The sequence below is a fragment of the Pomacea canaliculata genome, linkage group LG7, assembly GCF_003073045.1.
Source record: "Pomacea canaliculata isolate SZHN2017 linkage group LG7, ASM307304v1, whole genome shotgun sequence".
In the NCBI taxonomy this organism is placed as follows: Eukaryota; Metazoa; Mollusca; class Gastropoda; order Architaenioglossa; family Ampullariidae; genus Pomacea; species Pomacea canaliculata.
In genome coordinates, this window is record NC_037596.1 from 29288878 (window position 1) to 29359391 (window position 70514).

At 36.6% G+C, this 70514-nt stretch overlaps 8 protein-coding genes across 13 annotated transcripts in view; 6 read left to right on the plus strand and 2 right to left on the minus strand.

Moving 5' to 3' along the window:
* The first annotated feature begins 5973 nt into the window (after positions 1 to 5973).
* Positions 5974 to 20728, plus strand: LOC112569373. Its single transcript, XM_025247171.1, has 7 exons — positions 5974 to 5990; positions 18311 to 18389; positions 18904 to 18980; positions 19250 to 19359; positions 19609 to 19776; positions 20389 to 20435; positions 20631 to 20728. The coding sequence occupies exons 3-7, from the start codon at positions 18937 to 18939 to the stop codon at positions 20655 to 20657; spliced, it is 396 nt and encodes a 131-aa protein (XP_025102956.1). The 5' UTR covers positions 5974 to 5990; positions 18311 to 18389; positions 18904 to 18936; the 3' UTR covers positions 20658 to 20728.
* LOC112569355 lies at positions 7016 to 9344 on the plus strand. The gene is made up of 6 exons (XM_025247147.1): positions 7016 to 7071; positions 7295 to 7357; positions 7618 to 7727; positions 7940 to 8107; positions 8378 to 8424; positions 9184 to 9344. The coding sequence occupies exons 2-6, from the start codon at positions 7314 to 7316 to the stop codon at positions 9229 to 9231; spliced, it is 417 nt and encodes a 138-aa protein (XP_025102932.1). The 5' UTR covers positions 7016 to 7071; positions 7295 to 7313; the 3' UTR covers positions 9232 to 9344.
* A 4597-nt stretch (positions 20729 to 25325) lies between the features above and the next one.
* On the plus strand, positions 25326 to 28759 carry LOC112569353. The gene is made up of 7 exons (XM_025247146.1): positions 25326 to 25367; positions 26228 to 26323; positions 26548 to 26610; positions 26875 to 26984; positions 27262 to 27429; positions 27700 to 27746; positions 28646 to 28759. The coding sequence occupies exons 3-7, from the start codon at positions 26567 to 26569 to the stop codon at positions 28691 to 28693; spliced, it is 417 nt and encodes a 138-aa protein (XP_025102931.1). The 5' UTR covers positions 25326 to 25367; positions 26228 to 26323; positions 26548 to 26566; the 3' UTR covers positions 28694 to 28759.
* A 2096-nt stretch (positions 28760 to 30855) lies between these two features.
* Positions 30856 to 40083, plus strand: LOC112569356. Of its 4 annotated transcripts, none has more exons than XM_025247150.1 (6): positions 30856 to 30913; positions 32393 to 32460; positions 32763 to 32872; positions 33175 to 33342; positions 33605 to 33651; positions 39923 to 40082. In XM_025247150.1, exons 2-6 carry the CDS (start codon positions 32417 to 32419, stop codon positions 39968 to 39970), a joined length of 417 nt encoding a protein of 138 aa, XP_025102935.1. In that variant the 5' UTR covers positions 30856 to 30913; positions 32393 to 32416; the 3' UTR covers positions 39971 to 40082. The 4 variants fall into 4 exon arrangements, with proteins under 4 accessions (XP_025102935.1, XP_025102933.1, XP_025102934.1 ...); XM_025247148.1 differs by lacking the exon at positions 39923 to 40082 and adding an exon at positions 34674 to 34826; XM_025247149.1 differs by lacking the exon at positions 39923 to 40082 and adding an exon at positions 34674 to 34826 and having other exon boundaries at positions 30882 to 30910; positions 32389 to 32460.
* A 1847-nt stretch (positions 40084 to 41930) lies between these two features.
* LOC112569320 lies at positions 41931 to 43771 on the minus strand. Its single transcript, XM_025247091.1, has one exon. The coding sequence runs from the start codon at positions 42976 to 42978 to the stop codon at positions 41959 to 41961; it is 1020 nt and encodes a 339-aa protein (XP_025102876.1). The 5' UTR covers positions 42979 to 43771; the 3' UTR covers positions 41931 to 41958.
* Positions 43772 to 44724: 953 nt separating this feature from the next.
* Positions 44725 to 47012, plus strand: LOC112569363. The gene is made up of 6 exons (XM_025247158.1): positions 44725 to 44843; positions 45225 to 45293; positions 45690 to 45799; positions 46092 to 46256; positions 46482 to 46528; positions 46845 to 47012. Exons 2-6 carry the CDS (start codon positions 45250 to 45252, stop codon positions 46890 to 46892), a joined length of 414 nt encoding a protein of 137 aa, XP_025102943.1. The 5' UTR covers positions 44725 to 44843; positions 45225 to 45249; the 3' UTR covers positions 46893 to 47012.
* A 10563-nt stretch (positions 47013 to 57575) lies between these two features.
* LOC112569335 overlaps positions 57576 to 70514 on the plus strand; it is a 94198-nt gene continuing 81259 nt past the window's right edge. The window contains exons 1-6 of one of the 3 annotated variants that reach the window (XM_025247112.1): positions 57654 to 57716; positions 58257 to 58325; positions 58584 to 58693; positions 59606 to 59770; positions 59994 to 60040; positions 60339 to 60594. In XM_025247112.1, the coding sequence (XP_025102897.1) occupies positions 57691 to 57716; positions 58257 to 58325; positions 58584 to 58693; positions 59606 to 59770; positions 59994 to 60040; positions 60339 to 60386 (465 nt within the window). In that variant the 5' untranslated portion in view covers positions 57654 to 57690 and the 3' untranslated portion in view covers positions 60387 to 60594. Of the gene's footprint in view, positions 57717 to 58256; positions 58326 to 58583; positions 58694 to 59605; positions 59771 to 59993; positions 60041 to 60338; positions 60595 to 70514 lie in introns of those variants that run through there. The other 2 variants (XM_025247113.1, XM_025247111.1) reach the window with 2 other exon arrangements.
* LOC112569358 lies at positions 63484 to 66840 on the minus strand. The gene is made up of 6 exons (XM_025247152.1): positions 66773 to 66840; positions 65475 to 65544; positions 65068 to 65177; positions 64597 to 64764; positions 64290 to 64336; positions 63484 to 63642 (listed from the first exon to the last, which is right to left on the minus strand). Exons 2-6 carry the CDS (start codon positions 65516 to 65518, stop codon positions 63595 to 63597), a joined length of 417 nt encoding a protein of 138 aa, XP_025102937.1. The 5' UTR covers positions 65519 to 65544; positions 66773 to 66840; the 3' UTR covers positions 63484 to 63594.

Genomic DNA, 70514 nt, shown 5'->3' on the forward strand with positions numbered 1-70514 from the left:
TGTCATCATCACTATCTTCATACTCTTTATCTTCCTCCTCCTTCACGAATTCGTTCTTTTTTTTCTTTCTCTTCCTCCTCCTTCTCCTCCTCGTCCTCCTCCTCGTCGTCGTCGTCGCCCTCCTCCTCCTCATCATCATCATCATCCTAACTGGTATCGATCGGAACAAGCAGGTCGACTTGTAAACTGAACGCAAGGTATGGGGAGAAGCTGGAGTAAAGTCCTGACCTTTGAACTATTCTTGAACACTGAGTAATTCTCCCATCGTGCATACTTACCCCTCTTTGATGCTTGTTAACCAGGTTTTCTGCTGCGTTTAAGGGATTTAATTGAAACAGTTCAGTTATCACTTTATGTAAGATATGAATTTAAATAAAACTTTTAAAGTACAATAAAATACAGATTTACAACTAAAAATATAAATATTGTCAGCTGATTTCACTATTTCTCACGCCATGCAAACTTTGATGGCCTCATCTTGAATAAGAGCTTGAAAACATTACATAGAATGTAAGTTAATTAAAAAGATTCTTCTTAACTTTGTCAATACAGTACAGAATGAAGATAATTGTATTGATGTAACTGGTCACATGTAATCATAATCATATTTTGGTTTTTTTCGGCAGTAATAGATGGCATCGAAAAACGAGATTGCGGCCTTATATGCAGCTTAACAGGCTGATACATCCGACACCTGACAGATGAAGGAGCTGATGTTTTGACAACAAAGCTATATAACAGCAAGACACCTGACAAAGAATTCTAATAAAATTCAAAATGTTTGAAATGAACGACAGTGGCTTTTCGTTATGTGTTCTGTAAGCAGATAATGAGGATAAAAACCCATAAAAGGAGAGGAAACAACAACAACATAACTGAGTTATTAATAATATCTCAGTTTTGACTTGACATGAAGAACTATTTTTACTCTTTTCCGTCGTGCCATGTAAAACTAAATTATTGATAAAATGTCTGGAAACAAAATTAAAATCAATTCAATTCAATTCAATTCAATTCAATTTAACTTTATTATCTCACTAGGAGAAATTAAAAGACGTGGTAAAAACAACTGCTATAATAAAACTTATAATAAAAAACTTAATAACAACTAATTCCACTCAAACTAATCATCTCACACAAACACCTACAGTCCATGTAAATACCCGACTAAATAAGAAACAACACTAAAACTATATTCCCAAAACCACACACCCACACCCTCACACTCACAAATCCTTCCAACACTTATTCAGTAATACAACAGACTGTTATAAAACATTCACGAGAACGGGCAGTGGAAGCTCTGGGTACAATAAAACGTCTCTTGGACGAAGAAGGTTATAATACTGAGCTAAAACATGTGTTCTATCTTTCACTATCGCTCTCGCTTTCCGTACTACTCGCCTCGCATACAACTCACTCAGACACCCGTGCTTCTCCCCAATCACCTCCCACTCACACGCACAACTCTATCTAACACCATTCCTATTACTAGCTCTCAATCCTCCCCATACCAACATAAAAATCCAAATGTCAACACCTAGACTCAAGACATCTATAAAAAGCACTTAAACCTTTTTGTTGACATCCAGGGAACGGAGTTTTTGTAAACAGTACAATCGAGATTGACATTTCTTATGAATAACCTCAGTATTGGTGTAAAAGTGAGTTTGTCGTCAATCACAGTTCCTAGATACTGTACTGATCAACACGTTCAACCTTGGCACCATCAATATAGAGGTCAGGGATAACAGTGCTCTTGCTCTGAAATCAATCACCAGCTCTTTTGTTTTCTTTACATTTAGATCAAGATAGTTTTCTTTGCACCAGTTATGAAATTTACTCTACTGCATCAACATAGGCAGAGTGGTGAGTTGGAGAGGTCTAGGAGAGCAGTATCATCAGAGTATTTAATCAAGAGAGATGATCAGTGCCACGACCAGTCATTGTTATAGAGGGTGAAGATTACAGGCGAGAGACATGTACCCTGAGGGCTCCCAACAGATGTATTTTCTGGAAGAGGAGAGTGCATGCTGGAAACAGACTATCTGGAACGATTACCAGAAAGTTAACAATCCATAGGATGAGTTTGCGGGCTGACATCAAGTTTAAGAAGTTTCAGAGCTAACAGATGAGGCTGTATAGTATTAAATGCAGAAGAAAAATCAATAAAAAAAATATGTACATAGAGACCAGAACCTGTCTAAGTGAGAGTATGCATTGTGCAGAAGAGTGAGTGTGCATCGTCAAGATGGATCTGTACTGTTTGTATGCAATTGAAAGGGATCGAGGTTGTTGTGTCTGTGAGAGAAGTGTGCGAAGGATGATGCGTTCGAAGCATTTCATAACAATAGAGGTCAATGCCACGGGCCTGTAATCATTTAGTGCAATCGGGTTTCTGGCAATTTGATTAGAATTTATGGTAGATTAAATGTATTAAATTGTTTAACACTTTACATTTTTTTCCTACATTCTACCTCGGGATTGATTTTAAAACAATTTCTTGTTCATCTAGTTTGCGTCTCGCTTTAATACAAGAAAACAAATGAAATATATTTCACAATTTCTCATTTGGCTGTTTATTAAGTGTCACCTGGTAAGACAGTTTAGGTTGCCTTTTATTTTAAGGTTTATAAATGTCTTTGTAAGCTGAAAAATTTCTGACCTATAGATTGAATTATCTTCATATTTATTGGCTTGTTTAGATAGTACTTATAGTTCTGAACCGACCGCGAGACTGTGGAGTCAAGACAACATGAATTGTGGTGTGTGCGGTCAGTACACAGGAGGACGAAGTAGATATATTGATTAGTAATTAACAAATAAATAAAGCATGAATCGACTTGTCAGAAAGGAAATCTCTGCGCCATAACAATTGTGAAAAAATACTGTGGACCCCAAATTGTATTAGTCTTCTGAATATTGTTTCTTATTACATAGTCCTTTTTTGATATTCTGTGTGGTTCAGGTTTTATTCTCTTGTCTCATTAAAACTTTTGTTTTATGCAATAATGACTAAGGAGACTCAACTCGTCTTTCAAAGCTGCTTGAGCGTTCGATACATTTCATTGACCACAGTAAATGTTGGCAGCAAGTTTTTGAGATAAACAGTCTTGCCATATCTCTTTAGCCGACCTTGTTGTAAAATAGTGGGGTTTGATTTTTTGTTTTGATACCTAGTTGTTTGTAGAAGGTTGATTTCTGACTAAGGAGTCAACGACTTTAATCTAAAAACTTTCAAACGGTCATTTGTAAAAAAAATTTAAAAAATAAAACTTTTATCTGATTGGTATACAGCATAATGAGAGACACGTACAAGACACAAACAAGAAGTAAAGTACATTTAAGCAAATAAAACCAAAATTTTCGTCAACATAATTACTATACTTTCTTAGAGCAAAAAGTTAATTCCAGCGTCAAAGAACAAAAGAAAGAAAGACTACTGATGAACTTCTGTAAAATATTGAATAACCGTCAGTTTCATTCTACATTCTTTAGCAGGTGTGTCTCTCAGTGTTTGTGTTTGTTTGAGAGATAGAGATAGGGAGAGAAAGACATTGTGTGTTGTTATTTATTCTTTCCTTCATTTTCTATTTGTATTTTTTTTTTCTTCTTCCAATGAGTATTTAAAACATAGCATTTTTATCGTTTCTTTCTACGCTACGTGAGAACGGGGAAGGACATCGTCATCATCATCATCATGATGGTCGTCATCGTTGTCATTAAACTACTGTAAGAGGCACATTATATTGGCTTCAAAACCCTCACATGCACCAAAGATAGTGACATACAATAATAAGCGCCATGTGTGCGTCTAAAGACAAAGTCCGGCAACCAGCCACCTGCCACGACACGGCTTATTGTCTCCCCTGCCTGCGCACACAAATACACTAAAATTCTACATCTGCTGCAGATCAATGCAAGTGAAAGATTCGTAAATCCATGGAACTGTGAAAATCAATAATAGCACACAATTCTGCAAAATCCTTTGCCAACACGCGCAGATTATTTCTCATACATCATGGGATAGTCTTGTGTTTATTGTTAGGCAAACACTCACCTGTCAAACTTATAGATTACAAGGCAGCAGATGTTTTCTTTATCACAAGCTTAGTCTTAGTTTTTTGGTTTCTTCCTCAGGAATCAAAGTGTAAATTCGCTCCCTCTATCTACTGACCGTACACACATCACAACCCAAGTTTTCTTGGTTCTATTGAATTGCTTCTTCTTTAAACGATGAATACATTGTAAGCTAAAAAAAATTCATCCTTATAGTCTAAGAGGAGGTATTGTGTCCATATATCTTAGTTTAACCAGGCTGTCTTTCATTCGTCACAGATTATTTTCTAGGTTAGACATCAATCTCTCCTACAGGAGAATGTATTCGTCATCTTGGTTACTACCATGTTATTTTATATTGTAATCATTGACATCTTCGATTTAGTTAAAAGTTTAAAGCTCATTTCTGTACGATTTTTATTTCGTGCGCAAAAAATTAATTTTTGTTTTGTAAATCATATTCTCTCTCTCTCTCTCTCTCTCTCTCTCTCTCTCTCTCTCTCTCTCTCTCTCTCTCTCTCTCTCTCTCTCTCTCTCTCTCACTGGCAGATTTCCTAATGAACATTGTCATTTTGTTTCATCTTCTAGGAACACATTACACGTGTCGAATGCAAAGAGGATCAAATCAAGTGACAAAAGGCTTCCCGTGAAATTTGTATTTTGGTTTGTGACAGCTATGTTGTTATATGATAGATGGTTGATTTGTCAGCAAAAAACCGTGTTTTCATGAGTTCTATCAGGTGTGTAAGCTTAGCGCCATTCCAGATAGAAACGCGTACCTATGCAGAGTGCAGGCATTGAATCATAAATTGCTTCTAAAAAATAATGAGAAAGGTTTTGATAGATATAAAAATTTTAAAATAATACAGAAATGTTCAAACTGTGTTTGAAGTAAGACTTGTTTTGTTTTAGAAGCAAGTATCGACAAATGGTGTTTCGAAAATAATTGTGTGGGTGGGTGCGTGTGTGTGGGCCATAATATGCTAAAAACAAAGTGATAGTCCTTCAGGAAAGTCATATCTGCTCTGTAGCTCTTTGCTGGTGACTTCATAATTCATTAACTTGTCCACGAATCCACGTGTACTTTGCTGTCCTTTGTTTGTCTTGTGCTTTTCCTTGCACTCCATAGGATCTCCTTTCTCTTCCCCTGTCCCTCATCTGACAGCCTGTCTGTTCTTTGAAGGTTGCCATTCAATTTTTTCTGTCTTCTTTAAACATTATTCTGTGTAATCGTTTTGTCTGTCACCATAAAAAATCTGTTTTTATAATATTGAGATTTCCTATTAATACAAAATACTTAGTCCTTTGCGTTTTGTGATGTAGTGTGGATATTTTAAACAGAAATAGCTCTGATGGCTGGATTTCGCCATTTTAAGTGTATAAAAAAATTAAATGTCGAAAAACGCACGTGTGAACATTGTCACGCCACCCAGTCCTATTGCCAGCCTCACGAGATGTAAAGAGAATTTATTATTATTATTATACCTGTGAGTGTTTCGTCAGCTACAAGGGTTCAGCAAGCCCGTATATCGCCTGCTAACTGCATTTAACTTTTAAGCATGTAAGGCTTAGCTATCTATCGTCACTTACATAATTATTTGCTTTTAAAACCAACGTTTTGAGCCTGTCTTTGATGGAGGGGAAAGTGTATTATTATTATTAGTCTCCGTCACATGTGCTTTCACAGTACGTGATTGTGCCACTGAGAGAAAAAGCGAAAAAAAAATTCATGAACACGTGTGATTTATGGTTCATGAAGCGGTCAAGTGTTGATGATAAACAATGCTTTAAAGCAGTTGTATTTGTTATGTCAACATCTAAACATTGGCTTATTCGTCTTTTTGTCAAGAGGTAGAGTATATATTTTGCCCTGCTTTTGCCTGGTAAACACTCGATTTCTTGGTTTTCCTTGCCTACCTTTGCATTCACAGGTAAGATTGTATTCTTATATTAACATTAACTGTAAACGATTTATTTATTTTGTGCATAAAAGAACTTTTGAACATTTAAATCTCTGTCATGGTGCTAATTTTCTCTTCACTACCTTTCTTACTGCTTATGATGACTTATTTGTCAAAAATGTCAAAAATGTCACCAACAAAGTAAAAACGGGGTTTCTGTTCTGTGCAAGAGCTGATTGGTGATGCTGTAGGTTGACTGTAGCAAGAATACACTTTACTAAATAATGACACCCACAAGTTCTAGAAAGTAGGTAGATTGTCATTCGAATGTGCAACATTACGACGAATTTTTTCTGTCTTTAAAATATCATGAGTAGCTGTTGGCGTACAACAGGGGAAACAATGAACAGTAGAATATGGCTTCTTGTAGGACTTGATCCTTAAATGAACACACGACAGGAATCGCATGGCATTATTAACTTGTTTCTTCCATGTATGAAAAAAATTAGCCATCGTTATCGTCGTCGTCGTCGTTATTAAATTGGTGTGAGAAGTACATGATATTCACCTCTACAACCTCAGCATATACACATGCACAAAAGAAAATAACATACAATGCTGAGTTCCACGTGTGTACGTCTATGGATCAAGTCCGACAACTAGACACTTGACACGACACGGCTTATTGTCTCCCCTGCCTGACTCCAACACATACAAGCAAAGACACAGTGTGACTAGACCTGCTGCAGATCAATGCAAGTAAAAGATTCGTAAATTCACTGAACTCTAAAAATAAATAACAAGACACATTGATTGAAAATTGATTGCCAGCAGGAGCAGATTATTTTGCAGAGAAAATTTAACCACATTCACCACGTTTTATCATACATCATGGGATAGTCTTGTCTTTATTGTTAGGCAAACACTCACCTGTCAACCGTACTTACAGATTACAAGTCAGCAGAGGATGTCCTTATCACAAGCTTCATCTTGATTTTTTTGGTTTGTTCCTCAGGAATCAAAGTGTAAATTCGGTTCCGCCATCTACAGACCGTGCACATATCACAACCCACGTTCTCTTAACTCAGTTGGATTGCTTCTTCTTCAAACGGTAATAGAATGACAGATGAAAAAATTCTTTGAAAACCTTATTATATGCCTTATACAATAATCCTTATATATGGTGCACGCTTCTTGAGATTTCCTCAGATCATCTGAGGTACACCCCGTTATGGTTGTCCAAGAAAAGTAATAAAAGCAAGACTTATAAAAAAACAAGTTAACAATCCAAAAATATCAAGAGATAATGTGTAACTTTTGTTTTGACAGGGCGGACTAATCGGCAATTTCATCATGAAGGTTGTCATTCTCTCCTGTCTTATAGCTGCAGTTCTTGGGTAAGAGCTCATTTGTTAACGGCTTTTAGAGAATTCTAAACTAGTTATGAGTGAAGCTTTTTAAAGAAAGTAAATATTCTTAGACTCTTCCCTTTTTCGCATTAAAGCAGAAAAAATGTAATGAATAAAAGTAATTAAATCTCGGACAATACCTAGTAGCCCCCTACACACACACAGGCACCAAAAGCACATCCTGTTAACATCCTTAACAAATGGACTAACATAAGACGACGACTAAATCATTTTATTTACTCTTTCAGGGTGGACTACGACGAAGCTAAAGCAGGTTTTGATGCTCTCGACCTAGACGGTGATGGGATTGTACTGCAAGAGGAAATACTGACTTTCATCGAACAAAACGACCTAAACAGTAATCGTCATTATCATCATCATCATCCTCGTCGTTGTTAGCGACGACAGCATACCGTTAATCCTTTTCTAAGGATATCACTCTATATCACAAAATCTGTGTATGTAATTTACATTTTAAGGAACTTATATTTGGAATAAGAATAATAAAAAGGTTCATGCTTATTAAGCACACGCTTCATTGTTGGAATTGTTTTCAAATTTTATTTGCAGACGACGGAAACATAACCATTGAAGAGAAAACAGCTACTGAGCTACCCGGGACACCCGAGATTGTATTTCATGGTTATTTCAACTACCACGACAAACTAGATGGCGCTGCTGACGGCGTGATCTCTCTGTCCGTTGCTCCTGTGCTGTTTCACATCTTCGACGCTGACGGTGAGTGTGACTCCTTTGACACAAAGAAATTAAAGGCCAGGAACAAAATGTATTTCCACCTCATACCTACAGAATATCGTACCTAGGACACTTGAAGAAAAGATCTTTTGATAGTTGAACAATAACATTTGTGGTTTTGAATTTTATTTAGGGTTTTAAAATATGCACTTAGGTAAACCGTTTTAAAATATATCGAGTGCTTAATTTTAAAATCGTTTTATTTTGTGAGTTGTGAGCTTCACTTCTAAAACAACTGAATTGAAATTTCAGGTGACGGTGAAATCACACTTGATGAATGGTTTATTACTCTTCCACAGGTAATATCAGACAGACAGAGCGACCGGCATTCAGACACACTAACAGATACACACATACACGCGTGCCGTATTTTAAGATGAATAACTGCAGCTGCTGAGTATAGTCATATCCGACTATATGAATCGGGAAAGGAAGAAATTGCTTTTAAAGCCCTCACCTTCAATAACCCTTATTGTCATCATCACTATCTTCATACTCTACCTTCTTCATCCTAGACGAATTCCTTCTTTTTCTTTTCTTTCTCTTCCTCCTCCTCCTCCTCCTCATCCTCATCATCATCATCATCATCATCATCATCATCATCATCAAACAAGCAGGTCGACCCGTAAACTGAACGTAAGGTATGGGGATTAAGGAGGAGTAAAGTCGCGAACTTTGTACTATTCTTGAGCACCTCTGAGTAATTCTCCCATCGTGCATACCTACCCCTCTTTGATGCTTGTTAACGAGGTTTTCTGCTGTGTTTAAGGGATTTAATTGAAACTATTCAGTTATCACTTCATGTATGATATGAATTTTAAATAAAAATATTACAATAAATAAATACAGATTTACAAGTAAAAGGAATATATATATATATTGTCGGCTTATTTCTATATATCTTACGCCAAGCAAACTTTGATGGCCTCATCGTGAGTAAGAGCTTGAAAACTTTACATATAAAGTTTGTAATTAAAAAGATTCTTAACTTTGTCAAGTACAGTACAGAATGAAAATAATGCGACTGGTAACATGTCATCATATTTTGGTTTTGGCAGGTAAACGATGGCATCCAAAACGAGATTATGGCCTTATATACAGCTTAACAGGCTGATACATGCAACACCTGACAGAGGAAGGAAGATGATGCTTCAGTAACTATGGCTATACCATAGAAAGACACCTGACAGAGACTTCTAATAAAATTCAAACAAATGAATGATGACGGCTTTTCGTTATGTGTTCTGTAAGAAGATAATTAAGAAAAGAACCCATAATAAGAGAGTCAACAACAACATAATTGAATTATTCAAAATATCCCTATTTGGACTTACCGTGAATTGATAGTTTGACAAACGGTGCTTAAGAAAATTGAAATATTTCATTATCACAACATTTTCTACCGAAACATTTACACAAATTCACAAATTGTAGTGGGTCAAAAAATAGCATACTCGTTATACTGTTATTTATATTGAAATATAACTATTTTAACTCATTTAATGAGGAATAACTTATGTGACATGAGTCCGGTTAATTCCCATATAAAATGTTTGCATCTTCAATTCGTGTAGCAGAATCAGCTATCCTCATACCTTCTTTATTCTTTACATTGATGAAAATCTTTTCATGTTTCCAGAAGATTTTTTTAGTTTACAAAGTACTTACAGTTATGAAGCAATCGCGAGTCTGTGGAGTTATGACAACATGAGTTGTTGTTGTGTCTGTATGTGCGTGCGGTCAGTAGACAGGAAGGCGAAGTAGATATATTGATTAGTAATCAACAGATAAATAAATAAACAATCCACTTGTCAAAAAGAAAATCTCTGCTGCCATAACAATTGTGAAAGTAATGCGGACCACAAAATGCATTAATCTTCTGAGTATTGTTTCGTATCCCATAATCCTTTTTTATATTCTGTGTCCTTCAGGTTTTATTCTCTTGTCTCATGGAAACTTTTGTTTCGTGCAATAATGACTAAGGAGGCTCAACTCCTTCAGAGCAGCTTGTGTGTTAGACACAGCTCACTGACCACAGTAAATGTTGGCAGCATGTTTTTTTACTTCTTTTAATGAGTACTTAAAACATAACACTTTTATCGTTTTTTCTACGCTACGTACGAACTGGGGTGGACATGGCCATCATCATCGTCGTCGTCGTCGTCGTCGTCGGAATCATCGTCATCGTCGTCGTCGTCGTCGTCATTAAACTGCTTTAAGAGGCACATGATATTGGCTTCCACAAACTTAGTATATACACATGCATCAAAGAAAATAACATACAATATTGAGTTCCACGTCTAAGGATCAAGTTCGGCAACTAGACACTTACCACGACGTAGCTTATTGCCTCCCCTGCCTGACGCCTACACCTACAATAAAACACATATCAATGACAGTGAGAAAAAATCGTAAATTCACTGAAATGTAAAACTGTATACGTGGAATTATTGCTGGAAGGTTTATTGCTAGAAAAGGATTATTTTTCACATAATGTGATTACTAATTCTCGCCACTTCTTTCCATCCATCATGAGATTGTCTTGTATTTATCGTTGAGCACCCTATCACCTGTCAGATTTACTTACAGTTTAAAGGGACTGTTGGTTTCCTTATGACAAGCTTAGTCTTAAGTTACAATTCTCGTATTCGCGAATCACAGTATATATTTGGTCCTGCCATCTCTTTACCGCACACAAACCACAACACAAGTTCTCTTGGTCCCACTGACTTGCTTCTGCTTCAAACAGTAAGTACATTCTAAGATGTAAAAAATTTTATGTTATGCAATACAGCTTACATTGCTTCAGCTGCTATTTTTTACAATTAAAAATTTTGAATATAAACTAACCCATGCAGACCAGTTGATGAGTAGATCATCCACGATTTAAATTAAAAAGAAACACAGTTTGTCACAATAAGTTAGACGATCTTCCAACGGTCTCGACTAAACAGCGATGAGTTGTACGGTCTACTGAAATCCTGACTCGTCTTAAACCAAATAACAAAACCAGTATTCATTATCATAATCAGTGTGACTAACCCTTTGTCACCTGACCTGGTATCTATTCAACACGTGCAATATGTTCTCACACGCCCATATTGATGTCAAGCAGTTGTGGATAAACCCCGACTTTTTTTTTCTGAATTGGTGCAGCACAAAACCAAATTACAATCTGTAATTGCTTCATGGTGAATTAATATGTTTAATCATTCAGCTTTATTCTTCTGATTAAATAAGTATACATATGAAACGTTTCTTGAGATCATCTGAGGCACACATCTGAAGTTACAGTCCAAGAGGAGGTGTTGTGGCCGTTTACCTTAGTCAAGGCAGGTTGTCTTTACCTCGGACCAGTTCTCTCTCTAGGTTGTACTTATACTATCCTACAGGAGAATGTATTCGTCATCCTGGTTATTACTATGTTCTTTTACTTTGAAATCATTAACATCTTCGATTTATTCTAAATAGTCCAACTCATCTCCATATGATGTTTTTGTCGTGCAAAAAAAACAAGTTTTTATAAATCATATTCTTTCTTTCCTTTCTTTCCCCTGGTTCCTGTGCCACTTCAGTTTGTATACTAATGTTAATGTGTTAATATTTAATTTGTAATGAAAAGATATTATAGTATATCTATAGTCTCCCTTCTCAATACCTGTCACCAATACAATAAAGGTAGGCTGTCATGGGTTCAGCACACACACACACACGTGCCGTATTTTAAGATGAATAACTGCCGCTGTTGAGTATAGTCATATCCGACGATATGAATCGGGAAAGGAAGAAATTGCTTTTACTGCCTTCACCTTCATAAGCCGTTATTGCCATCATCACTATCTTCATACTCTTTATCTTCCTCCTCCTCCACGAATTCGTTCTTTTTTTTTTCTTTCTCTTCCTCCTCCTTCTCCTCCTCGTCCTCCTCCTCGTCCTCCTCCTCGTCGTCGTCGTCGCCCTCCTCCTCTTCCTCCTCCTCATCATCATCATCCTAACTGGTATCGATCAGCAGGTCGACTTGTAAACTGAACGCAAGGTATGGGGAGAAGCTGGAGTAAAGTTGTGACCTTTGAACTATTCTTGAACACTGAGTAATTCTCCCATCGTGCATACTTACCCCTCTTTGATGCTTGTTAACCAGGTTTTCTGCTGCGTTTAAGGGATTTAATTGAAACAGTTCAGTTATCACTTTATGTAAGATATGAATTTTAAATAAAACTTTTAAAGTAGTACAATAAATACAGATTTACAACTAAAAATATAAATATTGTCAGCTGATTTCCCTATTTCTCACGCCATGCAAACTTTGATGGCCTCATCTTGAATAAGAGCTTGAAAACATTACATAGAATGTAAGTAATTAAAAAGATTCTTCTTTACTTTGTCAAGTACAGTACAGAATGAAGATAATGTGATTGATGTAACTGGTCACATGTAATCATAATCATATTTTGGTTTTGGCAGGTAATAGATGGCATCGAAAACGAGATTGCGGCCTTATATGCAGCTTAACAGGCTGATACATCCGACACCTGACAGATGAAGGGAGCTGATGTTTTGACAACAAAGGCTATATAACAGCAAGACACCTGACAAAGAATTCTAATAAAATTCAAAATGTTTGAAATGAACGACAGTGGCTTTTCGTTATGTGTTCTGTAAGCAGATAATGAGGATAAAAACCCATAAAAGGAGAGGAAACAACAACAACATAACTGAGTTATTAATAATATCTCAGTTTTGACTTGACATGAAGAACTATTTTCACTCTTTTCCGTCGTGCCATGTAAAACTAAATTATTGATAAAATGTCTGGAAACAAAATTAAAATGGCAATTTGATTAGAATTTATGGTACATTAAATGTATTAAATTGTTTAACACTTTACATTTTTTTCCTACATTCTACCTCGGGATTGATTTTAAAACAATTTCTTGTTCATCTAGTTTGCATCTCGCTTTAATATAAGAAAACAAATGAAATATATTTCACAATTTCTTATTTGGCTGTTTATTAAGTGTCACCTGGTAAGACAGTTTAGGTTGCCTTTTATTTTAAGGTTTGTAAATGTCTTTGTAAGCTGAAAAATTTCTGACCAATAGATTTAATTATCTTCATATTTATTGGCTTGTTTAGATAGTACTTAGAGTTATGAAGCGATCGCGAGACTGAGTCAAGACAACATGAATTGTGGTGTGTGCGGTCAGTAAACAGGAGGACGAAGTAGATACATTAATTAGTAATTTACAAATAAATAAAGAATGAATCGACTTGTCAGAAAGGAAATCTCTGCGCCATAAAAATTGTGAAAAAATACTGTGGACCCCAAATTGTATAAGTCTTCTGAATATTGTTTCTTATCACATAATCCCTTTTTTATATTCTGTGTGGTTCTTGTTTTATTCTCTTGTCTCATTAAAACTTTTGTTTTATGCAATAATGACTAAGGAGGCTCAACTCGTCTTTCAAAGCTGCTTGAGCGTTCGATACACTTCATTGACCACAGTAAATGTTAGGAGCAAGTTTTTGAGATAAACAGTCTTGGCATATCTCTTTAGCCGACCTTGTTGTAAAATAGTGGGGTTTGATTTTTAGTTTTGATACTTAGTTGTTTGTAGAAGGTTGATTTCTGACTAAGGAGTAAACGACTTTAGTCTAAAGACTTTCAAACGGTCATTTGGAAAAAAATTTTAAAAAATAAAACTTTTATCTGATTGGTATACAGCATAATGAGAGACACGTACAAGACACAAACAGGAAGTAAAGTACATTTAAGCAAATAAAACCAAGATTTTCGTAAACATAATTACTATAATTTCTTAGAGCAAAAAGTTAATTCCAGCGTCAAAGAACAAAAGAAAAAAAGACTACTGATGAACTTTTGTAAAATATTGAATAGCCGTCAGTTTTTTCTACATTCTTTAGCAGGTGTGTCTCTCACTGTTTGTGTTTGTTTGAGAGATAGAGATAGTGAGAGAAAGACATTGTGTGTTGTTATTTATTCTTTCCTTCATTTTCTATTTGTATTTTTCTTCTTCCAATGAGTATTTAAAACATAACATTTTTATCGTTTCTTTCTACGCTACTTGAGAACGGGGATGGAAGTCGTCATCATCATCATCATGATGGTCGTCGTCGTCATTAAACTACTGTAAGAGGCACATTATATTGGCTTCAAAACCCTCACATGCACCAAAGATAATGACATACAATAATAAGCGCCATGTGTGCGTCTAAAGACAAAGTCCGGCAACCAGCCACCTGCCACGACACGGCTTATTGTCTCCCCTGCCTGACGCCTGCGCACACAAATACACTCAAATACTACATCTGCTGCAGATCAATGCAAGTGAAAGATTCGTAAATTCATGGAACTGTGGAAATAAATAATAACACACAATTCTGCAAAATCCTTTGCCAACACGCGCAGATTATTTCCCAGTAAAACATTCACCAAGTTTTCTCATACATCATAGGTTAGTCTTGTGTTTATTGTTAGGCAAACACTCACCTGTCAAACTTCTAGATTACAAGGCAGCAGATGTTTTCTTTATCACAAGCTTAGTCTTAGTTTTTTGGTTTGTTCCTCAGGAATCAAAGTGTAAATTCGGCCCCTCTATCTACTGACCGTACACACATCACAACCCAAGTTTTCTTGGTTCTATTCAATTGCTTCTTCTTTAAACGATGAATACATTGTAAGCTTAAAAAAAAATTCTTCCTTATAGTCTAAGAGGAGGTATTGTGTCCATATACCTTAGTTTAACCAGGCTGTCTTTCATTCGTCACAGATTATTTTCTAGGTTAGACATCAATCTCTCCTACATGAGAATGTATTCGCCATCTTGGTTACTACCATGTTATTTTATATTGTAATCATTGACATCTTCGATTTAGTTAAAAGTTTAAAGCTCATTTCTGTACGATTTTTATTTCGTGCACAAAAAATTAATTTTTGGTTTTGTAAATCATATTATATCTCTCTCTCTCTCTCTCTCTCTCTCTCTCTCTCTCTCTCTCTCTCTCTCTCTCTCTCTCTCTTTCACTGGCAGATTTCCTAATGAACATTGTCACTTTGTTTCATCTTCTAGGAACACATTACACGTGTCGAATGCAAAGAGGATCAAATCAAGTGACAAAAGGCTTCCCGTGAAATTTGTATTTTGTTTTGTGACAGCTATGTTGTTATATGAAAGATGGTTGATTTGTCAGCAAAAAACGGTGTTTTCATGAGTTCTATCAGGTGTGTAAGCTTAGCGCCATTCCAGATAGACACGCGTACCTACGCAGAGTGCAGGCATTGAATCATAAATTGCTTCTAAAAAAAAATGAGAAAGGATTTGATAGATATAAAAATTTTAAAATAATACAGAAATGTTCAAACTGTGTTTGAAGTAAGACTTGTTTTGTTTTAGAAGCAAGTATCGACAAATGGTGTTTCGAAAATAATTGTGTGTATGTGGGCCATAATATGCTAAAAACAAAGTGATAGTCCTTGAGGAAAGTCATATCTGCTCTGTAGCTCTTTGCTGGTGACTTCATAATTCATTAAGTTGTCCACGAATCCACGTGTACTTTGCTGTCCTTTTTTTTTTTCTTGTGCTTTTTCCTTGCACTCCATAGGATCTTCCTTTCTCTTCCCCCTATCCCTCATCTGACAGCCTGTCTGTTCTTTTGAAGGTTGCCATTCAATTTTTTTCTGTCTTCTTTAAACATTATTTCTGTGTACTCGTTTTGTCTGTCACAATAAAAAAATCTGTTTTTATAATATTGAGATTTTATTTAATACAAAATACTAGTCCATTTGCGTCTTTGTGATGTTGTGTGGGATTATTTTAAAACAGAAATAGCTCTGACGGCTGGATTTCGCTTTTTTAAGTGTATAAAAAAATTAAATGTCGAAAAACGCACGTGTGAACATTGTCACGCCACCCAGTCCTATTGCCAGCCTCACGAGATGTCAAGAGAAATTTTATTATTATTATACCTGTGAGTGTTTCGTCAGCTACAAGGGTTCAGCAAGCCTGTATATCGCCTGCTAGCTGCATTTAACTTTTAAGCATGTAAGGCTTAGCTATCTATCGTCACTTACATAATTATTTTGCTTTTTAAAACCAACGTTTTTTGAGCCTGTCTTTGATGGAGGGGAAAGTGTATTATTATTATTATTATTCTCCGTCACATGTGCTTTCACAGTAACGTGATTGTGCCATTGAGAGAAAAAAAGCGAAAAAAAAAAATCCTGAACACGTGTGATTTATGGTTCATGAAGCGGTCAAGTGTTGATGATAAACAATGCTTTAAAGCAGTTGTATTTGTTATGTCAACATCTAAAGATTGGCTTATTCGTCTTTTTGTCAATCGGTAGAGTATATATTTTGCCCTGCTTATGCCTGGTAAACACTCGATTTCTTGGTTTTCCTTACCTACCTTTGAATTGAGAGGTAAGAATGTATTCTTATATTAACATTAACTGTAAATTATTTATTTATTTTGTACGTAAAAGAACTTTTGAACATTTAAATCTCTGTCATGGTGCTAATGTTCTATTGGGTGTTATCACTACCGTTCTTACTGCTTATGATGACTTATTTGCCAAACATGTCAAAAATGTCAAAAAAAGTAAAAACAAGACAAAGAGGGTTTCTGCATTGAGCTGTCTCGGAGATGATTGGTGATGCTCTATGTTGACTGTAGCAAGAATACACTTTACTAAATAATGACACCAACAAGTTCTAGAAAGTAGGTAGATTGTCATTCGAATGTGCAACATTACGACGAATTTTTTCTGTCTTTAAAATATCATGAGTAGCTGTTGGCGTACAACAGGGGAAACAATGAACAGTAGCATATGGCTTGTTGTAGGACTTGATCCTTAAATGAACACACGACAGGAATCGCATGGCATTAACATTATTAACTTGTTTCTTCCATGTATGGAAATAATCACCATCGTAATCGTCGTCGTCGTCGTTATTAAATTGGTGTGAGAAGTACATGATATTCACCTCTACAACCTCAGCATATACACATGCACCAAAGAAAATAACATACAATGCTGAGTTCCACGTGTGTACGTCTATAGATCAAGTCCGACAACTAGACACTTGCCACGACACGGCTTATTGTCTCCCCTGCCTGACTCCTACACATACAAGCAAAGACACAGTGTGACTAGACCTGCTGCAGATCAATGCAAGTAAAAGATTCGTGAATTCACTGAACTCTAAAAATAAATAATAAGACACATTGATTGAAAATTGATTGCCAGCAGGAGCAGATTATTTTGCAGAGAAACTTTAACCACATTCACCACGTTTTGTCATACATCATGGGATAGTCTTGTCTTTATTGTTAATCAAACACTCACCTGTCAAACGTACATCAAACATCATCTGTATTGACAGTAAGCCAACAAATATCAGCTACATGATTTCAACTGAAATTAAATCGTTCACTATATCGCCAGTTTAAAAATTCATAGAATGTAAGTACAAATTAGTACATTGGTGATTTAGAATATTTTTAAATAGAAAATAGTTTTCTAGAATGTTAATGCCGAAAACACATTTACAAAGACAGAACTCACATTAAATTTTTATTCAGTTAGTAGTCATGGGTCTTTTTAACGGAAAATTGGAACCAACAATAATAATTCTCATTACAGTCTTTGTTATTATTGTCATATCGTAATTAAAGCATGGTATCATGATATCATCACCTTACATTCTACTTACGTACATATGTACCAAAGGGAAAGATCGTTAAACAGCGTTAGTCACGAGCGCCATCCACACACGGGTAGCCAGGGGTCATGTCCCTTAATGCGCCATCTGAGCGACGACGAGCCTCATTGTCTCCCTTGCCTGACCGTACACGCACGCACGGACTCACACACACACACAAGCTGACTGTGCCCTAAGCTGCTAAACACTTCCTCGTATGAAATTCATAAATCAATCTTCAGTAGAAATTGATAAAGGTAAAAATAATGCTAAGTTTAATTTTTATTAAAAGTCTTGAGAACTTTTATTTATATTTTATAAATAATATTATTCACGCTTGACGTAAATCCTAAGATTATGTCCTGGATTTGAAGTTCAGACACCGGCCAGCTGTCAAACCTTAAAATGGAGATGTTTTTTTCAAGACTTAATCCTGATTTATTGAGTTGTTTATTCGAAGGCGAGTATACATATTTACCCTGCTGGCTACTGACCACACATCACAACAGAAGCATTCTTCCAAGCCTCTACATCAAACGGTTAGTACACCTTAATATGACAAATAGTGTGAGAACATCAAGTTAAACCTTAATAATAACAGTTTAAGTTAAAATAGGGATTTGGTAATTAAAATATCTGTTTGTTATGTATTTTAATCGTGTACAGGAGACCAAATGCTTTTACACTTCAGAGACATAGTCAAATCTCGACACTTTACAGTTTCGAAATTCGTCGCATTTTGCATTTGATTCCTTTTGACGAGAAAAAATTACTTCAGTGCCCGAGGTGTGCACACTGGATGTCTGTCAGGGTTGTCTGCTCCAGTAGAAACATATGGTCACGTGACAAGTCCGCAGTCGTTTTTGTGGAATTTTTGTCGCGTATAAACAAAGCACAGATACTGCTGCTTCTGAATTAATTTATTAAGTGTATTAAGGTACCTCTGTATAGATAAGCAATACTTTAAACAGGTTTGAAAATTAAGAAACAAATTTTTTGAACTAAAACTACTTTTACAACAGATCATGATTTGCTAGTATCTTATCTTGACGGAAAAATTTTTCAGATCAACCTGCATATTTCATAATGAAGTTTGTCATCTTTCTTGGACTTCTGGGTGTGGTGCTCGGGTAAGTGACAATTTATTTCCAGGACTATTATTGCTAAATTTGAAGAAAAAATGTAACTAAAATGTTGCCAGCTATGACTAGGATTAGTTTGAACATCATCAGTCAAGGAATCTACAGCTTAGCCTTTCATCTGATTTGTTTACGCCATATACTTGCAAGCAACTGGAAACTGCACTTTTTAAAGTTAAATTATTTACACACACATAAAAGTAACATGTCATCATATTCAAGATACACTTTATTAATCAGAGCAGACAATATTTTTTCAGCAATGATGCCAACTACGTCTCCAAGCTGTTCCACGCTACCGACATCAACAACGATAATGTCATTTTGCTTCATGAAATTATGGAAGCTTTTAACTACATGGATGTGGACGGTAATCATCATTATCATTATTGTCGTCATCTTCGCCATCGTCACCATCAAGACCCTTACCCCACCCAGCACCAATGTCGGTGTCATTCTTATAAAGGGTTAAAATTTCACAATGAGTTAAACATGTTTTGAATGTCTAATGATATGAACACTATTTTCTTCTAGTAATTTGGTGAATATATCCAAGAAGCTTTCCCTAGTTATAGAAATAAAATATTTGCTTCCCACTAGATATAAATCACTATTTCAGACGATTACCAGCTGACTCTTGAAGAGTTTGGCGCTGACTTAATTCCCGGGTCGCCTCCTCTTGATGTCGAGAGCGCTTTCAAATTCTTCGACACAAAGGACCTGGAGGAGAATGGCTTGTTGGATAAATCAGCTGTTCTGTTCTATTTCAATGGCCTGGACAGTAACAGTGAGTTATATTTATATATATCTTAGGCTAAGTTTTCGCGACGCAAAGTGTAAACTTATTGAATGATAATGATAAACGCTTATTTTAAAGCTACAAACACATCTCAATTTTTATTTTAATGACATCTTTGTTCTCATCGATCTGTCAATTGCTTAGCTGCCAAAAGAAAAACTATCACGGAAAATCTCAATTTTATACAACATTTTGAAAGTGTCTAATAATATAATAATAAAATTTATTTTTATCGTGCAATACTTCACAAGGTTAATGTCATTCTCGACGTGCATAAAAAAGAAACTGAACACACGAAACTTATTTGATCGAAGAAAAGACTGTAAGTCAACAGATAATCTGAAACCACAAAAAGGAAATAAAATGTTATTGTCCTAGTCACAAAATGCAGTCAAGGACAATCACTAAAATCCCATCAGTCAGACTCCAAACTCAAAATTAACTTAAGGAATCGTCAAAATCAGTAAGAATCTGGAGAGACATGCCTCTCCAAAAAAATGTGTAAATATCTAAAATGTTTTATATATATATATACTATTATGTAAAATAAATGATATAGAATATTATATATACTATAAGGCTGTATATTTATATTTTCAGAGGACGGCCGACTCACACTTGCGGAATACATGGAGAATTATTTTCTGGTAATAGAATCAGTATGGATAGACAGGCAGACATAAAAACAACAGATAGAGATACAGACAGATTGACTGACTGACAGACAAACAGATAAATATGAGATGATTGGAAGAGAAAGTGTAAGAGAGAAAGTTCAGAATGCATGCAGAGGATACAATAGTAAGGAATGTTAATATTTGATTACATTTCGGTGTTGACAGCTCTTCGATGACAATGGCCGTAAATAAAACACCGGATTTGACGGAGTGTTAACAAGCTGCTGGAAGCGAAAAATAAAAGTAAAATTTTCGAAGCCAAATACAAACATTTTGTTGTGTGTTTTAGAGGCGTGGGGTTAACACTGCACCTTGACTGAATGCTCTTGAGCTTTGTAACCCTTCGTACATTTTCCATTGATATCTCTTCACTTTCTTCTGTTGTTTCATTCTTTTTGATTGAAATATGTTTGTTTTAAAAAATCTTTTTTTCTCTCTCTCTGTCTCTCTCTGGGTCTTTCTTTTTCTCTGTCTCTCTCTGTCTCTCTGTCTCTGTCTGTCTGTCTGTCTGTCTGTCTGTCTGTCTGTCTGTCTGTCTGTCTCTCTCTCTCTGTGACAGGATCAACCACTGTGAATGCTAATGTGGCGGAAATTATTTTATAATAAACATAATAAAGTTAACTTGTATTTCACCTTATCCCACCATCAAAGCCAGGCTCAAGGCGCTGTACAGAAAGAAAACAGACAGCTGGTCTCAAAAACAAAGAGTTGATTGTGAACTCTGTTAATGTAGCTACTCATGCCATCAGCCATCTGCAACGTTTCGGAACCTTGGTAATTTCGGCAAAATCAGATTAATTTATAAAGTTTAGTTTGCCATGAGGCGTGCATGACAACGGGACTTAAAGGTGTGAAAATGTACACTGGAAGGCTTTTCTACATTTTTATATAAATATTGGAAATAGTCCAGCAAGTCGACTGATGCGTTTATTTATAGTTCCAAACTTCATCGAATTATACGAACATTTTGTACTAAAATATAATCTGAAGAAGACCCAATAAAACTTGAATTTACTTTTATAGTGTTACCGACAAATTGGTCACATAGAAATGTTTTTACTCTCCAATATATCAAATGACAATAAGAATCCATTCTGGTTAGTATAGCATTGAAAGCATATAGAGAATAATTGAAAAAACGAGAGGCGTGTTTTGAGTGGGGTGTGGAGAGGAGACTCGGAGGATTATATTATGGAACAGACTAGTTAAAACTGTTGAAGATATGTGTTATTCAGTCTGTCACGACTGATTACATACTGGTAGAATGCAGATCACATACACTGGACTGGTATTCAGAATCACATCTCAAGCATGGAGGATGTTATAAAAAAAAGTTTTTTCTTCACTCAGTATCGCTTTTGACAGAGGTGGCTGTCCACTTTGACCCCTGGTTCCTGTGCCACTTCATTTTGTATACTAATGTTAATGTGATAATATTTAATTTGTAATGTAAAGATATTATAGCATATCTATAGTCTCCCTTCTCAATACCTGTCACCAATACAATAAAGGTTGGATGTCATGGGTTTAGCTCTCACTATTCCATAAGCCACTCCAAAAACCAGAAATCCCAGGCACTTAGAAGACTGTGTTTTACAAAGACCGTTGAAATCTGTTTATTTAACACAGGTAATGGAGGTTAAGTTGGGATCGTGATATCGGTTCTTGAGGTCAAGCGCGGGTCACCTGTATGACGTCATTAGGGACACCACAGAGCGTGAGAGAACACATTGCACGTGTTGAATGCAAAGAGGATGAAATCAAGTGACAAAGGGCTTGCCGTTAAATTTGTATTTTGGTTTGAGACAGCTATGTTGTTATATGAAAGATGGCTTATTTGTCAGCAAGAAACGGTATTTTAGTGAGTTATATCAGGTGTGGAAGCTTAACGACTTTCCAAATAGACAGGCTTACCTACGCAGAGGGAGGCATTGAATTATAAATTGCTCCTAAGGAATAATATTTTTTGAAAAAAAAATGAGAGAGGATTTGATAGATATAAAAATGTTTAAAATAATACAGAAATGTTCAAACTGTATTTGAAGTAAGTCTTGTTTTAGAACCAAGTGTCGACGAATGGTGTTTCGAAAATAAGTGTGTCTGTGTTTGTGTGCAATAATATGTTAAAAACAAGGTGACAGTCCTTGAGGAAATTAAAAGTCTTCTCTGGTCTGTAACAAAAGCACTCTGCCGTTGACTTCATAATTAATGAACTTGTCCATTAATCCACGTGTACTTTGCTTTGTTTTCTTGTGCTTTTCCTTGCACTAGATAAGATCTCCTTTCTCTTCCCCTATCCCTCATCTGACAGCCTCTCTGTTCTTTGAAGGTTGCCATTCAATTTTTTCTGCCTTCTTTAAACATTATTCTGTGTAATCGTTTTGTCTGTCACAATAAAAAAATCTGTTTTTTATAATATTGATATTTCATATTAATACAAAATACTTGGTCCTTTGCGTTTGTGATGTTGTGTGGACATTTTAAACTGATATAGCTCTGACTTTACGCAAGGCTGGATTTCGCTTTTTTAAATATATAAAAAGAAAACATTTAAATGTCGAAAAACGCACGTGTGAAGATTGTCACGCCACCCAGTCCTATTGACAGCCTCACGAGATGTAAAGAGAAACTTTCTTATTATTGTTATATCTGTGAGTGTTCCGTCAGCTACAAGGGTTCAGCAAGGGTGTATATCGCCTGCTAATTGCATCGAACTTTTCAGTATGTAAGGCTTAGCTATCTATCATCACTTATAAATAATTATTTGCTTTTAAGACCAACACTTTGAGCCTGTCTTTGATGGACGGAAAAGCGCTGTATTATTATTATTAGTAGTAGTAGTAGTAGTAGTCGTCTCCGTCTTTCACAGTAAGTGATTTTGCAATTGAGAGAAAAAAAAACCAAGAAAAAAATCCTGAACATGTGCGATTCATGGTTCATGAAGCGTCGTCGTCGTCATTAAACTACTGTAAGAGGCACATTATATTGGCTTCAAAACCCTCACGTGCACCAAAGATAATGACATGCAATAATAAGCGCCATGAGTGCGTCTAAAGACAAAGTCCGGCAACCACCCACCTTATTACACGGCTTATTGTCTCCCCTGCCTGACGCCTGCGCACACAAATACACTAAAATACTACATCTGCTGCAGATCAATGCAAGTGAAAGATTCGTAAATCCATGGAACTGTGAAAATAAATAATAACACACAATTCTGCAAAATCGTTTGCCAACACGCGCAGATTATTTCCCAGTAAAACATTCACCACGTTTTCTCATACATCATGGGATAGTCTTGTCTTTATTGTTAGGCAATCACTCACCTGTCAAACTTCTAGATTACAAGGCAGCAGATGTTTTCTTTATCACAAGCTTAGTCTTAGTTTTTTGGTTTGTTCCTCAGGAATCAAAGTGTAAATTCGGTCCCTCTATCTACTGACCGTACACACATCACAACCCAAGTTTTCTTGGTTCTATTGAATTGCTTCTTCTTTAAACGATGAATACATTGTAAGCTAAACAAAAAATTCTTCCTTATAGTCTAAGAGGAGGTATTGTGTCCATATACCTTAGTTTAACCAGGCTGTCTTTCATTCGTCACAGATTATTTTCTAGGTTAGATATCAATCTCTCCTACAGGAGAATGTACTCGTCATGTTATTTTATATTGTAATCATTGACATCTTCGATTTATTCCAGTTTTAAGCTCATTTCTGTACGATTTTTATTTCGTGCACAAAAAAATTAATTATTGTTTTATTGTTTTTGTAAATCATATTCTCTCTCTCATACACACGGATTTATAGCTCATGAAGTGGTCAGGTGTTAGTAATAAGTAACTATTGCTGGCAGTTGGATTGTTTATTTTAATTTCTAGACATTTTTTATTTATCTTTTTATCAAGAAGCTGAATATATATTGTTCCATTCCATCTCCCTAATAAACACCAGAATATGATTTCTTAGAATTCCTTGCTCTATGTACTTCGTGAGGTAAGAACTTAGCTTTAAAGTATTTACGTTCTGTTTACCGTATACAGAATATATCTGTGGTTGTTTTTATAAAACAAAAACACATTTGCCGGTAAAGACGTTAGCATTTGATTAAAGAACTTGTGTGCATATGTGTTCGTTTAGCAAGATGTATACGGGAGGGGGGGGGGGGGAATTAGTGTTTTACGCCGTGTCAGCAGCTAAGGCTATATTACGGCAAGCAGCCAGCCCTGCAAACAGATGCCACGTGCAGAGAAAGAACAGCATGAGAACATTGTCACGCCACCCAGTCCTATTGACAGCCTCACGAGATGTAAAGAGAATTTTTTTATTATTATTATTATTATTATTATTATTATTATTATTATTATTATTATTATTATATATATTATTATTATTAATTATTATTATTATTATTATTATTATTTATTATTATTATTATTATTATTATTATTATTATTCCTGTGAGTGTTTCGTCAGCTACAAGAGTTCAGCACGCCTGTATAATCGCCTGCTAATGCATTTAACTTTTAAGCATGTAAGGTTTAGCTATCTATCGTCACCTACATAATTATTTGCTTTTAAAACCAATGTTTTGAGCCTGTCTTTGATGGAGGGGAATGTATTATTATTATTATTCGCCTTTCACATGTGCTTTCACAGTACGTGATTGTGCCACTGAGAGAAAAAGTGAAAAAAAAATTCCTGAACACGTGTGATTTATGGTTCATGAAGCGGTCAAGTGTTGATGATAAACAATGCTTTAAAGCAGTTGTATTTGTTATGTCAACATCTAAACATTGGCTTATTCGTCTTTTTGTCAAGAGGTAGAGTATATATTTTGCCCTGCTTATGTCTGGTAAACACTCGACTTCTTGGTTTTCCTTGCCTACCTTTGCATTGACAGGTAAGAATGTATTCTTATATTAATATTAACTGTAAACGATTTATTTATTTTGTGCATAAAAGAATTTCTGAACATTTAAATCTCTGTCATGGTGCTAATTTTCTGTTCACTACCTTTCTTACTGCTTATGATGACTTATTTGCCAAAAATGTCAAAAATGTCACAAAAAAGTAAAAACAAGACAAACGGGGGTTCTGCTCTGTGCAAGAGCTGATTGGTGATGCTGTAGGTTGTCTGTAGCAAGAATACACTTTACTAAATAATGTAACCCACAAGTTCTAGAAAGTATGTAGATTGTCATTCGAATGTGCAACATTACGACGAATTTCTTCCCTCTTTAAAATATCATGAGTAGCTGTTGGCGTACAACAGGGGAAACAATGAACAGTAGCATATGGCTTCTTGTAGGACTTAATCCTTAAATGAACACACGAACACATGCACCAAAGAAAATAACATACAATGCTGAGTTCCACGTGTGTACGTCTATGGATCAAGTCCGACAACTAGACACTTGACACGACACGGCTTATTGTCTCCCCTGCCTGACTCGTACACATACAAGTAAAGACAGTGTGACTAGACCGGCTGCAGATCAATGCAAGTAAAAAGATTCGTAAATTCACTGAACTCTAAAAATAAATAATAAGACACATTGATTGAATATAGATTGCCAGAAGGAGCAGATTATTTTGCAGAGAAACTTTAACCACATTCACCACGTTTTCTCATACATCATGGGATAGTCTTGTCTTTATTGTTAGGCAAACACTCACCTGTCAAACGTACTTACAGATTACAAGTCAGCAGAGGTTGTCCTTATCACAAGCTTCATCTTGTTTTTTTGGTTTGTTCCTCAGGAATCAAAGTGTAAATTCGGTCCCGCCATCTACAGACCGTACACACATCACAACCCAAGTTCTCTTAACTAAGTTGTATTGCTTCTTCTTCAAACGGTAATAGAATGACAGATGAAAAAATTCTTTGAAAACCTTATTATATGCCTTATACAATAATCCTTATATATGGTGCACGCTTCTTGAGATTTCCTCAGATTATCCCGTACATCCCGTTATGGTTGTTGTCTAAGAAAAGTAATCAAAGCAAGACTAATAAAAGAACTAGTTAACAATCGCAAAGTATAAGAGATAATGTGTAGCTTCTGTTGTTGACAGGGCGGACTAATCGGCAATTTCATCATGAAGGTTGTCATTCTCTCCTGTCTTCTAGCTGCAGTTCTTGGGTAAGCGCTCATTTCTTAACGGCTTTTAGAGAATTCTAAACTAGTTATGAGTGAAGCTTTTTAAAGAAAGTAAATATTCTTAGACTCTTCCCTTTTTCACATTAAAGCAGTAAAAATGTAATGAATAAGAGTAATTAAATCTCGGACAATACCTAGTAGCCCCCTACACACACACACACAGGCACCAAAAGCACATCCTGTTAACATCCTTAACAAATGGACTAACAAAAGAAGACGACTAAATCATTTTATTTACTCTTTCAGGGCGGACTACGACGAAGATAAAGCAGGTTTTGACGCTAACGACCTAGACGGTGATGGGGTTGTACGGCCAGAGGAGCTGCTGACTTCCATCGAACAAAACGACCTAAACAGTAATCGTCATTATCATCATCATCATCCTCGTCGTTGTTAGCGACGACAGCATACCGTTAATCCCTTTCTAATCGTTCGCATTCTAGTATCTCATTTTTCTTTACCAATTTTACTTATTAATTCCATTAAGGCTACCCACGAGGACTCTATATCACAAAATCTGTGTATGTAATTTACATTTTAAGGAACTTATATTTGGAATAAGAATAATAAAAAGGTTAAGGCTTATTAAGCACACGCTTCATTGTTGGAATTGTTTTCAAATTTTATTTGCAGACGACGGAATCATATCCATTGAAGAAATTGCAGCTACTCAGCTACCCGGGACTCCCGAGATTGTAATTCAGGGTACTTTCAACTACTACGACAAACTAGATGGCGCTGCTGACGGCGTGATCTCTCTGTCCGTTGCTCCTGTGCTGTTTCACATCTTCGACGCTAACGGTGAGTGTGACTCCTTTGACACAAAGAAATTAAAGGCCAGGAACAAAATGTATTTCCACCTCATACCTACAGAATATCGTACATAGGACACTTGAAGAAAAGATCTTTTGATAGTTGAACAATAACATTTGTGGTTTTGAATTTTATTTAGGGTTTTAAAATATGCACTTAGGTAAACCGTTTTAAAATATGTCGAGTGCTTAATTTTAAAATCGTTTTATGTTGTGAGTTGTGAGCTTCACTTCTAAAACAACTGAATTGAAATTTCAGGTGACGGTGAAATCACACTTGATGAATGGTTTATTACTCTTCCACAGGTAATATCAGACAGACAGAGCGACCGGCATACAGACACACTAACAGATAGACACACACACACACACACACACACACACACACACACACACACACACACACACACACACACACACACACACACACACACACACACACACACACACACACACACACACACGCGTGCCGTATTTTAAGATGAATAACTGCCGCTGTTGAGTATAGTCATATCCGACTATATGAATCGGGAAAGGAAGAAATTGCTTTTAAAGCCCTCACCTTCAATAGCCCTTATTGTCATCATCACTATCTTCATAGTCTACCTTCGTCATCCTCGACGAATTCGTTCTTTTTCTTTTCTTTATCTTCCTCCTCCTCCTCCTCCTCCTCTCCTCCTCCTCCTCCTCATCATCATCATCATCATCATCATCATCATCATCATCATCATCATCATCATCAAACAAGCAGGTCGACCCGTAAACTGACACCTTAAACTGAACGTAAGGTATGGGGATTAAGGAGGAGTAAAGTCGCGACCTTTGTACTATTCTTGATCACCTCTGAGTAATTCTCCCATCGTGCATACCTACCCCTCTTTGATGCTTGTTAACGAGGTTTTCTGCTGTGTTTAAGGGATTTAATTGAAACTATTCAGTTATCACTTCATGTACGATATGAATTTTAAATAAAAATATTACAATAAATAAATACAGATTTACAAGTAAAAGGAATATATATATATATTGTCGGCTTATTTCCATATATCTCACGCCGAGCAAACTTTGATGGCCTCATCGTGAGTAAGAGCTTGAAAACTTTACATATAAAGTAAATAATTAAAAAGATTCTTAACTTTGTCAAGTACAGTACAGAATGAAAATAATGCGACTGGTAACATGTTATCATATTTTGGTTTTGGCAGGTAAACGATGGCATCCAAAACGAGATTATGGCCTTATATACAGCTTAACAGGCTGATACATGCAACACCTGACAGAGGAAGGGAGATGATGCTTCAGTAACTATGGCTATACAACAGCAAGACACCTGACAGAGACTTGTAATAAAATTCAAACAAATGAATGATGACGGCTTTTCGTTATGTGTTCTGTAAGAAGATAATTAAGAAAAGAACCCATAATAAGAGAGTCAACAACAACATAATTGAATTATTCAAAATATCCCTATTTGGACTTACCGTGAATTGATAGTTTGAGAAACGGTGCTTAAGAAATTTGCAATATTTCATTATCACAACATTTTCTACCGACACATTTACACAAATTCACAAATTGTAGTGGGTCAAAAAATAGCATACTCGTTATACTGTTATTTATATTGAAATATAACTATTTTAACTCATTTAATGAGGAATAACTTATGTGACATGAGTTAAATTCCCATATAAAATCTTTCCATCTTCAATTCGTGTAGCAGAATCAGCTATACTCATACCTTCTTTATTCTTTACATTGATGAAAATCTTTTCATGTTTCCAGAAGATTTTTTTAGTTTACAAACTACTTTTAGTTATGAAGCAATCGCGAGTCTGTGGAGTTATGACAACATGAGTTGTTGTTGTGTCTGTATGTGCGTTCGGTCAGTAGACAGGAAGGCGAAGTAGATATATTGATTAGTAATTAACAGATAAATAAATCAACAACCCACTTGTCAAAAAGAAAATCTCTGCTGCCATAACAATTGTCAAAGTAATGCGGACCACAAAATGCATTAATCTTCTGAGTATTGTTTCGTATCCCATAATCCTTTTTTATATTCTGTGTGCTTCAGGTTTTGTTCTCTTGTCTCATTGAAGCTTTTGTTTCGTGCAATAATGACTAAGGAGGCTCAACTCCTTCAGAGCAGCTTGTGTGCTAGACAAAGTCATTGACCACAGTAAATGTTGGCAGCAAGTTTTTGAGATAAAAAGTCATTCTATATGTCTTTAGTCGACCTTGCTGTAGAATCATGTGTGTTGGCTTCTAGTGAAGGTTTTGAGACCTAATGGTTTGTTAGAAGGACGATTTCTGACTAAGAAAGTAAACGACTTCTGTAAAAGTGTCAGACGGTCGTTAGAAAACATTTCAACAAATATAACTTCCATCTGCTGGGTATACAGCATAATGGGAGACACATAAAAGACACAAGACACGAAAATGAGCTACCCCTTTAACGGGAAGTAAAGTACGTTTATGAAAAAAAAAACCCACTAGAATTTTCGTTAATATCATTAATATAGTTTATTAGAGCGAAAAATTAATTCCAGCGTTCAACAACAAAAGTAAGCCAGACCATTGTTGAACTTTGGTTTAAAAAAAAAAAAAAAAAAAAAAAAAAAAAAGATTATTTTTGAACAACCGTCAGCATTTTTTACTTTCTTTACTTATAAAGAGGTGTATCTTCCTATGTTTGTGTATTTTTGTGAGCGATAGAGAGAGGGAGTAAAAAACAGGGTTTGTGTTGTTTTTGTTGTTGCTGTTGTTTCTTTCTTTCATTTTTCTTTTTCTTTTTTTTTTTACATCTTTTGATGAGTGCTTAAAACATAACACTTTTATCCTTTCTTTCTACGCTACGTAAGAACTGGGGTGGACATGGCCATCATCGTCATCGTCATCGTCGGAATCATCGTCATCGTCGTCGTCGTCATTAAACTGCTTTAAGAGGCACATGATATTGGCTTCCACAAACTTAGTATATACACATGCATCAAAGAAAATAACATACAATATTGAGTTCCACGTCTAAGGATCAAGTTCGGCAACTAGACACTTGCCACGACGCGGCTTATTGCCTCCCCTGCCTGACGCCTACACCTACAATAAAGCACATATCAATGACAGTGAGAAAAAAATCGTAAATTCACTGAAATGTAAAACTGTATACGTGGAATTATTGCTGGAAGGTTTATTGCTAGAAAAGGATTATTTTTCACATAATGTGATTACTAATTCTCGCCACTTCTTTCCATCCATCATGAGATTGTCTTGTATTTATCGTTGAGCACCCTATCACCTGTCAGATTTACTTACAGTTTAAAGGGACTGTTGGTTTCCTTATGACAAGCCTAGGCTTAAGTTACAATTCTCGTATTCGCGAATCACAGTATATATTTGGTCCTGCCATCTCTTTACCGCACACAAACCACAACCCAAGTTCTCTTGGTCCCACTGACTTGCTTCTGCTTCAAACAGTAAGTACATTGTAAGATGTAAAAAATTTTATATGTTATGCAATACAGCTTACATTGCTTCAGCTGCTATTTTTTACAATTGAAAATTTTGAATATAAACTAACCCATGCAGACCAGTTGATGAGTAGATCATCCACGATTTAAATTAAAAAGAAACACAGTTTGTCACAATAAGTTAGACGATTTTCCAACGGTCTCGACTGAACAGCGATGAGTTGTATGGTCTACTGAAGTCCTGACTCGTCTTAAACCAAATAACAAAACCAGTATTCATTATCAGAATCAGTGTGACTAACCCTTTGTCACCTGACCTGGTATCTATTCAACACGTGCAATATGTTCTCACACGCCCATATGTCAAGCAGTTGTGGACAAACCCCGACTTTTTATTTTCTGAATTGGTGCAGCACAAAACCAAATTACAATCTGTAATTGCTTCATGGTGAATTAATATGTTTAATCAATCAACTTTATTCTTGTGATTAAACAAGTATCCATAGAAACATTTCTTGAGATCATCTGAGGCACACATCTGAAGTTACAGTCCAAGAGGAGGTGTTGTGGCCGTTTACCTTAGTCAAGGCAGGTTGTCTTTAACTCGGACCAGATCTGTCTCTAGGTTGTACTTATACTAACCTACAGGAGAAAGTACTTGTCATCCTGGTTATTACTGTGTTCTTTTACATTGAAATCGTTAACATCTTCGATTTATTCTAAATTGTCAAACTCATCTCCATATGATGTTTTTGTCGTGCACAAAAAAAAGTTTTTATAAATCATATTCTTTCTTTCCTTTCTTTGACCACGAACTAATATCTCTGGACTGCTGGCAGACTATTTTTGAGTTAACTGCTAAAACGAGGCATTAGACAAAAAAGCTTCCGGTTTAGTCACATTTTTTTGTTACGGCTCGCCGAGACTAACAGCGGATCACTAAGAGGCTAAGCGTTGGTCTTGGCAGACAGATAGCAGTCCACCTATACACGTCCGTACTGTGACTAAACCTGATGGAGATCAATGCAAGTGAAAGATTTGTAAATTCACTGAAATTGAAAAATGAATAATAAGACACATTGCTGGAAAATTATTTGCCAGCACGCGTAGATTATTTCCCAGTAAATCATTAACTGCGTTCACCGCGTTTTCTCATACATCATCGGATAGTCTTGTGATTAAAGTTCAAAGGTTTTCTTATCACAAGCTTAGTCTTGATTTATTTATTTATTTGTTCCTCTGGAATCAAAGTATATATTCGGTCCCGCTGTCTACTGACTATACACACATCACAGCGCCAGTTCTCTTGATTCCATTGAATATTTCTTCTTCTTCAAACGGTAAATACATTGTAAGATAAACAAAAATTATCTAAAAACCGTATTATACAATAACAATCATTTAAGGTGTAAGCTTCTTGTATTCAAGACGTGCAATGTGTTCTTTCACGCTCATATTTGCTTAATACAAATTTGTTGTTGACAGGGAGACTGATCGGCAATATTCATCATGAAGATTGTTATTCTTTCCTGTCTTCTAGCTGCGGTACTTGGGTAAGCGCTCATTTCATTAAGCTTTTAAAGGATTCTAAACTTAAGAAAAAAATTAGTTTTAAGCGAATCTTGAAGATTTTTAAAGAAACTCGGTAAATATACTCAGACTTTTCTCTCTTTCACAGCAATTAGTTGACAGCAATAAAGAAGTGTAATGAATAAAAGTACTCAAAAACATGGACAGACACCTAGCACCCCCCTGCACACACAGGCACCGATAAGCACATCCTGTTAACACCCGTAACAAATAAATGCATGACTAACATAAGACGACGACTAAACCGTTTGATGTATTCTTTCAGGATGAACTACGACGAAGCTAAAGCAGGTTTTGACTCTACCGACCTAGACGCTGATGGGGTTGTACGGCCAGAGGAGATGTCGACTTTCATCGCAAAGACTGACACAAACAGTAATCGCCATTATCATCATCATCGTCGTCGTCGATGACAGCATAGTCGTTAATCCCTTTCTAATCTTTCGCGTTTAATTATCTGAATTTTTTAACCAATTTTACTTACTATCTCCGTTAAGGCTACCGACAAGTGCTCTGTAGAACAGAAAACTGTGTACATAATTTACATTTTAAGCATCTTATATTTGGAATAATAAAAAAAAAGCTGATGGTCACTAGCTAAGTCCGTCTGAGAATGAGTATTAATGCGTATTAAACTGAAGAGATGTCTGAATTGTTTTCACAAATCTCTTTCGCAGACGACGGAAGCATATCCATTGAAGAGTATACAGCTACTCAGCTACCCGGGACACCCGAGCTTGTAATTCAGGGTCATTTCAACTACTACGACAAACTAGATGGCGCTGATGACGGTGTGATCTCTCTGTCGATTGCTCCTGTGCTTTTTGACATCCTCGACCCTGACAGTAAGTAAAGACCTTTGACACCAGGACATTAAAAGGCAGGAACAAAAAGTCTTTCCACCTCATACCTACAGAATAAAGTACACAGGACAATTGAAACTACGATCTTTTTATAGTTGAACAATAATATTTGCGTTTTTGGATTTCATGTAGTGTTTTCAAATATGCACTTAGCTAAGCCGTTTTAAAATATGTCGAGTACTTAATTTTAAAATCGTTTTATTTTGTGAGTTCCACTTTTTAAAGAACTGAATTGAATTTTCAGATGACGGTGAAATCACTCTTGAAGATTGGTTTGTGACTCTTCCACAGGTAATATTTAACAGACAGAAAGAAAGAAGGAAAAACACACAGACACACAGACAGAAACACATGCCGAATTTTAAGACAAACTACTACTGCTGCTGTTAAGTAGTCATATCCGAATATACGAATCGGAGAAGGAAGAGGTTGCATTTACTACCCTCGTCGTCATAAAACGTAATTGTCATCATCACCATCATCCTCATGCTTTTTACCTTCCTCCTTCTCCAAGCATTCGTGCACCTTCTGCTCTCTGTCATACTCTTTCTCCTACTACTACTACTCCTACTACTACTCCTCCTCTTCCTCCTCCTCCTCCTCCTCCGCCACTTCCTCCACCTTATCATCATCATCATCATCATCATCATCATCATCATTAACTGGTACCGATCGGAACAAGAAGCTCCACCCCTACAAATCATCGTAAGGGATGGGGCACTCGATAACACAGCAGGAGTAAAGGCGCGAACTTTGAACTTTTTTTGAACACCTTTGAGTAATTCTCCCATCGTGCATACTAACCCCTCCTTGATGCTTTTCCACCAGGATTTTTTTCTGTTTTTAAGGAATTCAATTGAAATTTGTTGGCTATCAATTGATGTGTGATATGAATTTAAAATAAAACTTTTAAAAGATGAAAATAAAGATTTACAAGTAAAAGGAGTGTATATATATATAAATCAATATTGTCAGATCATTTCTCCATGTCATACCCCAATATATCTTTAATCATTCGAATCATACGATGTGATTGCCTGATTTTTAAAAGAGCAACTTGTTTTAAAGGTACTTAAAAAATATCATACATTTTACACGATTCCTCTAATTGCACGTGTATCGCAATGGGAATGGGCTCGTTGATGGGTAGCCATGCAAACTTTGAAGACAGCATCGTGAGTCTGAGCATGAAAATATTACATGTAATGTAAGTAGTTAAAAAGATTCCTCTCAACTTTGTCAAGTACAGTACAGAATATAAATAATGTGATTGGTGTAGCTGGTCACAAGTAATCATATTTTGGTTTTGGCAGGTAAACGATGGCATCGAAAACGAGATTGTGGCCTTATATGCAGCTTAACAGCCTGATACATGCGACACCTGACATAGGAAGGGAGATGATGTTGCAGCAACTAAGTCTATACAAGAGCAAGACACCGGACAGAGTTTCTAATAAAATTCAAAATGTTTGAAATGAACGATGATGGCTTTTCGTTATGTTTTCTGTAAGCAGATAATGATGATAAGAACTTATAATAAGAGAGGTAACAACAACATTTATGAATTATTAATAAGATCTCAGTTTTGACTTAACGTGAGGAATTGATAGTTGAAGAAACGGGGCTTAAAAAATTTGCAATATTTCATTATCACAATATTTGATAACTACACATTTACACAAATTAACAAATTGTAGTGGTTCAATAATTACCATACTCGTTTTACTGTTAATTAGATTGAAATATAACCTTTTTAACTCTTTTCCGTCGTGTTGCGCAAAACTCAATCATTTATAAAAAGGTTGGATAAAATTTTTAAATGGCAATTTCATCAGAATTTATAATATATTGAATTATAAAATTGTTTAGCACTTTAAATTTTTTTTTTCATTAATTCTGTCTTAAGAATCTATTTTAATATCGACACTTTATCTTATTAACGTTGTTACAAAGATAAAAGAAAAATGTATGTGACTGACCATTAGGATATGTAAATTTATACAATTATAATTTCATGCCATGTTTGGTCTTAAGTGTTTACTTAGACAGAAAGTGCAGTCATTAAAATCTACACAGACATTTCAAATGTTATTATACGAAAAAAAAATACAGTGTCTCTACTACTACTATACTTTATAGAAAAATGAATTCCTCTGCCAACAAAAGAAAAGTCAAGAGAGTTTTGCTTCTGGTGTTAAGAAGTCAGATGGAAAGACATAATATATTCTAATCAACAAGCTAACATTCAAACATAAAAATTTGGCATCTTCAATTACTGTAGTAGAATCAGCTATCCTCATGACTTCTTTATTCTTCACAGTGATGAAAATCTTTTCAAGTTTTCATCAGATTTTTTTTCAGTTTACAAACTTTTTACAGGGGAGTAAAGACAACTTGAGGTGTGTGTGTGTGTGTGCGGTCAGTAGACAAGAAGGCGGAGTAGATATATTGATTAGTAATCAACAAATAAATAAATAAACAACCCAGATGTCAAAAAGAAAATCACTGCTGGCATAACAATTGTGAAAGTAATACGGACCACAAAATGCATTAATCTTCTGAGTATTGTTTCTTATCACATAATCCTTTTTATATTCTGTGTGCTTCAGGTTTTGTTCTTCTGTCTCATTGAAGCTTTTGTTTTGTGCAATAATGGCTAAGGAGGATCAACTCCTTCACAGCAGCTTGTGTGTAAGACACAGCTCATTGACCACAGTAAATGTTGGCAGCAAGTTTTAGAGATAAACTGTCATCTCGTATTTCTTCAGTCGACCCTGTTGTAAAATCATTTGTTTTTGTTTGAAGTAAATGTTTTGATGCCTAGTGGTTTGTTATAAAGTCGATTATTGACTAAGGGAGTAAACGACTTCAGTCTGCAGAGTGTCGAAAGGTCGTTAGAAAAGCATTTTTAACAAATATAACTCTTACTTACACAGAATACAGTGTGAAGGGAGATATAAAAGACACAACACACAAAATTGAACTACCTCTTTAAATTGAAGTCAAGTACATTTACGCAAATAAAAAACAACCCAAAAAAAGAATTTTCATTAGTGCGAAAAGTTAATTCCAGCGTTTAATAACAAATGTAAGCCAGACTATTGTTGAACTTCGGTAAAAAATGATTATTTTTGAACAACCGTCAGCATTTTTTTCATTTCTTTACTTATAAAGAGGTGTATCTTTCTATGTTTGTGTATTTTTGTGAGAGATAGAGAGAGATACGGAGGAAAGACAGGGTTTGTGTTGTTTTTGTTGTTGCTGTTGTTTCTTTCTTTCATTTTTCTATTTTTGTTTTACTTCTTTTAATGAGTACTTAAAACATAACACTTTTATCCTTTCTTTCTACGCTACGTAAGAACTGGGGTGGACATGGCCATCATCATCGTCGTGGTCGTCGTTGTCGTCGGAATCATCGTCATCGTCGTCGTCATTAAACTGGTTTAAGAGGCACATGATATTGGTATATTAGATACAACCTTGGTATATACACATGCATCAAAGAAAATAACATACAATACTGAGTTCCACGTCTAAGGATCAAGTTCGGCAACTAGACACTTGCCAAGACACTGCTTATTGCCTCCCCTGCGTGACGCCTACACCTACAATAAAGCACATAATGACAGTGAGAATCAATCGTAAATTCACTGAAATGTAAAACAGAATACGTGGAATTATTGCTGGAGAATTTAATGCTAGATATGGATTATTTTTCACATAATGTGATTACTAAATCCCGCCACTTCTTCCCATCCATTATGAGATTGTCTTGTATTTATCGGCTGAGCACCCTATCACCTGTCAGATTTACTTACAGTTTAAAAGTAGTAGATGTTTTCCTTATGATAAGCTTAGTCTTAAGTTACAAATCTCTTATTGACGAATCACAGTATATATTTGGTCCTGCCATCTCTTTACACACACCACAACCCAAGTTCTCTTGGTTCAACTGAATTTCTTCTACTTCAAACAGTAAGTACATTGTAAGATATAAAATAATTATTATATACGTTATACAATACAGATTACATTGCTTCAGCACGATCTTGATACCATTGAATTGCTTCTTCTTCAAACGGTAAATACATTTTAAAATTTAAAAAATCTAAAAACCTTATTATATGACTTATACAGTAAAGCTTATTTAAGGTGCAAGCTTCTTGTGTTCAACACGTGCAATGTGTTCTCTCACCTACATATTTCCGTAATGCAGTTGTCCACCCTTTGAACTTACGAACCGATATTATCATGTTGGCCAATTAATACCCATGACCTGTATTAAAGTAACAGAGATTATAGCACACTGTAAAACTATTTGTCTTTTAATATTTTAAAACTTTCACGTGAACAAATAACTCAGCATCGTGTCGTTCACAATTTCTGTACGAGAGCAACAGAAAAATTTTTGGCATTAATTAACAGAACGCAACTTTGTAAAATGGATGCACACATAAAACAGTTGAAAGCAATATTTCTGTAACACCAAATTAACTTGTATAATACATCAGCTTCAGTCTCCTTGACTACACAAGTTTCCCAAGAACGATTTTTTCATATCATCTTAAGGACATGCCGCTGATGTTAAAGTCTAAGGGAAGTAATCGAACCAAGACTAATAAAAAAACAAATTAACAATCCAAAACTATCATAATGTGTAATTTTTGTTGTTTACAGGGCGGACTGATCTGCAAATTTCATCATGAAGGTTCTTATTCTTTCCTGTCTTCTAGCTGCGGTACTGGGGTAAGCGTCCATTTCCTTAAGGCTTTTAGAGGATTGTAAACTTAATAAAAAAATTAGTTATGAGCGACACTTGAAGATTTTTAAAGAAACTCGGTGAATATACTCCAACTTTTCCCTATTTCGCAGAAAGTAGTTTACAGCAATTAAGAAGTGTAATGAATAAAAGTACTTAAAATCTTGGATAGATATCTAGCATCCCCCGATACACGCACACACACACACACACAGACAGGCACCAAAAGCCAGTTAACATCCTTAAGAAATGGATGCATGACTGACATGACATAAAACCGTTTGATTTATTCTTTTAGGATAGACTACGACGAAGCTAAAAGAGGTTTTGACTCTCTCGACCTAAACGGTGATGGGGTTGTACTGCCAGAGGAGTGGTTGACTGCCCGCGCAAAGATTGACGCAAACAGTAATCGGCATTATCATCATCGTCGTCGTCATCATCGTCATCGTCGTCAGCGATGACAGCATAGCCGTTAATCCCTTTCTAATCTTCCGCGTTTAATTATCTTTTTTTTTTTTTACCAATTTTACTTATTATCTCCCTTAACGCTACCAACAAGCTCTCTAAAGCACAGAAAACTGTGTACATAATTTACATTTTAAACATCTAATATTTAGAATAAAAATTGAAAAAAATGTTGATGCTCATTAAGCCGGCTTGCGAATGTTTATTAAACGGAAGATATGTGTGAATTGTTTTCACAAATCTCTTTCTCAGAAGACGGAAACGTAACCATTGAAGAGTATACAGCTCTTCATCAACCCGGGACACCCGAGATTGTAATCCAGGGTAATTTCAACTACTACGACAAACTAGATGGCGCTGATGACGGTGTCATCTCTCTTTCACTTTTTCCTGTGCTTTTTGACATCCTCGACGCTGACAGTAAGTAAACAACTTTGACACCAGGACATTAAAGGGCAGGAATAAAAGGTATCTCCAGCTCATACCTACACTAGATCGTACAAAAGACTCTTGAAAAGTCCTTTTTTATCGTTAAAAAATAACATTTGTGGTTTGAACTTTCATTTAGTGTTTTTAAGATTGTATGTAGCTAAGGCGGTTAAAATATGTTGAGTTCTTATATTTACAGTCGTTTATGTTGCGAGTTCCACTTTTTAAAAAAAGTTAAATTGAATTTTCAGATGACGGTGAAATCACACTTGGAGATTGGTTTACGACTCTTCCACAGGTAATATCAGACAGACAGACAGACTGAAAGAAAAACAGACAGACAGACAGACAGACAGACAGACAGACAGACAGACAGACAGACAGACAGACAGACAGACAGACAGACAGACAGACAGACAGACAGACAGACAGACAGCTGTTTTTAAGGAGTTCAATTGAAATGTGTTGGTTATCACTTGATTTACGATATGAATTTAAAATAAGACTTTTAAAATATGAAAATAAATATTTACAAGTAAAAGAAGTGTGTATGTATATATCAATATGCTCATTTCCCCATGTCTTAATCCAATATATCCTTAATTATTCGAATCATACGATGTGATTGCCTGATTTTTAAAAGAGCAACTTGTTTTAAAGGTACTTAAAAAAATATCATACATTTTACACGATTCCTCTAATTGCACGTGTATGGCAATGGGAATGGGCTCGTTGATGGGTAGCCATGCAAAGTTTGAAGACAGCATCGTGAATCAGAGCATGAAAACATTACATGTAATGTAAGTAGTTAAAAAGATTCCTCTCAACTTTGTCAAGTACAGTACAGAATGTAAATAATGTGATTGATGTAACTGGTCACATGTAATTATATTTTGGTCTTGGCAGGTAAACGATGGCATCGAAAACGAGATTGTGGCCTTATATGCAGCTTAACAGGCTGATACATCCGACACCTGACAGATGAACGAAGTTGGTGTTTTAGCAACCAAGGCTATATAAAAGCAAGACACCTGACAGAGAATTCTAATAAAATTCAAAATGCTTGAAATGAACGATGCTAGCTTTTCGTTATGTGTTCTGTAAGCAGATATTGATGATAAGAACTTATTATAAGAGAAGTAAAAAAAATAATAATTCAATTATTAATAAGATCCCTGTTTTGACTTGACGTTAAAAATTGACGGTTAGAGAAAGTAAGCTTACAAAAGTTTACAATATTTCTTTACCACCACATTTTATGCCTACATGTTCATACAAAGTCACACGTTGTAGAGGTTCAATAATTACCGTTTGATTACTGATGAATTAAGCTGTTAAGAAAATGTGACCAAAATACAAATATTTGTTGCCGTCATCAATGTACTGTTGTTTGCTGCACTCTTCCGACAAGATAACAATGAATCCTAAACTGCAATCATCATAGTCGTTATACTTATAATTGGATTGAAATATAACTATGTTAAACTCCGCCTGGAAAACCCCAGAGTAACCTGCCGCTCCCAAGCTCGGATGAAGGAGAAGGGTTTGACGTGGGGCTAGCAACACCAAACTGTAAAACAACCCCTGCTATAGAAATCGCTCATACAGCACAAGGACGAGAGCCTGGACGGGAAGATCCCTCTTCGGAGGGGCTTATGACTCGTGTTGGTAAAGCCCTCGAGAAGCCAGCTATTCGACCCATCTCATGGCCAAGGCAAAAACACGGATAGGAACCTAGAATATCAGAACCTATACGAGAAAGGTAAATCAGTTCAGGTGTCAGAGGTAATAAAAAACTATGACATTCATCTCCTCGGCCTTTGCGAGACAATGTCCAACGGCCAGACTAGACTTTCGTAAGGGGAGACTATCATCTACTCTGGACCTGAAAACCCTGTCCATGACCACATGTCACCTGCACTCTACAGTGCCTTTCAGACGAGGAACATAAATAAATCAGAACACAGACAATTTAAATTTTAAAAATAATATAATTAGAAATTTTAAAGAAACACAAAACAAGTCCAAATTCCCCAACCCACAGTTCGAACCCATGCTTCTTCCAATGTCTCAAAAATATTCAATCTTCTTGCCGTCAGTACAGTTCCTCACAAAGTCTCCACTTGAAACAGTACAATGTTTTCGCTTCTTACATACACAATATATCCACGTGAAAAGTAACCCAAAGTTTTCACTTCTTGAAGTTATATCCAACTCAGCGCTGGTCAGTAACCAGGATACGAAGTGTAACCGAGTGGTAAGGGGGGTTGTATGGCAACAACAGCGGTCCAACACTCGAACCAAAAGGCAGGAACTTGTCAGCGGTGTGCGAACCTTTATTACACGTGCTTGTACAATGGCCACGGCTGCTCCACATCGCCAGAGGCGCTAAAACTCCGGGTGTCGCCTACTGTCACACGTCTGTGCTCTCTCTCTCTGATCAGCCGACGTCTCTTCTTGTTTCGTCTCAGCTCTGCCCTTATATACACCTATCGGGCGGGTACTTTTTGCGTTTCAGCACTTTTCTTGCAGCGTCAGCATCAGCACTTTTTTCCCATGCCTCAGCACTTCCTGCCAAAACCTACCAACGCCGGACTACCGGCCCTCTACATCCCCGCCGACTCTTTCTCTAACAGCGTCCTCGCTGATGAGCTTTAGCTAGCAATACTAGGGCTGAAATACAAGCACACCTAATATGCTTGCCTCGGGGGACGGACAGGTATCTTAATATTTTCAATCTGTTGCTGCTGGGGCACGATGTGTATATAAGGGCAGGCATTCCGTCAATCTGTCTCATGTCATTACTGTCAATGACATCTCGTAGGCTCAGTCGTGGCAAAACAAGAAGAAAATAAACAAAATACCAAAACAAACTAATCAATGGTTACACCACATCTATGTTATCTACAGTGTCACACAACCGTTTTCTACACATGTGAGCTTTATGCCTGTCTAACAGCAAACCGCTGCCATTTGTGCGGCTGGGATACTGCAGGCACTGTCACTTCTGGAATCACAGTTACTGTCATATCAGGCACCACAGGCACTGTCACTTCTGGAATCACAGTTACTGTCATATCAGGCACCACAGGCACTGTCACTTCTGGAATCACAGTTACTGTCATATCAGGCACCACAGGCACTGTCACTTCTGGAATCACAGTTACTGTCATATCAGGCACCACAGGCACTGTCACTTCTGGAACCACATTTACTGTCATATCAGGCACCGCACACACTGTCACTTCTGGAATCACAGTTACTGTCATATCAGGCACCACAGGCACTGTCACTTTTGGTATTAATCTTGTTCTGGCTTGATGGGGTGGAAGAGTACCATACCAGAACGGAGTTCCTTCGTCACTGTCATCAACTGGCCAGCTGGTGATATTACAGGTACTCCGGCCGCTCCGCCCATGGAATCTGTCCCGTTGCAGTTCTGCTTGGCTCTGCCGTCGTTGTGGTTGTCGCTGTTGTAGTTGCACCGGCTTGCTTTGAAACTTTTCCTTCGGCCGGCGATCACTGCCTCGGCATTTCACTCCTCCGATACCACAGACGAACGTGGCTTCAACGCCCTTGTATGACAGTCTGGGTTCAAATTCCACCAATTCACCTTTGCCGAGGCTGCGAAAGCCTGCCTTGTGAATAACTGAATGGTGGACAAAGACGTCTCGATCGCCATTATCAGGTGTGATGAACCCCCATCCCTTTGCCACGTTGAACCACCTGCAGAAACCTCGCCTTCTGCCCCCTCCACCATCGCTGTCATGGGAAGGTGCTGGTCGCTGGCCGCTCCGCTGTCTTGTCTGCTGTCGTCGCATACATTTCTGTTTGTGCTGACGATCAGCCTCGAAGGGGAAATCACTTTGCTGTGTCGTGTGAAGCCGGGAGGCCGCCTCCATCTCCAGCTGTCTGACTCGTGCAGTCAGACGATCTATCTCATCCTCCCTGTCATTACACATCTCCTCTCTCTCTCTGCACGTCGGGCCGTGTTGAGGAGATCGACAAAAGAAGACCCATGGTCGGCCAGGTGTCTGGACGTTTCACGTCGGACCTGGCTGTTTTTAAGTCCTTTCACAAAGCGTGTCGCCAGGTGTGTACTGGATACGGCGTCGCTCAGCAGGCGGTTCGCTTCCGCCTGTAAATTCCGGAGGGTCGCAGCGTATTCGATGACCGACTCCTCACTCTGCTGTCGGCGGTTATAAAAACTGGCGATAATGTCTATAACATCTCTCCGCTCGCCGTATGCCTCTCTCAAAACATCCAAAATCTTTTCCGGCGTGTCTATCATGTCATGAGGGAACATCAGAACTCGCCGTCTAGCAGGTCCCTCCAGCGCGTTGAGAATATAGACACAAGCCGCTTTCTCAGGCATCGGGCTTAGGGCGAGAGCTATATCGACCTCTCTCTCAAACTCGCCGACACTTGGCCCTCCGGCAAACTTCTGAAGGCGGAATAAATGACAGGTTTGTACAGCCTCTGCTGTACTGTCTCCATCTGCAGCCATCGTGTACACCTGCTGACACATCCTACTCGCAGCGCCAAAAATGTAACCGAGTGGTAAGGGGGGTTGTATGGCAACAACAGCGGTCCAACACTCGAACCAAAAGGCAGGAACTTGTCAGCGGTGTGCGAACCTTTATTACACGTGCTTGTACAATGGCCACGGCTGCTCCACATCGCCAGAGGCGCTAAAACTCCGGGTGTCGCCTACTGTCACACGTCTGTGCTCTCTCTCTCTGATCAGCCGACGTCTCTTCTTGTTTCGTCTCAGCTCTGCCCTTATATACACCTATCGGGCGGGTACTTTTTGCGTTTCAGCACTTTTCTTGCAGCGTCAGCATCAGCACTTTTTTCCCATGCCTCAGCACTTCCTGCCAAAACCTACCAACGCCGGACTACCGGCCCTCTACACGAAGAATAGGAACAAACAGAAGAGAAAAGCACAAAACACAATAGAAATCCAAAAGAAAACCTGGAGAGAAAAAAACAAAACCATTCTTTAAATAAATGCAAATTCAAACATATTCATAAAATATACACAAATATGTCACACTCATCCAATACAGAAATACACATTCACCGAAAAATCAACAAAGATACACACTCACCTCAACAGGTTCAATGTTAATAAGGATTTAAAGATACAAATCTTGTCGGGATTCGTTCAGTGCAGTCAGGACTACACCACAAGTCGTTCAAGACTTGTTGACAATAGAAAAACCCGTCAAAAATCAAACGGTCGCGGCCCTATGCTTATCGGGGAGTAACAAGAACTAAACTAAAATAAATCAAATCGTCATGTTGTTGTCACTGGGTACGAACATAAACCCAAAAGTAGAGAAAGGCGTTGAAAAACCAAAATGTTGTGACCATCCCTAGTACTACCTGACTGGTGTATGTTTAATAAAACTTCTCAATTTCTACCTCCATTTTTGTGTTCTGTTCTATTATGTTTTTCATAAGGAATGCAGAGGTTTGGAAACTTAACATGAGCCAAGAGACAGTATAGAAGAACAGTTTGAGGAATCAGTAAAACAAACGCCACGTTTCATACACCTAGACGTTTGGGGTTTTTTTTTCTGTTAGCTTTCTACAGCTTGTTTGCTACTTTCTCCTCTTGCTGCCGTTAGATGACTTATCTCTTCTTCACTGAGATGTTTATCTCACGAACAATAGCAACGTCAACCACCACGTAGCGTCAGAGCGTCACGTGATAAACACCGTCACGTCGTCTCGATACAAACTGAAGGAAAAAGTCAGTTTATTCAGCAGTAGTTGTTACCAGAATTCGCACACTGTGTAACCGTCTTCAACATTTGTGAAGGTAGGCAGTGTGCCTGTGTGTTGTTCCAGTATGTGTTTGTGTAAATGGATGGGCAGGTATAAATGATGAATAATTTCTTATAAATTTATAAATATCTTGATAATTCAACGACAACCGTTAAGCGTTAAAAATATCATTTAATTATTTATTTGTCGATGATAATTATTACCATTAAAGTGTATAAGAATAATTTGCATAATACATCAGCTTCAGTCTCCTTGACTAAACAAGTTTCCCAAGAATGATTTCTTGGGATCCTCTTAGGGGCATGCCGCTGATGTTAAAGTCTAAGAGAAGTAATCGAACCAAGACTAATTAACAAAAAAAAACAAGTTAACAATCCAAAACCAGATATAATGTGTTAATTTTTGTTGTTTACAGGGCGGACTGATCTGCAAATTTCATCATGAAGGTTCTTATTCTTTCCTGTCTTCTAGCTGTGGCACTGGGGTAAGCGTCCATTTCCTGAAATATTTTAGAGGATTCTAAACTTAAGAAAAAAATTAGTTATGAGCGACTCTTGAAGATTTTTAAAGAAACTCAGTAAATATCCCCAGGCGCTTCCCTATTTCGCAGCATGTAGATGACAGAATTAAAGAAGTGTAATGAATAAAAGTACTTAAAAACTTGTACAGATACCTAGCACCCCTCCTACACACACACACACACACACACACACACACACACACACACACACACACACACACACACACACACACACACACACACACACACACACACACACGTACAAACACACACACACTCAGGCACCAAAAGCCAGTTAACATCCGTAACAAATGGATGCATGACTCACATTACATAAAACCGTCTGATTTCTTCTTTTAGGATAGACTACGACGGAGTTAAAAAAAGTTTTGATGCTACCGACATCAACCATGATGGTATTATACGCCCAGATGAGATACTGACTCTCTTCACAAAGACTGACGCAAACAGTAATCGTCATTATTATCATCTTCGTCGTCGGCGTCAGCTATGACGGCATAACACTTTCGAATCTTCCGCTTTTATTTATCTGATGTTTTTACCAGTTTTACTCATTTTCTCCGTTAAGGCTACCGACAAGCTCTCGAAAGCACAGAAACCTGTGTACATAATTTACATTTTACATATCTTATATTTAGAATAAAAATAAAAAATAAAAATGTAGATGCTCATTAAGCCGGTCTGCGAATGTTTATTAAACTGAAGAGATGTTTGAATTGTTTTCACAAATTTCTTTCTCAGACGACGGAAACATAACCGCTGAAGAGTTTACAGCTCTTTATCAACCCGGGACACCCGAGGTAAACCAGGGTTATTTCAACTACTACGACAAACTAGATGGCGCTGCTGACGGTGTGATCTCTATGGCAGTTGCTCAACTGCTTTTTGACGTCTTCGACGCTGGCAGTAAGCAAACAACTTTGACACCAGCTCATACCTGCACTGGATCGTACAAAGGACTCTTGACAAGTCCTTTTTTTATCGTTGAACAATAACATTTGTGGTTTTAAATTTCATTTATTGTTTTTAAATATGTATGTAGCTAAGGCGGTTAAAAAAGGTTGAGTGCTTGATTTTAAACTCGTTTATGTTGTGAGTTCCACTTTTTAAACAACTGAATTGAATTTTCAGATGATGGTGAAATCACACTTGAAGATTGGTTAGCGGCTCTTACACAGGTAATATCACACAGACAGACAGACAGACACACACACAAAGACACACAGACACACAGACACACAGACAGACATATGCACGTGCTGAATTTTAAGATAAACTACTACTGCTGCTGTTGAGTAGTCATATCCGAATATATCCTCGTTGATGGGTAGCCAAACAAACTTTGAATGCACCATCGTGAATGAGAGCAAGAAAACATTACATGTAATGTAAGTAGTTAAAAAGATTCCTCTCAACTTTGTCAGGTACAGTATGGAATGAGAACAATGTGATTTATGCAACTGGTCACACCTAATCCTGTTTTCGTCTTGGCAGCTAAAAGATGACATCCAAAACGAGATTTTGGCTTCATATGCTGATTAACAGGCTGATACATCCGACACCTGACAGATGAAGGGAGATGATGTTTCAGCAACCAATGCTATATAACAGCATGACACCGGACAGAGAATTCTAATAAAATTCACAATGTTTGCAATGAACGATGATGGCTTTTGGTTATGTGTTCTGTGAGCAGATATTGATGATAAGAACTCATAATAAGAGAGGTAACAATAAAAACATTATTGAACTATTGAGGAATTGGCTATGTGGAGAAACGGAGCTAAAAAAAATTTGCAATATTTCATTTTTACAAGGACGGTTGGGCGTAGGGCAAGCAACCTCCCCTTGTAAAACACCCCTTGTATAGAAACAGCAACATATTCTCACGGACAAGTCAAAAACCTGGAACATCCAAACCCTGTACGAAAAAGGGAAATCAGCTCAGGTAGCCCTGGAAATGAACAACTATGTCATCAAGCTCTTTAGCATGTGTGATACCAGATGGATTGGTGGTTATGACAGTGAAGATGTGAATGGTAATTAATATTATCCTCGTCATCATCCATTATCTGGTATATTAATGAATGATTGAAATCTTTGATTTTTCAAAAGTTTCACTCGTATATCTGTAAGCCGTGCACACAAACAAAACGTGATTTAAAAAAATCATATTCTTTCTTTCTTTGTCTCGCTCGTTCTTTTTCTCTCTATCACACCCACACATATACAGAGACTTTTCATTTTCCAGGAGGCTTCCGACAAGGGTGTGTAGAAAGTCCTCCTATAATCTCTCTTATCATGACTAGAATATCCGATATGCTGTCTACCAAAGGTAGACGCGGTATCCAGCTTCGCCCTGGTCTAGTTGAGCTGTTCATTCTTATGTTTGCAGACGATCTGATGTTTCTATCAAGAATGTCGGCTTCACTCCAAAACCAAATAAACTGCCTCACTAACTCATACCAGAAGCTTAAATTAGAAATAAAATTTAGAAAAACCAAGGTAGTTGTCCTTGGAATAAGAGATTTCTATGAAGAAGGGAAAATTACAGTATACAAAGCTAAGCGACATGTGTGTGCGTCTAAAGATCAAGTTCGGCAACTCGACACTTGAGACTACGCGGCTTGTTGTCTCCCCTGCCTGACGCCTACACACACAGACAGCGACAGACACACACTGTGACTAGACCTGCTGCAGATCAATTCAAGTAACAGATTCGTGAATTCACTGAAGTGTGGAAATAAATAATAAGACACATTGCTGGAAGATCGTTTGCCAGCACGTGCAGATTATTTCCCAGAGAAACATTCACCACGTGTTCTCATACATCATCGGATAATCTTGTGTTTATTACAGCACACAGTCACCTGTCACACCTACTTACAGATTACAAGGCAGCAGATTTTTTCTATATCACAAGCTTCGTCTTGATTTATTGGTTTGATCCTCAGGAATCAAAGTATATATATTTGGTCCCGCTATCTACTGACCATACACACATCACAACCCAAGTTCTCTTGGTTCCATCGAATTACTTCTTCTTCAAACGGTAAATACATTGTAAGACTAAAAAAATTATCTAGTACCAAATTCATTTGTTTAATACATCAGCTGCAGTTACCTGACTAAACAAGTATACCAAGAAATATTTCTTGAGATCATCTGAGGGACATGCCGCTGTTGTTATAGTCTAAGGGAAGTAATCAAACCAAGACTAATAAAAAAACAAGTTAACAATCCAAAAATATTAGAGGTAATGTGTAATTTTTGTTGTCGACAGGCCAAACTAATTCGAAGATTTTATCATGAAGATTGTCATTCTTTCCTGTCTTCTAGCTGCAGTTCTTGGGTAAGAGCTAATATTTGTAAGACTTTTAGAGAATTGTAAACTAGTCTTGAGTGAACCTTGAAGATTTTTAAATTCAGTAAATATTCTCAGACGCTTCCTTTTTTTCACAGCATATAGTTCAAAGCAATAAATAAGTTTAATGAATAAGAATAATTAAAATCTCGGACAGATACATAGCAATCCTCCTCTCTCCCATACACACACACATACACACACAGGCACCAATCTCACATTCTTAACAAATGGATGCATGACTAACATAAGACAACTACTAAACCGTTTGATTTATTCTTTCAGGGTTGGCTACGACGAAGTTCAAAGATCTTTCGCTGCTGTCGACCTCGACGGTGATGGAGTTATACAGTGAGATAAACTGATGACCGTCTTCGAAAAAAGAGACGCAGACAGTAATCGTCATTATTATCATCATCATTATCGTCGTCGTCTTCGTCAGCGATGACAGCATTACCTTTAATTCCTTTTCTAATCTTCCCCGTTTAATTATCTGATTTTTTTTTACACATTTTACTTATTATTTCTGTTAAGGCTACCGACAAGCGCTCTATATAGCACAGAAAACTGTGTACATAATTTACATTTTAAACATCTTATATTTAGAATAATAAAAAGGTTGATGCTAATTACGCCGGTCAGCGGATGTATATTAAACTAAAGAGATGTCTGAATTTTTTTCACTTATTCGCAGAGGACAAAACCATAACCATTGAAGAGTATACAGCTACTCATGTACCCGGGACACCCGAGCTTGTAATTCAGGGTAATTTCAACTACTACGACAAACAAGATGGCGCTGCTGACGGCGTGATCTCTCTGTCCATTGTTCCTGTGCTGTTTGACATCTTCGACGCTGACGGTGAGTGTGACTGCTTTGACACCAGGACATTAAAGGGTAGAAACAAAAGGTATTTCTAGCTCATACCTACAGAGGATCGTACAAAAGACACTTGAAAATGTTATCTTTTGTCGTTGAGGAATACCTTTTGTGATTTTGAATTTAATTTAGTGTTTTCAAATATGTTGCTTGCTTAAATTTAAAATCGTCTTATGTTGTGAGCTTCACTTTTCAAACAACTGAACTGAATTTTCAGATGACGGGGAAATCACACTTGAAGATTGTCAGTCGAGTCTTCCACAGGTAATATCTGATAGATAGATTGATCATCATCATCATCATCATCATCCTCACGCTCTTTACCTTCCTCTTCAACAAATTCCTGCTCCTTCTCTTTCGCCTCCTACTTCTCCTCTACCACATCATCGTCATCGTCGTCGTCGTCATAATCATCGTCATCCTCCGTAACTGAGAGCGAGAAGTCCGGGCCGTACAAATCATCGTATAGGATGAGGAGATAACACAGCAGGATAAAAGGTGTGACCTTCCAACTAATGCTTATCACCTTTAAGTAGTTGTCCCATCGCGCATGCTTGAGAGAATGAAAACATTACATAGAAAATAAGTAATTAAAAAGACTCATCTCAACTTTGTCAGGTACAGTACGCAATGAGATAAATGTGATTGATGCCACTTGTCACACCTAATCATATTTTTGTCTTGTCAGATATTAAATAACATCCAAAACGAGATTGTGGCCTTATATGCAGCTTAACAGGCTGATACATGCGACACCTGACAAACGAAGGGAGCTGATGTGTTATCCAGTAAGGCTATATAACAGCAAGACACCGGACAGAGACTTGTAATAAAATTCAAAATGTTTGAAATGAACGATGGTGGCTTTTTGTTATGTGTTCTGTAAGCAGATATTGATGATAAGAAGAAATAAAAGGAGAGGAGGCAAAAATATAATTGAATTATAAGATCCCTATTTTGAAATGACGTGTGGAATTGACGGACTGAGAAAGTGAATTTAACCAATTTTATTATCACATTTTATACCTATACATTCACACAAAGTCACATGATCTGGTGGTTCAGTAATTACCGACTGATTACTAATTGGTTTCTAAGGGAAAACATTGGCAAAATGGAGAAATTTATCTTGACTAATTGTGTTTGTATCATTTAAATTATTTATTTAATTATTTATCTAATTGAAATTAAAAAGGGAAGTGAACCTCAAAGCTTGCTGCTAGTTAAGTTGTCCTTACCTCCCTTTATCCTCGGCAAACATAACGAAGCTCAGCATCTCCGAGAACAATAATTTTGCAATAATTTTCTGCTTTGCTCTTTATCACATGATGTCTTTTTTCTAAATTCTCTGTATTGATCCTTATCACATTCTCTCGTTTTTCTATATTCTACAAGCTTAAGGTTTTATTCTCTTGTCTCATTAAAGCTCTTGTTTCGTCCAATAATGCCTAAAGAGGCTCAACTCCTTCAGAGTATTGTATCTTATCATATAATCCTTTTTTATATTTTGTATGCTTTAGGTTTTATTCTCTTGTCTCACTGATGCTTTTGCAATAATCGCTAAAGAGGCTCAACTCCTTCAGAGCAGCTTGAGCTTAGTTAGACAAATCCCATTGACCACAGTAAATGTTCGGAGCAGGTTTTTGAGAAAAAAGTCATTCCATATCTCTTTAGTCGACCTTGTTGTAGAATCATGTGTAAAATCATTTGTTTTGGTTTCTAGTAAATGTTTTGATACCTAGTGGTTTGTTAGAAGGACGATTTCTGACTAAGAGAGTAGACGACTAAAGTCTAAAGAGTGACAAACGGACATTTGGAAAACATTTCATCAAATACAACTTTTACCTGCTTGGTATAGAGCATAATGGGATAGACATACAAGACACAAGATACAAAACTGAGCTACCCATTTAACGGGAAGTACATTTAAACAAAGAAAACTAGAAGTTTCGTAAACATCATAAATGTAATTTCTTAGAGCGAAATGTTAATTCTAGCGTTAAAGAAAAAAAGTAAGAAAGACTACTGTTGAACTTCCGTGAAAAAAAAAAAAAGATTATTTTTGAACAACCGTCAGCATTTACTGCGTTCTTTACTTATAAAGAGGTGTATCTCTCCGTTTTTGTGTTAGAGTGAGCGATGGGGAGAGAAAGCGCGTGTTGTTTTTATTGTTGTTGTTTCTTTCTTTCATTTTTTTATTTCTTTTTTTTTTCTTCTTTCTTATTGCCTCCCCTGCATGACGCCTACACATACACAAAGGGACATAGAGACATTCAGAAAAAAATTGGCAAATTCACTGAAATTTTAAAATAAATATTTGGATTTATTGCTGGGTAATCAATAATCCTCGCCACTTCTTCACATCCATCATGAGATTTTCTTAATTTTATGGTAAAATGCCTCCTCGCTAGTCACATTTACTTACAGTTTAAAAGCAGTAGATGTTTTCCTTATGACAAGCTTAGTCTTGTGTTATAAATCTCTTTTTCACGAATCACAGTATATATTTGGCCCAGCCATCTACTGACCACACACACCATAACCCAAGTTCCTTTGGTACAACTGACTTGCTTCTACTTCAAACAGTAAGTACACTGTAAGATATAAAAAATATATACCTTCTACAATACAGCTGACATTGTTTCAGCTGCTACTTTTGCAAATTATATTATCTGATCTTTACCTGAGTATTACTGTATATAAACTCCTCTTTCGGCATGTGTTTGTATTACAATATCATTACTAAACCATTTTAGTAGATAATCCACGATTTAAATTAAAAATGAAGACACTTTGTCATATTAAGTTAAACGATCTTCCAACGGTCTCGACTGTACAGCGATTGTTTCTACGGTCTTATGAAGTGCTGACTAAAATAACCAAATAACAAAACCATTATTCATCATCATAATCAGGGTGAATAAACCTTTGTCACTTGATTTGGTATCTATTCAACACGTGCAATATATTGTCTCGCCCATATTGATGTCAAGAAGTTGTGGACAAAACCTCGACTTCTTATTTTCTGACAAGTATTCTTTTCAGTCTCATGTTCTCTAAACATTTGTTCCTAAGTTATTGCCTAAACGACGACTAAGTGTCAATACACAAATAACCCTAACCCTAACCCTAACCCTAACCGTTTATACTTTCGCTCCTAAAATATTTAGACACTTAGATAACTGGATAATGTGTTCAATATTATACCAAACTTAAAGGTTTTCGGGTTTAATATAAAGTCAGACTTAAGGGTTTAAAAAAGGATTGTCAAGGAAACATGAGTACTAAAGTTCAGAACATTACTTGCTGTATTTTATGACAGATCAACTTGAAGTTTACCTGACATACATCGTCATGAAGCTCATCATCTTTCTTGGTCTTCTGGCCGTTGTGCTTGGATAAGTGTCGATGTCATTGGTTTAACAAAGAAAACAATCTGTAATTTTTATTACACTAGTTTAAGGGTGGCGGGTGTAGACTAGTACATCTGAGTAATTCTAACGGTAAAGTGTCGTCAGAACTAATTAGTTTCTTTTAATAACCGATAAAATGATAAAATGACATATATCAATGATTTAAGATTCTTATTAAATTCCATTTTCTAAACATATAACTTCCAGCAGCACATGTACCGTACAGCTTGCATATTAGTGCACACACACACACAATAGCACCAGTGTCGGTGTCATGTGATCGTCTGATCAAAGAACTGCAAAGTGTTTCGTTGTTTTCAGAGATAAAACCAACAGACTGCCCCAGCTGTTCTATCTCATCGACAGTGACAACGATGGGGTTATTAACATCAATGAAATGAAGGCTGGTTATGACAGTGAAGATGCGAATGGTAATTTATATTATCATCGTCATCATCCATTATCTGATATATTATACTGTAAAATACATACACCCTATGGAATTAGCCATCGCAAAGAATACTTAAAATACTACTCTCACAATTTCAAATTATAAATTGTTTTCAGTTGACACCCGGAGTGTACTCTAACCAAAATTATATTATCCACTTTGATGAATGTCAATAAGAATCCGTGAAAATGTCTACTAAAAGAAACACGGGGAAGTGGCTGGATAAAGTGTCTGTGCACAATGACAGTGGGATTTAGGTGATACCTATTTATTAAAAAAAAGTATTTGCACTCGATTTGTAAACAAATTACTCTGGCAGGCGATGGAGTGCTGACCTTTGACGAATTCGCTGCTGGTTCGCATCCCGGGTCACCCCCTCTTGATCTGCAGAGCGCTTTCGACTTCTTCGATGAACTGGACCAGAAGAAAGACGGCAAAGTCGATATGTCTGCTGTCGCCATCCTCTTCAATGGCCTCGACGAAGACTGTGAGTTTGATATCTTTTAAGTAAGGTCCTTAGGAAGAATAATCTAAAAGTATTAAATAATTATTTTAAAAAATCATTTTAAAAAAGAAACTCTTCAAATGATTGATTTCAATGCCTGTCAGTGTTTTCATCAACATGTCAACTGTTTCTTTGTTTAGAAGTAAATAATAAGCTGATCGTAATTATGTGTTTCAAGCAGCACTAATTATCTAAACTGTATTTATATTTTCAGACGACGGTGTACTCACACTTGCGGAGTTCTCTCGCAATTACTCTCTGGTAATATAATCAGCTCATCAACAAACAGACAGGCAAACAAACAAACAAACAAACAAACAGGCAGATACATAAATATAAGATGGGTAACGACTGTGAGATAAAAAAGAAAGAATCCTTAGGTTATAAGTTGGATAACTTGTGTATTCAGTGTAGGTAGTGAAAATGTTTATTTATACTTGATTTTATTTCGGTTTTCAGATGTTCGGCGAAAACACTACAGACGAGTCGACCTAGTCTGAGTATTAACAGGCTGCTAAAAATGACTACTGGAAAAAATGACAAATAAATTTCTAGTCTGAGTATTAACAGGCTGCTAAAAATGACTACTGGAAAAAAGGACAAATAAATTTTTAAAACTTTCAACAATGGTCAAAGTTTTTTGTTGTTTGTTTTAGAGGCGTGGTGTTAACAATACATCTTGTACTACGATTTCCACTGTTTAACCTCCGTACATTTTTGAATGTTGTTTTACTTTAAAAAATTTCGAAAATATAGCGAATACCGTTAAAAAATAACAATTTTTTGATAGGTTTCATACATCATGGCTGAATGATCTGATTATCTCGCTAATTCTCTCGGTCTTTTTATCTCTTTCCTCATTTTCTGGAATGTTGATTGATTTCAATGCTAACTTATAATTTTTCTTTATTTTTCGATTGTAAAAAGCTACCTTTTCATTTTCATTACCACACAGCGAAAAAGAGACTGGATGATGGCACTAATCGAGAAGTACATTGTGATAAAGGAATTAAAACATAATCTAGCAGCAGGGGTGTGATCGTACTCCGTATTTGTTGTTACGTAAGAACTTTCTAAGGGAAAAAAATAGCAAACAGAAAATATCTTTCTAACATTCCGTTTATATTATTTAAATTATTTATCTAATTATTTATTTAATTTAAAATATATATGTATATTTTTAAAGGGAAGTAAACGGGTAAGTTGGCTAGTTAAGTTGTCGTTATCTCCCTTTATCTTTGGCAAACATAACAAAGCCCAGCGTCTCCGAGAACAATACAGACAATATGGCTGCAGTTTTTGTGTCATTCAAATTTTGATTTATGCTGGAACAAACTGCACATTTCTGGAAAGTGTTTTGCAGTCGGTGGTATGCAACCAATGAAGATGGAAGTTCTGTTAAAATATGTAAATACTTGTTTGATTATCAGCCATTTGTATAAATGCGCATTTTTTTTTTTTTTTTTTTTTTTTTTTTTTTTTTGGTTTGTTTGTTTGTTTGTTTGTGAGATTGCATGGGGAAGATTTGCATTTCACTCAGGTTGGAAAATTTTCCTCGTAGCATCTGTAGTCATAATGTCTGAAGGCAAAGTGTAAAAGACTTCTGCTTTGAGAGAGACTGTACTTTGTGCTGAACCAAATTACTTTGGCCTGTACAGTTTCACAAGTTTAGTATAACTGAACAATTTGCGTGATATTTCATGGTTTAAAAAAAAAAATAAATTTGCTGTTTTATATAGAAAATATTTTGATTCTTCATTGTTAGCTGATGTGAATAAAAATGGGTCTTGCTATTATTGCTCTGAATAACAGTTTGTTGGCTGTTGCCTCGAGATTAAATAAATTTGTGAATTTCTATTATGCAAACATTCCTACATAGTGAGGGTGTAGGTACTGTCGTGCAATTTTTTTTTTTTTTTTGTACAAAGGAGAAATAAGTTTTTGTGAGAACAATATGGTTGCAGTTTTTTGTGTCATTCAAATTTTGATTTATGCTAGAACAAACTGCACATTTCTGGAAAGTGTTTTTAAATATGTGTGTGTGTGGAGGTATTAGGTCACATGATTGTTGGATGTAATTTCTTGTTACTGTCGTGCTTTGCTTCAGGGCTTGAGAGAAGTGCTTAACTTACATTCATATGGGGTTGACATGGAAGTGTGCGCATACTGTGTTGCATGACTTGTTTTTTGACTGTGCCTTGTGCGTTTGTGGTTGTTTTTTTCCTACGATGTTAAATATTGTATATTTATTTGTATCTGTTTGGTGTATTTGAATATTATGAAATAAAAAAAAAAAAAAAAAAAAAAAAAAAAAAAAAAAACAATACAGACGATTTGTGAACACATTTACTCAAACAGACTGAGGGAATGCTCTAAATCTCGTACGGAGAAGTAAAGAAAAAAATTTTTTTTTTAAAAAAGACAAAGACTGATGAGTAGAGCACGACACCTAAGAGATGACGTGAAAGAAAGACGGTTAATTTTCGTTAGAGTAGACCAGTGATTCCCAACCTTTTTCGGCCTGCGGGCCATATCCATTTCAGACAGCCGTGTTGCAGGCCACTTCACCGCAAAAATACAAAAAAGAAAAAAAAAAGAGAGCAGATACCACTTTTTATTAGAAACAAGTTGTACTTACCATTAATTATATAGTAATTAGTGAGATATTTGAAGTTGTTTTCCCGAAACCAACTTCTGAATGTCCGGCCTCATCGTAGAGACCAGAGCACTGAATCGAAATGTTCGTCCATCGAAAAAAAGATTGGGAAACGCCCCTACGTGGGGATAAATACTTCTTCACTTTTTTCGTTTTTTTCGCTTTTTTTTTTTTTATTACTAACATGCCGATTTCCTGCACTGTGGGCAGAAGTTTCGCGGGCCGAATGGCAAAGCGTCGCGGGCCGGATATGACCCGCGGGCCGTAGGTTGGGCATCCCTGAAGTAGACTAATGCTGTTTAAATTTTATTTCCTGTCTGGCTCTCTTTGTCTACTTTTTCTTGTCTTTCTCTGTTCTTCTCTTTGTCGTGAGTTTTGATCTAATCGTCTTTGTATCGATGTGATTGTTTGTATGTGTCTGCACCTGACTAGCGTTCTTATCATTTTCACTATTTTGTCAGTATAAAATTAAGGTAAATCAAACGGTCGCGGCCCTATGCTCCTCGATGAGTAACAAGAACTAAACTAAGCTTAATCAAACGGTCATGTTGTTGTCACTGACTACGTACCCAAACCCAAAAGTAGAGAAAGGCGTTGAAAAACCAAGGTGTTGTGACAATAGCTAGAATTACCTACATGGTATGTGTTTTACTATACTTCTCAATTTCACCACCTCCATTTTTATGTTCTGTTCTAGTATGTCTTCCATAAGGAATGCAAAGGTTTGGAAGATTAACATGAGCCAACAGGCAGTATGGAGGATCAGGAAAACGAAAGCCATCTTTCATACACCTAGGTGTCCTTTCTTCTGTGAATTTTCTACGACTTGTCCACGATACAAGATTGCCGACTCTCTCCCCTTGGTGCCATTAGATGACTTATCTCTTCTTCACTGAGTTGTTTATCTCACAAACAATAGCAACGTCAGTCACCACGTAACATCACAGCGTCACGTGGTAAACACCGTCACGTGGTCTCGATACAAACTGAAGGAAAAATCAGAAATCGCACACTGTGTAACCGTCTTCAACATTTGTGAAGGTAGGCAGTGTTCCTGTGTCTTATTGCAGTATGTGTTTGTGTAAATGGATGGGCAGGTAAAAATAATGAATATTTTCCTATAAATTTATAAATATCTTGATAATTCAACGGCAACCGTTAAGTGTTAAAAAAAATTTAAGTATTTATTTTTCGATGATAATTATTACAATTGAAGTGTATAAGGACCGATATCATGTTAAAGTAACAAATATTTTAGCCCTCAGTAAAACTATTTTTCTTTTAAACTTATAAAACTTTAACATCAACAAATAACTGAGCATCGTGTCGGTACGAGAGCAACAGCAACATTTTTTGAATTTCAGAACAAAACGCCAACTTAGTAAAATGTATGCACGCATAAAACAGTTGAAAGCAATATTTCCGTACTATCAAATTATTTTTTATAATACATCAGCTTCAGTCTCCTTGACTAAACAAGTTTCCCAAGAAAGATTTCTTGAGATCATCTTAGGGGCATGCCGCTGATGTTAAAGTCTAAGAGAAGTAATCGAACCAAGACTAACAAAAAAAAAATTTTTTTCTAAGTTAGCAATCCAAAACTATCAGAGATAATGTGTATTTTTTGTTGTTTACAGGGCGGACCGATCTGCAAATTTCATCATGAAGGTCCTTATTCTTTCCTGTCTTCTAGCTGTGGCACTGGGGTAAGCGTCCATTTTCTTAAGGCTTTTAGAGGATTGTAAACTTAAGAAAAAAATTAGTTATGAGCGACTCTTGAAGATTTTTAATGAAACTCAGTAAATATGCCCAGGTGATTCCCTATTTCGCAGCAAGTAGTTGACAGCAATAAAGAAGTGTATTGAAAATAAGGACTTAAAATCTTGTACAGGTACCTAGCAACCCTCCTACACAAAGGAATGAATGACTCATATAACTTAAAACCGTTTAATTTATTCATTTAGGACATTCTACGACGAATGTAAAAGAAGTTTTGAAGCTACCGACATCAACCATGATGGTATTATACGCCCAGATGAGATGTCGACTGTCTTCACAAAGACTGACGCAAACAGTAATCGTCATTATTATCATCTTCGTCGTCGGCGTCAACCCTTTCTAATCTTCCGCTTTTATTTATCTGATAGTTTTACCAGGGTTTTTTTTTCCAATTTTTTATTTTCTCCAACAATAATGTATCTTATAATATGAAACACAAAACATTACACAAAAGTTGCTTTGTATCAGAAATTCACAGGCAAAAATTTACCTATAAGTGTTGTAATTAAAAGAGACAAAAACAAACAAAAACAAAAACAAAAAAAAGGTACGGCAAAAATTTGTTTAGGACTGAACACTGTGCATCTATACAGCATTCAAAAAGAAGGGTGTGCATGCACACACAAAAGAGCATAGACAGAGACTGAGAAACATGTAAAAGGAGTAAACTGTACTAAACTTTTCAGCAGCCCACAGAGATGAGCACTCCCGTTTGAAGTATCAACTGACCAGTAGGAGAGATTAAATGTTTCCCCAAGAAAGCATAATGCCAATACTGTCCAATAACATGTGGCAACCACATGATTACAAGTGGCAAAATTTGGGCAGTACTCATAGGTTTAATTCACAATTTGACCATTTCCCAAACTCAGAAAATATCCACACAAAAAATATTCACACAAGAAAAACTCTGGAAATGACATATTAAATGACCCATCTTAGTTAACACCAAAAAAAAAAAACTTAATAACCCTTTCTAATCTTCCGCTTTTATTTATCTGATATTTTTACCAGTTTTACTCATTTACTCCGTTAAGGCTACCGACAAGCTCTCGAAAGCACAGAAACCTGTGTACATAATTTACATTTTACACATCTTATATTTAGAATAAAAATATAAAAAAATGTTGATGCTCATTAAGCCGGTCTGCGAATGTTTATTAAACTGAAGAGATGTTTGAATTGTTTTCACAAATCTCTTTCTCAGACGACGGAAACATAACCGCTGAAGAGTTAACAGTTATTCATCAACCCGGGACACCCGAGGTAATCCAGGCTTATTTCAACTACTACGACAAACTAGATGGCGCTGCTGACGGTGTGATCTCTATGGCAATTGCTCAACTGCTTTTTGACATCCTCGACGCTGGCAGTAAGCAAACAACTTTGACACCAGCTCATACCTGCACTGGATCGTACAAAGGACTCTTGACAAGTCCTTTTTATGGTTGAACAATAACATTTGTGGTTTTAAATTTCATTTATTGTTTCTAAATATGTATGTAGCTAAGGCGGTTAAAATATGTTGAGTGCTTAATTTTAAACTCGTTTATGTTGTGAGTTCCACTTTTTAAACAACTGAATTGAATTTTCAGATGATGGTGAAATCACACTTGAAGATTGGTTTGCGGCTCTTATACAGGTAATATCACACAGACAGACAGACAGACACACAGACACACAGACACACAGACAGATACACATGCCGAATTTTAAGATAAACTACTACTGCTGCTGTTGAGTAGTCATATCCGAATATATCCTCGTTGATGGGTAGCCAAGCAAACTTTGAATGCACCATTGTGAATGAGAGCAAGAAAACATTACATGTAATGTAAGTAGTTAAAAAGATTCCTCTCAACTTTGTCAGGTACAGTATGGAATGAGAACAATATGATTTATGCCACTGGTCACACCTAATCCTCTTTTGGTCTTGGCAGCTAAAAGATGACATCCAAAACGAGATGATGGCTTCATATGCTGATTAACAGGCTGATACATCCGACACCTGACAGATGAAGGGAGGTGATGTTTCAGCAACCAACAGCATGACACCGGACAGAGGATTCTAATACAATTCACACTGTTTGCAATGAACGATGATGGCTTTTCGTTATGTGTTCTGTGAGCAGATATTGATGATAAGAACCCATAATAAGAGAGTTAACAATAAAAATATAATTGAACTATTAATAAGATCTCAGTTTTGACTTAAAGTGAGGAATTGACTGTGGGAGAAACGGAGCTAAAATATTTTGCAATATTTCATTTTTACAAGGAGGGTTAAGAGCAGGGCAAGCAACCTCCCCTTGGAAAACAACCCCTTGTATAGAAACAGCAACATATTCTCACGGACAAGGCAAAAATCAGGATAGGGACCTGGAACATCCAAACCCTATACGAAAAACGAAAATCAATTCAGGTAGCCTTGACATGAAGACCCTGACTATGACCAAACACAAGAGTAGCTGTACTGATGACACCCGAGGCTGCAAAATCACTAATAGCATGGGAACTTGTTACCTCACGACTAATGCCAGCAAGGTTCAACTCCAAAGGAAAAAAGATCACCACCTTCCAGTGCTGTTCATTATATGACCAACTGCATTAAAAAAAGCAGATGTAATTTGGCCATTTACCCTAGTCTACCAGGGTGTCTTTCTCTGGTCGCAAATCATTCTGTAGGTTGTACCTATACTATCTTACAAAAGAATACACTCGCCATTCTGGTTACTTTCTTGTTATTTTACATCCAAAATCAAATAAACTGCCTCACTAACTCATGTCAGAAGCTTAAATTAGAAATAAAATGTACAAAAACTAAGGTAGCGGTCTTTAGGATGAGGGATTTCTATGAAGAAGGGAAAATTACAGTATACAATGCTAAGCGACATGTGTGTGCGTCTAAAGATCAAGTTCGGCAACTCGACAGTTGAGACGACGCGGCTTATTGTCTCCCCTGCCTGACGCCTATATACACACACACAACGACAGACAGACACTGTCACTGGACCTGCTGCAGATCAATTCAAGTAACAGATTCGTGAATTCACTGAAGTGTGGAAATAAATAATAAGACACATTGCTGGAAGATCGTTTGCCAGCACGTGCAGATTATTTCCCAGACAAACATTCACCACGTGTTCTCATACATCATCGGATAATCTTGTGTTTATTACAGCACACAGTCACCTGTCACACCTACTTACAGATTACAAGGCAGCAGATTTTTTTTTATCACAAGTTTCGTCTTGATTTATTGGTTTGATCCTCAGGAATTAAAGTATATATTCGGTCCCGCTACCTACTGACCGTACACACATCACAACCCAAGTACTCTTGGTTCCATTGAACTACTTCTTCTTCAAACGGTAAATATATTGTAAGATAAACAAAAATTGTCTAATACCAAATTAATTTGTATAATGCATCAGCTGCAGTTACCTGACTAAACAAGTATACCAAGAAATATTTCTTGAGATCATCTGATGGACATGCCGCTGTTGTTATAGTCTAAGGGAAGTAATCAAAAATATTAGAGGTAATGTGTAATTTTTGTTGTTGACAGGGAAGACTAATTCGAAGATTTTTATCATGAAGGTTGTCATTCTTTCCTGTCTTCTAGCTGCAGTTCTTGGGTAAGAGCTCATATTTTAAAGACTTTTATAGAATTCTAAACTAGTTATGAGTGACGCTTTAAGACTTTTAAATTCAGTAAATATTCTCAGACGCTTCTCTTTTTCACAGTATATAGTTCAACGCAATTAATAAGAAATAAGAGTAGTTAAAATCTCTTACAGATGCATAGCAACCGTCCTCTCTCTCACACACACACACATATAAACACACAGGCACCAAAAGCACATCCAGTTAACATCCTTAACAAATGGATGCATGACTAACATAAGACGACGACTAAACCGTTTGATTTATTCTTTCAGGGTGGGCTACGACGAAGTTCAAAGATCTTTCGCTGCTGTCGACCTCGACGGTGATGGGGATATACAGCGAGATGAACTGATGACTGTCTTCGAAAAAAAGACACAAACTGTAATCGTCATTATTATCATCATCATTATCGTCGTCGTCGTCTTCGTCAGCGATGACAGCATTACCTTTAATACCTTTCTAATCTTCCGCGTTTAATTATCTGAATTTTTTTACAAATTTTACTTATTATTTCCGTTAAGGCTACCGAAAAGCGCTCTATAGCACAGAAATCTGTGTACATAATTTACATTTTAAACATCTTATATTTAGAATAAGAATAATTAAATGGTTGATGCTCATTACGCCGGTCTGCGGATGTAAATTAAACTGAAGAGATGTCTGAATCTAGATGTCTCTCTAGAGATTATTGCACAAAACAAAAGCCTCAGTGAGACAAGAAAATAAAACCTAAAGCATACAGAATATAAAAAAGGATTATATGATAAGAAACAATACTCTGAAGGAGTTGAGCCTCTTTAGCCATTATTGCACGAAACAAAAGCTTCAATGAGACAAAAGAATAAAACCTTAAGCTTGTAGAATATAGAAAAACAACACAATGTGATAGGGAACAATACTCAGAAAATCAATACAGAGAATTTAGAAAAAAAGACATCGTGTGATAAAGAACAAAACAGAAAATTATTGCAAAATTATTCTTCTCGGAGATGCTTAGCTTCGTTAAGTTTGCAGAGGATAAAGGGAGGTAAGGACAACTTAACTAGCAGCCAGCTTTGAGGTTTACTTCCCTTTTTAATTTTAATTAGATAAATAATTAAATAAATAATTTAAATGATATAAATAGAATTAGTCAAAATAAATACCTTCTTTTTGCCACTGTTTTCTCTTAGAAACCAATTAGTAATCAGACGGTAATTACTGAAGCACCACAACGTGTGACTTTGTATGAATGTAGGTATAAAATGTGACAAAATATTACTTGAAGCTCACTTTCTCCTTCTGTCAATTCCACACGTCAATTCAAATCAGGGATCTTATAATTCAATTATGTTTTTGTTGCCTCTCCTATTATGGCTTCTTATTAGCAATATCTGCTCACAGAACACATAACAAAAAGCCACCATCGTTCATTTCAAACATTTTGAATTTTATTACAAGTCTCTGTCCAGTGTCTTGCTGTTATATAGCCTTATTTGCTAACACATCAGCTCCCTTTCTCTGTCAGGTGTCGCATGTATCAGCCTGTTAAGCTGCATATAAGGCCACAATCTCGTTTTGGATGTCATTTAATATCTGCCAAGACAAAGATATGATTAGGCGTGACAAGTTGCATCAATCACATTCTTCCCATTGCGTACTGTACCTGACAAAGTTGAGAAGAATCTTTTTAATTACTTATTTTCTATGTAATGTTTTCATTCTCTCAAGCATGCACGATGGGACAACTACTTAAAGGGGATAAGGATTGGTTGGAAGGTCACACCTTTCATCCTGCTGTGTTATCTCCTCATCCTTTGCGATTATTTTTACGGCCCGACGTTCTTGCTCCGAGTTAAAGATGATGATGATTGATGATGATGATGATGATGATGATGATGATGATGATGATGATGATGATGATGAATGATGATGATGATGATGATGATGAGGAGGAGGAGGAGGAGGAGGAGGAGGAGGAGGATGTGGTAGAGGAGAAGTAGGAGGAGAAAGAGAAGGAGCAGGAATTCGTGGAAGAGGAAGGTAAAGAGCATGATGATGATGATGATGATGATGATGATGATGATGATGATGATGATGACAATAACGGCTTTTGACGGTGAAGACAGTAAACACAAGCTCCTCCGTCTCTGATTCATAATTATAGTCAGATATGGCTATATTCAACAGTGGCAGTAGTTTATCTCAAAATACGGCATGTCTATCTATCTATCAGATATTACCTGTGGAAGACTCGACTGACAATCTTCAAGTGTGATTTCCCCGTCATCTGAAAATTCAGTTCAGTTGTTTGAAATGTGAAGCTCACAACATAAAACGATTTTAAATTTAAGCAGCAACATATTTTAAAACATAATAGCTAAGTACATATTTGAAAACACTAAATTAATTTTAAAATCAGAAATGGTATTCTTCACGACAAAAGATAACATTTTCAAGTGTCCTTTGTACAATCCTCTGTAGGTATGAGCTAGAAATACCTTTTGTTTCTACCCTTTAATGTCCTAGTGTCAAAGGAGTCACACTCACCGTCAGCGTCGAAGATGTCAAACAGCACAGGAACAATGGACAGAGAGATCACGCCGTCAGCAGCGCCATCTTGTTTGTCGTAGTAGTTGAAATTACCCTGAATTACAAGCTCGGGTGTCCCGGGTAGCTGAGTAGCTGTATACTCTTCAATGGTTATGGTTTTGTCCTCTGCGAATAAGTGAAAAAAATTCAGACATCTCTTCAGTTTAATTTACATCCGCAAACCGCCTTAATGAGCATCAATCTTTTTAGTATTCTTATTCTAAATATAAGATGTTTAAAATGTAAATTATGTACACAGTTTTCTGTGCTAGAGAGCGCTTGTCAGTAGCCTTAACGGAAATAATAAGTAAAATTTGTAAAAAAATAAAATAAAAGAGATAATTAAACGCGGAAGATTAGAAAGGTATTAAAGGTAATGCTGTCATCGCTGACAAAGACGACGATAGTGATGATAATAATGACGATTACTGTTTGTGTCTTTTCTTTCGAAGACGGTCATCAGTTCATCTCGCTGTATAACCCCATCACCGTCGAGGTCGACAGCGGCGAAAGATCTTTGAACTTCGTCGTAGCCCACCCTGAAAGAATAAATCAAATGGTTTAGTAGTTGTGTTATGTAAGTTATGTATTCATTTGTTAAGGATGTTAACTGGATGTGCTTTTGGTGCCTGTGTTTATGTGTGTGTGTGAGAGAGAGAGGAGGGTTGCTATGCATCTGTAAGAGATTTTAATTACTCTTATTCCTTATTTATTGCTTTGAACTATATGCTGTAAAAAAGAGAAGCGTCTGAGAATATTTACTGAATTTAAAAATCTTCGAGCGTCGCTCATAACTAGTTTAGAATTCTATAACTCTTAAAAATATGAGCTCTTACCCAAGAACTGCAGCTAGAAGACAGGAAAGAATGACAACCTTCATGATAAAAATCTTCGAATTAGTCTTCCCTGTCAACAACAAAAATTACACATTATCTCTAATATTTGTGTATCGTTAGCTTGCTTTTCTTTTAGTCTTGGTTTGATTACTTCCCTTAGACTATAACATCAGCGGCATTTCCATCAGATGATCTCAAGAAATATTTACTGGTATACTTGTTTAGTCAGGTAACTGCAGCTAATGTATTATACAAATTAATTTTGTATTAGATAATTTTTTATCTTACAATATATTTACCGTTTGAAGAGGAAGTAATTAAATGGAACCAAGAGAACTTGGGTTGTGATGTGTGTATGGTCAGAAGATAGCGGGACCGAATATATACTTTGATTCCCGAGGATCAAACCAATAAATCAAAACGAAGCTTGTGATATAGAAAAAATCTGCTGCCTTGTAATCTGTAAGTAGGTGTGACAGGTGACTGTGTGCTGTAATAAACACAAGATTATCCGATGATGTATGAGATCACGTGGTGAATGTTTCTCTGGGAAATAATCTGCACGTGCTGGCAAACGATCTTCCAGCAATGTGTCTTGTTATTTATTTCCACACTTCAGTGAATTCACGAATCTGTTACTTGAATTGACCTGCAGCAGGTCTAGTCACAGTGTGTGTCTGTCGTTGTTTGTGTGTGTAGGCGTCAGGCAGGGGAGACAATAAGCCGCGTAGTCTCAAGTGTCGAGTTGCCGAACTTGATCTTTAGACGCACACACATGTCGCTTTGCATTGCATACTGTAATTTTCCCTTCTTCCCTGAAACCCCTTATCCTTAAGACCACTACCTTAGTTTTTCTACAGTTTATTTCTAATTTAAGGTTCTGGTGAGGCAGTTTATTTAGTTTTGGAGTGAAGCCGATATGCTTGATAGAAACATCAGATCGTCTGCAAACATGAGAATGAACAGTTCAACTAGAGCCTACAGTATTTTGAATTGAGATCAGAACACGGGATGCTTCTCTCCGATTACATTCTCATTTTGTTTAAACATCTGTCATGGTTTTAACTTCTTTTTCTCATTGTCACTGTTCTTCTTGCGGTCTGTAATGACTTTAATTCCAAAATTAAACTCTAAAAATAAAATTATTTGTTGGGTACCAAGCTCGACTGTAAGTATGTTATACACGAAATCTTCAAGTAGTCTGCATGGGTTAGTTTATGTTCAAATATTTTAATTGTAGAAAATAGCAGTATGAACATTGTGAGCTGTATTGTATTTATATCTTACAATGTACTTACTGTTTGAAGTAGAAGCAAGTCAGTTGTATCAAGGGAACTTGGGTTGTGGTGTGTGTGGTCAGTAGATGGCAGGGCCAAATATATACTGTGATTCGTGAAAAAGAGATTTATTACTTAAGACTAAGCTTGTCATAAGGAAAACGCTACTGCTTTTAAACTGTAAGTAAATGTGACTAGGCGAGGAGGCGTTTTACCATAAAATCAAAAAAATCTCATGATGTATGCGTGAAGAACAGTGGTGAGGTGATAGTTAATACCAGCATTAAAACCACGTATTTACTTTTAAATTTCATGAATTTACGATTTTTTTTTGATGTCTCTATATGTCCCCTATTGTGTATGTGTAGGCGTCAGGCAGGGAGGGCAATAAGCCGCTTACTGGCAAGTGTCGAGTTGCCGGACTTGATCCTTACAGTACACACATGCGCTTTGCATTTTATGTTTTCTTTGGTGCAGGTTATATGCTGAGTTGTAGAGCCAATATCATGTGCGTCTAACAACAGTTTAATAACTACGACGACGACGACGACGACGATGCTGCTGCTGCTGCTGCTGATGATGATGATGATGGCGATGTCTACTCCAGTTCTTAAGTAGCATAGTATTAAACGATAAAAGTTATACGTTTTATGTACTCACTGAAAAAAGAAAAATAGAAATAAAAAAGTGAAAGAAACAACAACAACAACATTGAATTATAAGATCCCTGTTTTGAATTGACGTGTGGAATTGACAGAAGGAGAAAGTGAGTTTAATGTATTTTATTATTACATTTCATACCTATCAGGGTCAGGTCAGGTCAGTCCCATGCCCGGTCCGGGCGTAGGGGGGACCGTCCGGCAGCAGCAACAGACAGAATTTTCCACCCGGTCCTGTCTTCAGCAGACTAGAGAGCAAGTCTGGCATCTCGCGTCGTCCATTCTTTAATGTTGTGACCCAGCTTTCCTCGGACGACACGACGACGGCTCCCTTCGAGGGTTTCCTGTTAGGATCGTCTTGCGACAGGGTGTTGTGGCGGTGACGTGACCAACCAGGCGAGCTTGCCCGCTTCACTGTTGCCAGAAGGGCTCATGTGGGCCACAAGGGAGGTACGGTGCTCTGTACGTATGCGTTGGTTTCATACCTATACATTCACACAAAGTCACAAGTTGTGGTGGTTCAGTAATTACCGTTTGGTTACTAATTGGTTTCTAAGATAAAACAGAGGCAACAAGAAAATATTTATTTTTGAATAATTCTGTTGATATCATTTAAAATATTTATTTATTTATTTAATTATTTATTTAATTAAAATTAAAAAGGGAAGTAAACCTCAAAGCTGGCTGCTAGTTAAGTTGTCCTTACCTCCCTTTATCCTCGGCAAACATAACGAAGCTCAGCATCTCCGAGAAGAATAATTTTTCAATAATTTTCTGCTTTGTTCTTTATCACACGATGTCTTTTTTGCTAAATTCTCTGTATTGATTTTCTGAGTATTGTTCCCTATCATATTGCCTCGTTTTTTTATATTCTACAAGCTTTAGATTTTATTCTCTTGTCTCACTGAGGCTTTTGCAATAATCGCTTAAGAGGCTCAACTCCTTCAGAGCAGCATAAGCTTTAGTTAGACCACAGTAAATGTTGGGAGCAGGTTTTCGAGAAAAAAAATCATTCTATATCTCTTTAGTCGACCTTGTTGTAGAATCATATGTAAAATCATTTGTTTTGGTTTCTAGTCTCAATGTTTTGATACCATAGTGGTTTTTAGAAGGACGATTTCTGACTAAGAGAGCAGAGCGCTAATCTAAAGAGTGACAAACGACATTTAGAAAACATTTCATCAAATACAACTTTTATCTGCTGGGTATACAGCACAATGGGATAGACATACAAGACACAAGATACAAAATTGAGTTACCCCTTTAACGGAAAGTACATTTAAACAAAGAAAACTAGAGGTTTCGTAAACATCATTAATATAATTTCTTAGAGCGATAGGTTAATTCCACCGTCAAAGAAAAAAAGTAAGATAGACTACTATTAAACTTCCGTGAACAAAAAAAAAGATTATTTTTGATCAACCGTCAGCATTTACTACGTTCTTTACTTATAAAGAGGTGTATCTTTCTGTGTTTGTGATAGAGTGAGAGATAGGAAGAGAAAGACAGCGTGTGGTGGTGGTGGTGGTTGTGTTTCTTTCTTTCAATTTTTCGTTTCTTTTTCTTCTTCTTTCAGTGAGTACCTGAAACATATAACTTTTATCGTTTCTTTCTATGCTACGTAAGAACTGGAGTGGACATCGCCATCATCATCATCAGAAGCAGCAGCAGCAGCATCGTCGTCGTTGTCGTCGTAGTTATTAAACTGCTGTAAGACGCACATGATATTGGCCTCTACAACCTCAGCATATACACAAGCAACAAATATATATATGCTAAGCGACATGTGTGTACGTCTAAGGATCAAGTCCGGCAACTCGACACTTGCCACAAAGCGGCTTATTGCCTCCCCTGCCTGATGCCTACTCATACAAAAAGGGACATAGAGACATTCAGAAAAAAATTCGTACACTCACTGAAATTTAAAAATAAATAATAAAAATTAATACGTGGATTTATTGCTGGGTAATCAATAATCCTCGCCACTTCTTCACATCCATCATGAGATTTTCTTGATTTTATGGTAAAACGCCTCCTCGCTAGTCACATTTACTTACAGTTTAAAAGCAGTAGACGTTTCCTTATGACAAGCTTAGTCTTAAGTTATAAATCTCTTTTTCACGAATCACAGTATATATTGGCCTCCATGCAGCTACTGACCACACACCACGACAACGAAGCTCCCTTGGTACAACTGACTTGTTTCTACTTCAAACAGTAAGTACATTGTAAGATAAAAAAAAATATATATATATACCTTATACAATACAGCTTATATTGTTTCAGCTGCTATTTTTTACAAATAATCACCCCGAGGAAGTTACAGTCCAAGAGGGGGTATTGTGTCCGTTTACCCTAGTCAAACCAGACTGTGTTTATCTGGTCGCCGATCATTCTTCTAGGTTGTACCTATACTAACCTACAAGAGAATACACTCGCCATTCTGGTTACTACTATTATATACGATTTATTCAGAAGTGTGACGCTCACTTCCGTACGATTTTTATGTCGTGCTCAAAAAGAAATGTGATTTGTTTTTTAGTGATGCTGCTCTGCAAGTGAAGTGTGTTATTTAATCATCATATCAGTATTAGGAAGTGGTCATGCGCGTACAGACTACATGTATGTAGGATAGGGATGAGAGAGGTATAAGTGGATAAATGAATGAATGAGCGTGTGTGTGTGAGAGAGAGAGAGGACTGCTACCCAGTGTATAGAGCTCACATGAATGTATGATAGGAATGAGATGGGTACTGATGGGTAGATGATTGAAAAATTGCTTACATGTGCTCACCCTATATAAATGACAATGGCTGAAACGGCCTTTTGAGTCAATAAAATGTTCGAGTTCGAGTTCAAAGATGAAGCATTCTATATCTTGATTAGTTTGTCAGTCGATATTCCTTTGTTGATTACTTTTTATGTATATGTTTTTATCTTTATCTTTTAGGACTATCGTTTATCTTTAAATGACAAGTATTTTTTCAGTTTCATGTATCTAAACATTTGTTCCTAAGTTATTGCCTAAACGACGACTGAGTGTCAATACACAAGACTTGTAAAGTTTATACATTCGCTCCTAAAATATTTAGACGTTTAGATAA

What these genes read in the sequence shown, in the direction of transcription:
- LOC112569355 (XM_025247147.1), top strand. Translation starts at nt 7,314, where the DNA reads ATGAAGGTTGTCATTCTCTCCTGTCTTATAGCTGCAGTTCTTGG. An exon ending in CGAACAAAACGACCTAAACA is followed by an intron (nt 7,728 to 7,939) that starts GTAATCGTCATT and finishes TTTTATTTGCAG; the next exon opens with ACGACGGAAACATAACCATT. An exon ending in TCACATCTTCGACGCTGACG is followed by an intron (nt 8,108 to 8,377) that starts GTGAGTGTGACT and finishes TTGAAATTTCAG; the next exon opens with GTGACGGTGAAATCACACTT.
- LOC112569373 (XM_025247171.1), top strand. Translation starts at nt 18,937, where the DNA reads ATGAAGTTTGTCATCTTTCTTGGACTTCTGGGTGTGGTGCTCGG. An exon ending in CAATGGCCTGGACAGTAACA is followed by an intron (nt 19,777 to 20,388) that starts GTGAGTTATATT and finishes TTATATTTTCAG; the next exon opens with AGGACGGCCGACTCACACTT. An exon ending in ACATGGAGAATTATTTTCTG is followed by an intron (nt 20,436 to 20,630) that starts GTAATAGAATCA and finishes CGGTGTTGACAG; the next exon opens with CTCTTCGATGACAATGGCCG.
- LOC112569353 (XM_025247146.1), top strand. Translation starts at nt 26,567, where the DNA reads ATGAAGGTTGTCATTCTCTCCTGTCTTCTAGCTGCAGTTCTTGG. An exon ending in CTTCTAGCTGCAGTTCTTGG is followed by an intron (nt 26,611 to 26,874) that starts GTAAGCGCTCAT and finishes TTACTCTTTCAG; the next exon opens with GGCGGACTACGACGAAGATA. An exon ending in GGTTTATTACTCTTCCACAG is followed by an intron (nt 27,747 to 28,645) that starts GTAATATCAGAC and finishes TGGTTTTGGCAG; the next exon opens with GTAAACGATGGCATCCAAAA.
- LOC112569356 (XM_025247150.1), top strand. Translation starts at nt 32,417, where the DNA reads ATGAAGATTGTTATTCTTTCCTGTCTTCTAGCTGCGGTACTTGG. An exon ending in CTTCTAGCTGCGGTACTTGG is followed by an intron (nt 32,461 to 32,762) that starts GTAAGCGCTCAT and finishes GTATTCTTTCAG; the next exon opens with GATGAACTACGACGAAGCTA. An exon ending in GGTTTGTGACTCTTCCACAG is followed by an intron (nt 33,652 to 39,922) that starts GTAATATTTAAC and finishes TGGTCTTGGCAG; the next exon opens with GTAAACGATGGCATCGAAAA.
- LOC112569320 (XM_025247091.1), bottom strand. Translation starts at nt 42,978, where the DNA reads ATGTGTAATGACAGGGAGGATGAGATAGATCGTCTGACTGCACGAGTC.
- LOC112569363 (XM_025247158.1), top strand. Translation starts at nt 45,250, where the DNA reads ATGAAGGTTCTTATTCTTTCCTGTCTTCTAGCTGTGGCACTGGG. An exon ending in CACAAAGACTGACGCAAACA is followed by an intron (nt 45,800 to 46,091) that starts GTAATCGTCATT and finishes TTTCTTTCTCAG; the next exon opens with ACGACGGAAACATAACCGCT. An exon ending in GGTTAGCGGCTCTTACACAG is followed by an intron (nt 46,529 to 46,844) that starts GTAATATCACAC and finishes TCGTCTTGGCAG; the next exon opens with CTAAAAGATGACATCCAAAA.
- LOC112569358 (XM_025247152.1), bottom strand. Translation starts at nt 65,518, where the DNA reads ATGAAGGTTGTCATTCTTTCCTGTCTTCTAGCTGCAGTTCTTGG. An exon ending in TGACATCTTCGACGCTGACG is followed by an intron (nt 64,337 to 64,596) that starts GTGAGTGTGACT and finishes CTGAATTTTCAG; the next exon opens with ATGACGGGGAAATCACACTT. An exon ending in GTCAGTCGAGTCTTCCACAG is followed by an intron (nt 63,643 to 64,289) that starts GTAATATCTGAT and finishes TTGTCTTGGCAG; the next exon opens with ATATTAAATGACATCCAAAA.